General features: G+C 45.4%; 2 protein-coding genes across 4 annotated transcripts; one reads left to right on the top strand and one right to left on the bottom strand.

Annotated features, from left to right (window-relative positions):
• Positions 1–24,226: 24,226 nt before the first annotated feature.
• Positions 24,227–59,918, bottom strand: B3GALT5 (beta-1,3-galactosyltransferase 5). 3 transcript variants are annotated; one of them, XM_032392572.1, is made up of 6 exons: positions 59,781–59,918; positions 56,064–57,013; positions 30,434–30,528; positions 30,165–30,324; positions 29,794–29,959; positions 24,227–29,081 (listed from the first exon to the last, which is right to left on the bottom strand). In XM_032392572.1, the coding sequence occupies exon 6, from the start codon at positions 29,079–29,081 to the stop codon at positions 28,146–28,148; it is 936 nt and encodes a 311-aa protein (XP_032248463.1). In that variant the 5' UTR covers positions 29,794–29,959; positions 30,165–30,324; positions 30,434–30,528; positions 56,064–57,013; positions 59,781–59,918; the 3' UTR covers positions 24,227–28,145. The 3 variants fall into 3 exon arrangements, with proteins under 3 accessions (XP_032248463.1, XP_032248462.1, XP_032248464.1); XM_032392571.1 differs by lacking the exon at positions 56,064–57,013; XM_032392573.1 differs by lacking the exons at positions 30,434–30,528; positions 56,064–57,013.
• LOC116624529 (protein enabled homolog) lies at positions 47,319–68,401 on the top strand. The gene is made up of 5 exons (XM_032392535.1): positions 47,319–47,462; positions 59,686–59,960; positions 60,794–60,886; positions 63,854–63,934; positions 68,375–68,401. Exons 1-5 carry the CDS (start codon positions 47,319–47,321, stop codon positions 68,379–68,381), a joined length of 600 nt encoding a protein of 199 aa, XP_032248426.1. The 3' UTR covers positions 68,382–68,401.
• Positions 68,402–72,089: the final 3,688 nt, after the last annotated feature.

The raw sequence follows: 72,089 nt of genomic DNA, 5'->3' as shown, positions 1-72,089 counted from the left end.
AAATCATGTTTGTGGGATTCATCCACATAGTTGCATGTAGAGCTAGTTCATTGGTTTTCTTGGCCATATAGTATTCCACTATATGAGCACATCAAGAGTTATCCATTATACCACTTGGACTGTTTCCCATTTAAGCTAGAATGAATAGTGTGGCCATGAACTTGCTTGTGCATGTCTTTAGATGAACATATTCATTACTGAATCCTACTCATGTTTCTTATATTTAAGTTAAGAAGACAACATTTTATTTGCAGTCAGAGGGATTAAGGGGAGGTGCAAGTCTTAAGGGAGAGAAAACAACTGAATGAGATAAAAGAAAATGAAAACCTTGGTTTTCCACACTCACCTCCTCTCTGTGTAACCCCAAGATCTCTCCTGAGGGCCACATTGTGGTGAGATTGAGTGGGAGAAAGTGGGGGACGACAGGTGCACAACCCCGGGATCACCCTGTTACCTGAAACGGTTTGACACCATGAAGCTGGCAATCCCTTGATGTCAACATGGCACTAAATTTGGGATTTCTTAATACAAAGTGACATTATCTCTTGTTTCCTTGAAGTTCTGTTTAAAAATTCACGGTGCTGGTATTCTTCTCTTCCATTAGTAACACAGCTCATCTTGGATAATAAGAAAGTACATTTGGTATTTGAACCTGAGGATAATTCCCACTAAACACTATGGAAGAGACAAAGGGACAAAAGAACTGTACTCAAAGAAAATGGATAAAAGTGTGTTTACTGCCCTATTTTATTTCAAAGCTGGTGTGCATTGTCTTTCCTCTAACCATGCTCCCCCCCTTTAAATACAATTGAGAATAAAGAGTGTCAGTTGTGAGTAGTAGAAACCCAATTCAGGATAAATGATGACAAAAGGGCAATTTATTCAAAGGATACTCGGCTAGTTTAAAGAATTGAAGGAAACACTAAAGAACCACGACTGCTCCAGGGACCTCAGAGGCAGGAGAGTGGTGTCAGCACCACCACAGGACTCTCTTCCAACTCTTCCGCCTCTTGTCTCTGCTTGGAGTCCTCACTTCCACCAGAAGGCTTTCTCCAAATAGCAAAGAATATGGGGGAAAGCAGCCTGGAACCCACCCTTCCAGCTCCTGACACAAGCATCAGCGGGCCTTCCAGGGTTCTGGTACAAACTCTCCCAAAGAACTCTGGTTAGCTTAGTGTGCATAATATTCCCATCCATGAACAATTTGAGGGAAGAAGGGGGAGAAGGCTCTCTGAATTGTCATCACTGGATCACATGACCTCCCTGTCTGCCAGCAGGGGTAAAAGTTTGTAACCAGAGAAACAGGGAGATGGGTGCTGGCAGCCAAATGCAGCTGCTGTACTGGAAAGCATATAATCCTCTAGAATACTGGAGGAAATAATGATTCTGTGCTGTTCTTGTTATTTTTTTTAATCATTATAAGACCATGGTACCAAAATTACTTTAGCTGGGAAATATTTACTGTGCAGCTGTGGTTTATCAGGTCATAGCTAGGTACAGGTACAGTGTAAGAGAAGAACCCTGTCCTCTAGGTGTTTTCTTCTCACTGCAGGAAGCAACATGACCCTGCAAGACAAGTAGGAGGAGGGGACACTATCACGTGGAACATGTCCTCATCCTCCTCCACACACCAGCTGCTGCCTGCGCTGCATGAGCCCTGGCGGAGGCACAGGAGGAAAGTTGTTCCATATGTATTTTGCTTTGCTTTTTGTTTTATTTCTCTAGACAAATATTTTTCATCTATGGAATAATACAGAAATATGCTAACAACACACACATATATATTTCTCTAGACAAGACTAAGTATAGGGCTTATCTGTTGTTGAGGGTGGCCTCAGGATGACAACCAAACTTATTTATTGTATTATTAGTTACATCCTTAGGGTTAGGGGAAGCTGCTCCTTTTCTCTCATCCACAAAGGGCTATGATGTTGCCTTTGGGGTTTAGTGGATCACAAAATGAAAACATAAAAGAAGAAGAGGAAAGGAACAAAAAGGGAAAAACCTGTCACCAAGCAGGCAGGTGCTGGGCAGATGCGAAATCAAAACTTACCACCCTGGCACGGTTCAAGGAAGTGGAAGTGCTCTGAACTGTTGGGGCACCCATGTGTTAAACTAGAAGAAGGCATTTTCATCCCAGGCCTCAGGGAATCTCAGAAATAATTTGAAGGGCAATGAGCAGCACATAACCAAAGCAAGTCAGCCACATAAGAACACAGCAATGTAACACAACAAACATAAGAGATGGCTGAAACACCCACGTAGACTTCAGATGTTGGGATTATCAGACACAGATGATAAAGCATCGTGCTTCGTAAATTTAAATAACAAAAGACAACCATAGAAATATCACCAGCAAACAGAAAACTATAAACAGTGGCCCAGTAGAACTAATATGTTACATAAGAAGAACCACATTAAATTATGAAAAAAATGAAAATACAGTAATCAAATTGAAACTAAATGGATGATAGCACATTAAACTCTCAGAACAGAGAATTAGTGATCTAGAAGCTATATTAGGAGAAATTATTCAGAATTCTACACAGAGACAAAAAGATGAAAAAGGAGGGTAGCATGAGGTAGTAGAACAGCAGTTTAAGAAGGAGAGAAGGGTATGAAAACTTAGCTAATAGTGATCAAAAATTGATGAAAGACACATATCCACAAACCCCCCAAGAAGTCCAACAATTCCCAAAGAGGATGGATAAAAATAAATCCATACCTATAGTGAAACTGCAGAAGACCAGCCAAGGAAAACAATCTGAACGCAAAGAAATGACACTGAAAGCTGCCTTCTCAGCAGCAACAGTGGAAGCCAAAAGGTGCCTGGAATGAAGCTTTCACTGTACTAAGAGAAAACAGGTGTTAACATCATATCCTCTCTCTAGTGACATTTTAAAGACAGAAGGAAAGTGGTTTCAGATGGGTAAAGGTAAGTAAACATTGACTATGAAATAATACTAATGGGGTTAAAATGAGAGAATTAAGATACATGACAACATTAACATTCATCAGGAAGGGAAGAAATATAATTAACATATTTAGGCTCTGTCTCATTATCCAAGAGGAAAGTAAAGATATTTATTAACTCTAGATTTTGATCAGATAAGTCTCTGTGTTGTGGTTTCTAGGGTTAAGACTAAAACAACTGAATCAGAATTCATAATTTTCAAACTATTAGAAGAAAAAAAATCATTAATCAAACCCAAAAGAAATCGAGATAGAAGATGAAAGGAAACAGGATAGTGTGAATAAAAAGCTCAAAATAACATGGAAATCCAAATATATCAGTAATTATATTAAATGTAAACAAACTAAATGTTTCAGTTAAAATATAAAAAACTGTCCGATTAGGAAAAAAAATCGAGCTCTATGATATCCACAAAACATACACCTAACGTATAAGGATACACAGGGGCTGAGCATCAAAGGATGGGGAGCTACATCACGCGAAAACACAAGCAAGATAAAGCTGATGTAGCTATACTAAAGTCAACTAAAGACTCTGCAGCAAAAAAGCATTACTTGAGTTAAAATCATGCAAAGCTCCATAGACCAGGAGGAGATAACAATTTTTAATTTGTATGTATCTAATAACTTGGCCTCAAAATATAGATAGCAAAATCCACAATCATGGTGGGAGAATTTTAACATGCCTCTGGCAGTAATCAATAGAATAAGCAGACAAAAAAAAGAAAAGAAAAGAAAACCTGGTAGAAATGAATATCATGAATAACAAATATGACCTAATGAACATATCTAGAAAATCTTCATATGTTAGGTAACAACATTAGGGAAAGCTGTATTTAGGAAGAAATGGATGGCCTTAACTACCTCTACTAGAAAGGAAGAAAGGCTGAAAATTAATGAGCTAGGAATCAATCTCAAGCAGTAATAAAGGAACAGCAAATGATACCCAAAAAAAGTTGCAGATGAGCCAGGGAGGATATAACATGATGCAACAGAAGCCCTGGCTACACGTTCTTCGTCTCATTATAAACTGAGGAAATGCAAGTTAAAACTTCAAGGAAATACCATTACATATTCACCATACTGGCAAACAGTTCTATGGAGGATTTGGAGAAACAAGATCTCTCACAGACTGCTTGTAGGGCTAGATTAGTACAAGCAATCTGGAAATCAAGTTTAGATTTTCTACTAAAATTGAAAATATGTATACCAGATGAGCCAGCAATTCCACACTAAACATATATACTCCAGAAAAATTAGTATATATGGGCACCAAGAGACAAAACCAGAGTGCTCACAGCACATTGTTCTTAATAGCCAACAGATGCAAGCATCCCAAATTTCCATCAACAGGAGAGGGTCAGTGTGGTATATCCACTCAGTGGAATATACTAAAGCAATGTAAATAATCAAACTACAGCTATAAAGCTAAAATATGAACAAATAGATAAACCCAACTATATTGTTTAGGAAAGTGCATATAGGCAAGACAACGGGTGGTGGGGGAGGGGCAGAGGGAGAGAGAGACTCTTCGGCAGGCTCCATGCCCAGTGTGGAGCCAAATGCAGGCCTCAGTCTCACCACCCTGAGATCATGACCTGAGCCAAAATCAAGAGTCAGGAGCCTAACTGCCTGAGCCACGCAGGCGCCCCAAGAGTTATTTCTTAAGCCAAGGGCAAAAAAGAAGTTCCTGGCATGCCGGTTGACCCAGTATGGTTTCCTGAGTTCACCTTATAATTATTCATTAAACTCTATATATATTTCATGTTTTGTGTATATTTCACTTTTTTCTAACGTGAAGAAATAAATGAAAGATGAAGAACATATACCAAAATTGTAACAATAATTAAGCCTGGGGAACACTTAGCATGTATTTCTTTTGTAAGCAGAAATAAAATCCAATATACACATTATTTAATTTAAAAATATAGTGAAAAATCATATTGAATTAGTAATAAAATATCTGAAGACAAAAATAATAAAATAAAAAATGTCTAGAGGTGCCTGGTGATTCAGGCAGTTAAGCGTCTGACTTTGACTCAGGTCATGATCTCAAGGGTCCTGGGATTGAGTCCTGTGTGGGGCTCTGTGCTCAGTGGGGAGTGTGCTTGTCTCTCTCTCTCTCTCTCTCTCTCTCTCTGCCCCTCCCTCACTCACACTCAGTCTCTGTCTCTCTCAAATAAATAAATAAAATCTTAAGAAAAAATAAAAATAAAAATAAATGTCTGAAGAGGCAAATCAATTATCCATCAGAGATAAACAAGGACCTCTCACACTTTCTGTCTCTAGAGGTTGGCATCAGCCCTGGAGCTGTGGTTCTCAGGCCTGGCTGCATCTGAGAATCACCCGGGAGCTTTTAAAACTCCCAATGCCCAGGATGTGGCCAGACCAATTAATTCAGGATCTTTCAGGAGAGACCCAAGCACCAGTATTTCTAAAGTTCCCCAGGTAATTATGGTGTTCAGCTTAGGCTGAGGACTCCTCTCTAGAACAAGGTCATCATGGAGATTTACCTTCTCTAACATCCTTTAAATTATTTTGTGTGTGTGTAGAGGTTCCTCATTGGTCATTTTTCCACAACTCCTGGGGAGAGCAGGAAACATTAACGATTAATATCTGCATAATTAAAAGTGTTCTCATGCCAAAGGTCAAGGCTAAGAGGTTTTATAAGCAAAAATCTACCACAAAACATATAGATTTAACTATATCCCCCTCATATTCTCATTTAACTTTGAGGTTCCTCTAATATACGGTAGGTGCTGCGGTGAAGCCTCAAACCAGCATCATCTTTCTGGTTTTGCTTTGTGCATTGAGAGGCCTAGTTTTCTACATACTTGCTATTTTTAGTTGAACTGTGAAAATCCAAGAAAAGCCCTGTAAAAGTGCACTGATTAACATGGAGATGGTTTTCGGTGGTGTTGGGAATGGGAATGGTGAGAATTTCAGTATGTGGGAAGGCTTTAAAAACCAATTTACTGCAGCACCTCGGTGGCTCAGTCAGTTAAGCGTCCAACTCTTGATTTCCACTCACATAATGATCTCAGGGTCCTGGGATCTAGCCCCACATCAGGCTCCCCACTCAGTGGAGAGTCTGCTTAAGGATTCTCTCTCTCCCTCTCCTTCTGTCCCTCCCTCTGCTCACACGTGCACGCACTCTCTCTCTCTCTAAAATAAATAAATCTTAAAAAAAAACAATTTACTTCAACTTTTGATGGCCAAAATTTGGTTTAAATGTACACTTTTTCCCTAAAATTTCCAAATCTTCATTAAAAAAAAAAAAAAAGCTCTGTGATAATAAGATTATGAGATTCCATTATATCATGCAATTATGGTCATTATATTTGGGCTTATACAACAGCATAATCTATAGTAACCCCCCTTAATGCTAAAATTATTATATTTCACAGAACATATCACTCACGTGGCTCCAATGATGTTAAATATGTAATATGTGGTGAATGGGGAAGGTTTAAATTCTCCATATTTACCATGTTCTCTGTTTTCTAATGTCTTTTTCTTTAAGTTTTATAAAACAGTGTCTACGAATGGTTTTTAAAAATCAAGTAGTACAGAAGGTTATATAGTGAAAAAGGAAGCCCTCTCCACCCCTAATGCCCAGTGTTCTTGTGCAAAGGCAACCACTCTTAGTTTTCAGGGCCTGCTTCCAGGGACAGACTAGAAAGGAAATTGTTTTCAACTCCATTTCCAAATCCAATCAAACTATCAACATCCATGTGGGGAAACTGAGCAAGATATCAAAGCAATGATACCACAAAGCAAGATAGCAAAAATCATACCTCTCATGCATCCTTTCTCTGAAAGCTATAGAAGGGTGTGCTCCATCAACACAAGAGGGTAAACTAAACAGAAGGAAACCATTGACTCCAGGAAATAGGATCCAGGATGCTAGCTGTGTAGCAAGCCTAGGGAGCAATCAGCCCGACCAGGTCAGAGTTCCAGAAGAGAAGGCTTCAGTACAAATTACAGGAAAGTTATCCATTACCTTTGACCATTTGGAAAATAGAATTGACAGGCAGTTGAATGAGGAAGGAAGAATTATTGACAACTACATATTTAAACTAAGCAAATAAAAAATGGATGAATATTCATTCCAGTGGGTAGGAGGAACTTTCACAGGAAAAAAACAATGTAACCACAGCACACTATTTTTCCTAACAGTTAATGATATTTACATTGTCGTAGACAAACCAAAGAGACTCTTTTTTTTTTTAAAGATTTTATTTATTTGACAGAGAGAGACACAGCAAGAGAGGGCACACAAGCAGGGGGAGTGGGAGAGGGAGAAGCAGGCCTCCCACTGAGCAGGGAGCCCGATGGGATACGGGGCTCGATCCCAGGACCCTGGATCATGACCTGAGCTGAAGGCACATGCTTAACGACTGAGCCACCCAGGTGCCCCCCAAAGAGACAACTATAGAGAACAACTTGAGGGTTGCTGGAGGGGAGGTGGGTGGGGTGATGGGGTAATTTGGTGATGGGCATTAAGGAGGGCACTTGATGGAATGAGCACTAGGTGTTATATGCAACTGTTGAATCACTAAATTCTACCCCGAAATTAATAATACACGATGTGTTAACTAACATTGAATAAAAACAAAAACAAAAAACAGAATAATAATAATAATAAAGTAGTAGTAGTAGTAGTGAATAAAGATTTATCAGAAATTGTGATATAATGAGAGGATGAGGGAGGTGAAGCAATGGTAGGAGGTGTGAGGTGACTAAATCCTCACCTGTGACAATAGGAAGATGACAGAAAATGTCTAAGCAACATAGGACATGCAGTATAAGCATATCATCTATAAATGCCCAGAGAAATAGCAGACGGGATCAAGTCTGGGAAGGGGAGAGCTAGGGCAAAAGTCTGCTATTTTCACTACTTAAAGCCTTAAAGCACCAGTGACCTTTTACTCTATGTACATGTATCATTTTGATAAACATAATTGATGTTTTAAAGTCTGCCTATAGGAAAATTCATGTAAATTTTTTTTAAAGATTTTATTTATTTATTTGACAGAGAGAGACACAGCGAGAGAGGGAACACAAGCAGGGGGAGTGGGGGAGGGAGAAGCAGGCTTCCCGCGGAGCAGGGAGCCCGATGCGGGGCTCGAGCCCAGGAGCCCAGGATCACGACCCAAGCCGAAGGCAGACGCCCAACGACTGAGCCACCCAGGCGCCCTGGAAAATTCATGTAAATTTAAAGGTAGAAATGATACTGCTGGTCTTCCACTGTGACTCAACATTCGAATTTCAGAGCTACTGATTTCTATGGATTCAGCACACAGCTTTTATTTTTTTTTCCCAAGCACACAGCTCTTACTGATACACTTAGAAGAGCTTATTAATCAGGATGGGATAGGTTATGATGAATCAACAAAAGAAACTGAAATGTCACTGACTTCATATAGTAAAGCAAGTCATGATCCGGCTGAGTCTCAATTAACTTCTTCAAATGCAAAAGGGAAAAAATACACTTGTTCTGCCCAACTCAAAGGCTGTTGTGAAATTAAACGAAATTGTGTATGAAAGTATTTTGTATTGGTAAAGTGCTATTTTTAATTGACTTTTTTTTTTTACCAATTAGCTTCTTTTTACATAACTTACCACGTTAGAGTTTTGCTTTGAAAACAAGGCAATAGATGAGGCAAATCAAATTGTACCTGTGGCATCCCCTTGTAATGCTTCCTCTTTCTGTGTAATGCTTTAGATGCAATCCACACAGTAATGACATTGCAGTATCTACATTTTCCTTCTCGGTGAACTACATTAGGCAAAAAAGAATCCTCATATATAGGGACCATGTTCAACTGAAAGTTGTTTTTCTCCAAACCTAACTGGTTGTGTTGCTGACTTATAAACAGTCTAAAGATACAACAAAGGATAATTCTTCTCAGGTGGTTTTTGTTTCTTTACTTTTTAGTATGGAAAATGTCTAACATATACTGTGTAGGAGGTAGAATAATGGTCTCCCAAACATGTCTACATCTTACTCCCTGGTACACGTGACTATGGTAGGTTACATAGCAAAGGGGAATTAAGATTGCTGATGGAATTAAGGTTGTTAATCAGCTGACCTTGAGATGGGGAGACTATCCTGGATTAACCCAGTAGGTCTAAAGTTATCACAAGGCTCCTTAAGGGTAGAAAACGTTTCCTGGCTGGTGAGACCCAGAAAGATAGCAGCATGAGAAAGACTCCCCCTGTCCCCAGTGATCTGAGGGTGAAGGAAGAGGGTCACAAGCCTAGAACTATAGGCAGTTTCTAGAAGATGAAAAGGCAAGAAAACAGATTCTCCCCTAGAGCCTCCAGAGAAGAATGCAGCCTGCCTTGCCAGTACCATGATCTTAGCCCAGGGAGACCCATGTTGGACTCTGACCCACAGAACCATTACATAATAAATTTACATCGTTTTAAATCACATTGAATGTAACAAATGAATTTTAGGAGAAGTGACATCCTACAACATTGGGTTTTTCCAAACATGAATATGCTATGTCTCTCCATTCATTTCATTCTTATTTTGCTCTTCGATTAAGATGTATAATTTTCTTCGCAAAGTTCTTACATATTTTTGTTAAATTAGTCTTAAATAGCATGGATTTTGTTGCTGTTGCTAAAGGACTCTCTTAAATTATTATATTTTGAGAACTTTTATTTTGGAATTGTTATAGACTCACAAGAAGTTACAAAAATAACACAGAGTTATTATTACCTTTTAAGTGGTTGTTGTTGGTATGTTATTGACTTACATGTATTGATTCCATATCTAGCAACTTTGATGGGCTATTTATGGTTTTACTAGTGTTTCTGAATATTATCTTCAGATATTCAATCATATCACCTGCAAATAATAAACATTTTATTTTTCCCATTTCAGTCCTTAGCTCTTTTTCACTTGTTTTATTGTACTTTTTAGATCCTGCAGTATAATGCTGAAAAGAAACAGTGAAGCAAGCCTCCTTGTCCTATTTCTTACTTTAACGCAGGGTTTCTCAATCTCAGAATTACTGCTACTGTCTAGGAGGTTTAGCAGAATCCTTGGCGTCTGCTCACTAAATGCTAGGTACCATCGCACAGCACCTGCCCCTGAGGTTTGGGACAATGACAACTACTTCCAGGCATTGTGAAATGCCCCCAGGAAAGTGGTATTTCCTCTGGTTCAGAAACATGCCCTAACATTTCATCATTAAGTTTGATTTTTGATGTAAGCTTTCGGTAGGTGCCAATTAGGATCTATTGGTTTATTACAATAGAAATTGACTCAGGCTAAACTGATCACAAAAGCAACAACAACAAAGAGTTATCAGGTTCCTAACATAATCAATGAGAAGGCTGAAAAAGCAGGCATAGAGAATGTAAACTAAGGGAAGTTATGTGGAAACCCAGGGCACAGGAAATGTTCCAAGAACAGCCTAGTGAGGGTACTGGCCAGATGCTTCTGCGCCTGCCACCAGAGAGGACCCCAAACCAGACCTGCTTCTTTGTGAAACCCATTTCCAATCAGGGTCACTGGTAGAGCATCTGATTGACTAGGCTTAAGTCAGACTGGCAGGGGTGGGGTGGGGGTGGGATATATAGGCAGAATCTGGCCTTTGGAGCTTCTAGAGTAGGATATGGGATTAGACTCTCACTGAGACTCACAGAAAGGTGGATTTCCCAAATGTAGGAAGGAGACGCAGATGCTGGACAGCCTAAAAGTGTGCACAAATATTGAGTAAAAGATACCAGTATGCACTACAATTACCTTTATCAGGTTGAGGAAATACTTTTCAGATCCTAATTTACTTTTTTTGTTTGTTTGGCATGAGGGTTATAATGGTTAGTTTGATATGTCAGCCTAACTAGGCCAGAGTCCCCAATTATCCAATCAAATACTAATTGGGGGCGCCTGGGTGACTCAGTCAGTTAAGTATCTGCCTTCAACTCTGGTCATGATCTCAGGGTCCTGGGACTGGGCTGAGTTGGGCCCTCTGCTCAGCGGGGAGTCTGTTTCTCCCTCTACCTCTGCCCCCCGCCCTGCTCGTGTTCTCTTTCTCTCTCTCTCTCTAATAAATAAATAACATCTTAAAAAAAAATACAAACACTAACTGAGATGTGGCTGTGGAGGTATTTTTCAGATGTGGTTAACCCCTACAATCAGTTGACTTTAGGTAAAGTAGATTACTCTCAATAACGTGGGTTGGTCTCATCCAATCATCTGAAGGCCTTGAGAGCAACACCGAGGTTTCCCAGTGAAGAAGAAATTCTGCCTCGTGACTGCAACATCAGTTCCTGCCTGAGAGTTTCCACCCTGCCAGCCTGCCCTACAGATTTCAGACTTGCCAGGCTGCACAATCATGTAAATCAATTGCTTGAAATAAATCTGTGCATGTGTGTGCATGTGTGTTTTCTATCAATATATAGATTTGAGTAAAAATATATACTGGTTCTGTTCCTCTGGAGAATGCTGACTGATACAAAGGTATTGAGAGAATCTTTTTTTTTCCTTTGAGGCAGAGGCAGCTAGTTTCCCCCTATTATCTGTTCTTTTTCTTCCATAGCAATAAAATTACAGGAGACACATTGCCCCTCATGACTTTCCCAAAATTCCTTGCAGCAAGATGTGGCCATGTGACTACATTCTGGCTAATGAGCTGTGATTGGAAGAAGTGTGTGCAATTTTCCTCTCTTGCCCTTCAAGGTGCAGGGGAAGGAGAATAGGGGGGCATGCTCCTTGCTTGACCATTCTTCCCTTCTTGCTAGCTGGAATATATCATGAGGGGAGCAGCTGGACCAGCCATCTGGATGACAAGATGGAAGCCATGTGTTGAAGGGGCAAGGAAACAAGTGAGTCTGTGTCACTACTAATCATGAGTCACCATACTAGCTTTGGACCATCTACCTAGAGTTCCATATGAGACACAAAATTCTATCTTATTAAAGTTGCTATTATTTTAGATCTTTCTGTTCCAAGAGTCAAAGTTATATCCCGTCAACACAAATTACATCAATATATTTTCTAACATTAAACAACACGCTCATATTTTTAATGTACTTCAAATTCATTTCAGTAGTGGGTTTTTTATTATTTTTACATCTATTTTCATAGGTAATCGGTCTGTAATATTCCTTTCTTTTACTGCGCCTGTCAAGCTTTAGTATCAAGGTCATACTAGCCTCTTAATACTCATGGGAAAATGATGTCCCCCTTTTTCTATTTTCTGGAATAATTCATACAATAAAAGTTGTTGAATCTTGGAAGATAAACTACTTCTCATAAGTGCTTGGTGAGGTGGCCCTATGATTGACCACTGACCCAATTTTTATAATTGAGTCATATGTTTATATATGTACATAATTCTATTTCTTCCTGGGTCAATTTTGGTAATTGTTTTCCTACAAAATTGTCTCAGTTCTTAGATGTTTTCAACACTTTCTCTTTCCATATTACATTTTCTACTTAATGTAGTTGGATTTCCTCTTTAAAATTTCTAATATGTCTGCTGCTTCGCTCTCCTTTTCTTAATCATTTATACCAAAAATATATACCTTTTTATAAAAGTACTTTCAAAATGTTTGGGTATTTTATTCTATAAGTGTTTGTACTTATCTGTACAATTTTAATTTTGTTGCTTTCTGCTATCATTATTTTATTATTACTTTTTTTTTTGCAATTACTCTATTATTTTTGTACTGAGTGTTTAGATCATTTTCAGTCCCTCTTTTTAAATACATGCTTCTGGGGTTACAATTTTCCTTCTTAGTCCTGTTTTAGCCTCATCCAGGCCTCTACTAGCCATAGGGCCCCTTTGTGAGAACTTTCAAAAGTTGTTCTCTCTGGGTAGACCCAACTTTCTGGATGCAGAGCTTGGCTGGTGGTGGTGCTTTAGTCTGGAAGAGGAAAAGTTGCCTTTCATCTGGGCAGATGCCATTCAGCACCATGGGGCATACTGGATGATGAAACTTTAGTGTCCCAAGCCCCTGCCCAAGTCCCCTTGTGCACAGCTGCCCTAGTCACATCCAGAAGTGTTAATAGATTAAATAATTCTTTATTCAGTCCTATATATTTTTGATACCCATTTTGGCCTCTTTAACACACAAATTCTTTAGAGATATGTTTTTCAGTTTCCAAACATGTAATAGGAAAGAAGAGTGGTTTTTCGAGGGGATGAGGAGAAAGAGACTTTTTCCTCCCTTTGTCCGTGTAGGGCTTCACGAATGTCCATTAGCATGAGTTATTAATTGTATTTACTTTTCTGGGTTTAATTTTCTTTTTGCTGATGTCCATTGTGCAGTGATGTGTTCTTCCTTTAGATGTATCATAGTAAAATCCCAGGGGTTTTTTTTACAAAAATGCTTTTATTTCCCCCTTATATGCTTAAAAATGTCTTTCTTCTGTTTTTACACTTAGTGGATAGTTTGGCCAAGTAAAAAAGGCAAGCTTGGAAACTAATCCCTGAAAGAAGAAGTCCCTCCTAGCTACTGGTACTGATGCTGAGAGATCCAATGCAACTCTGAAACCCATTGTTTTTCCCTCCAAAACTTTTAGGATCCTCTCTTTGTCACAAGTGTTTTCAAATGTCCTGTGGTCAGTGTGATTCTGTCGTCATCCAGGATGATGAACATCTTGGTGGGCCCATAAAATTTGGAGATGTGTGTCCTTCAATTCTGGGAATTGTTCTTGAATAATCTCCTAACAGATATCTCCCCTCCTGTTTTCCCCTTTCTCTCAGGTCCTTCTCCTGGGACCTTCTATTTTAGGGTGTAACCCATCCTCTTATTTTATGGTCTGTTCCGTCCTCCTCCACCTTTGTCCTGTTGCCCCATTTACTAGATTTGTTCACATTTATCTTCCACCTCCTCCCAAGAGTTCCCCTTCTCTGTTGTCATATTGTTAATTTCTGAGAAATCCTTTTGGTTCCCTAGTTGTTTATTTTTTTAATAATCTCCTTCTTCTGGTTCTTCTATCTCTGAGGACAGTCTTTGAAGATTACCTTTCTCCTGCTCTCTGGGTCCTCCAGAAATTCCTGCTGGATGTATTTGGACTCTCAAAGGATATTATCTTCTTGTATCTCAGATAAAATCTAATTGTCTGTAACTTGGCTTGAACATTAGTTTTCTACTGCTATGTAAACCTAGCACAGACGACTTAGGACCTCATGGTTCTGGCCAGGGCTCTACTGAGCCCCTCATGCCATCCCAAGGTGCCAGCCGGGATGGGCACTTATCTGGCAGCTTTGGGGAAGCATCCACTTCCAAGTTCATACAGGTTATTGGCAGATGTGGTTCCATGTGTCTGGAGGACCGGAGTTGCGTCTCCATGCTGGCTATCAGCGAAAGACTCCCACATTCCCTGACATACAGCCCTTCCATCATTCAGCCAGCAACAGCATGTTGCACCCTTCCTGAACATGGCGTCTCTCCCACATCTTCATCTGCCACCATCCAGAAAAAACTCTGCTTTTAAAGGGCTGTGATTAGACTGGACTCACCCAGATAATCTCCCTTTTCATGAACTCCAAGCCAACAGGTTAGTGACCTTACTTACATCTGAAAAATCCTTTTTGCCATGTAATGTAACATATCACGGCCATGATGTCTCACCACGTTCATAGTCGTGGGGATTAGAGTGGGGAATCCTGCGGGACTGCTTCAGGATCCTGACTGTTTCAGAATCTTACGAAGTCATGCATCATCTGGCTCTAAATTATCTGGTCTGTCTTAGCTCACTCAGCTGTAACAAAATACCACAGACGGAGCGGCTTAAACAACAGACATTTATTTCTCACTGTTCTGGAGGCTAGGAGTCCAAAAAGAGCAAGGTGCCGCGGGCCAATTTGGGTCCTGGTGAGAGCCCTCTTCCTGGTTTTCAGGCAGATGCCTTCTGGGCCTTCTTGCCATGTCCTCACATGGTGGAGAGAGAGAGAGATCATCTTGTACATGGCCCTTCTTGTGGGGCACTAATCTCATTCGTGAGGGCTCCACCCTCACGACCCAGTCACCTCCCAAACCCCACCTCCAGATACCATCACACTGGAGGTGAGGATTTAACATATGAATTTGGGGTGGACACAGGCATTCAGTCCATGACAAGTCTTATTCTTGGTCCTACCCCTTTAGACTCTGCTTCAGGTGCCAGGTAAGTGCCCAACTCAACAACGCTGCTGCTCACGTTCAGTCTCTCCCGGGTTTTTCTCTGAGCCCTCCTGCTCCTCCCATGTAGCTACTCAGGTTAGATTTCACTTTTTCTGGAGAGCTTTCCTGGTCCCTCAAGAATACACTAAGTGCCCTCTCTGTGTGTACCCACTGCACTTAGCATGGAACTGATCAAAACCTTATCACACTGTACTATGAAAGTCTGTCTACCAACCATCTTCTTTAATAGAAAATAAGCACCATGAGGGCAGGAACTCTGGCACACAATAAACATTCAACAAAAATTTGGTAAGTGAATGTGTAGTAATTGTCACTCAGTAAAGTGTTAGAAAACTCCTTTAAAATGTGTAACTTTAGCTCTGATTAAATTCCAGGCTTTAGGCAGTGGAGTCAGGGTTAGAACTCCAGGGTCAGTTTCTAGCTGTATGACTTTGCTGTGGATGGAATGTCTGTGTCTGTCCCCACCCACCACCCTACCACCTTCTCACCCTGCTCCAAATCCTTACACTGAAGCCCTAATCCCCAGTGTGATGGTATCAGGAGGTAGGCCCTTTGGGGGTGGGGGAGTAATCAAGTATATATGAGGTCATGAAAGAGGAGCCCTCATGAGAGGATCAGTGTCCTTATATGAAGAGATACCAGAGAAATAAGCCCTCTCCCTACCATATAAAAACATAACCAGAAAGCATGCCTCGCCAGGAACCGAATCTGCTGGCATCTTGATCTTGGACTTCCAGCCTCCAGCACTGTGAGAAATGAGTTTCTCTTGTTTAAACCCCCCAGTCTGATATTTTTGTTCTGGCAGCCCTAGCGGACCAGTACACCCGGAAACAGGTGATTTGACTCAAGAGCAAGTGTCAATGGAGAGGTTGGGAAGAAGCCCGAGGTCTCAGCCCTGGAGCGCTCCAAATGATGGCTGGCTAGGCTGAGAAGAGGAGATTGACCCAGGGAAGGAGACAGGAAAGAGGGACCAGGATGTGAGCTGAGAGGGAATGCTGCAGACTATAGGGTCCTGGAAGCCAGGGGAGGGAGCCCGAGGGAAGGCAGTGGGCCCAGCGGTGTTAGCTGCAGGTGTTAGCCAGGAGAACGGTGGTGCCTCCCCCACAACTCTTTCAGTGCCGCACAGAGGAGAGGGGAAATGGGAGCTGGGAATGGGTGGTCAGCCAGAAGGTTGCTCTTTGGAGAGATTTTCCTCTTAAGGAAAAATAGAGAAAGGGAACAGTACTGGAAAAAGAAGGAGGTCTAGAAGGTTGTTCTTAAGTGGGAAGTAAGCACATGTTTGTGTGCTGTGGGAATATTCTAGAAGGGAGGGAGCAACTGGAGTTGCAGATGGGAGGTGGAGTGATGACTGGGGTCTGTGAGGGAAAGCAGAAATAACAGGTGAGGCAGGGCAGGCCTTTGAGGGGACCACAGACACCCCATGTTGTCACTGGCGGGAGGGCAGCCTGGCTGGAGGACTGGGAAGAGCAAGTCATGCATCCTTTGAAGACATTCCCTTCTATGCCCACTACCAGGCCTCCCAGGCTCCTGACCCACAGCCTTGCACCCCCTCCCTGGCCCCTCCAAATTCTGCTTTGTGTCTGAGATGGGCTGCCAGGAGCAGGGGTAGACAATGATTTCAGGTCTGCAGTACCACAAGAATTGTGGCAAATGCACGTGGAAGTCAAAGAAAAATGCATCTGTTGCATTTTATATCCATTAAATGACACTTTGAAAGACCAAGGACCCAATCTATACCTCAGAGATAAATTACCATGAAGATTCTAAAGGTCTTAATTCATCAGGCCTGATTTTTTAAACTTAAATGACAGCTTTCAAAAAATATAAATGTACAGGAGAGGAAGAAAATTTAAAAGGATGCCCGCCTCCTCCTGCCCTGGGCTTATGGTTCTCGCAGGATACCTCACCCCTCACCATGCACCCAGACGCTGTCCCCCTAAAGACCTTCCAAGAGTCAGAGCCCCATTTCTTTGCTTCCAGGGAAGCAAGAAATCCCCAACTCTTACAAAGATAAGCATGTCAAATTGTTCAGCACATTTTTCTAAAATCAAAGTCAAATTTTAAAAACACTTTCCCAAACACAAAATATAGGAAACATCAATACAAAAAAAAGTTTATCACATCTAAGTACAACTTAGAACTAACCAAGTTAAGTGAAAGATGCTATTTTAATAACTTAATTTTTATTAAAGATAAGTGTTAATAAATCATAAATAAATACCTATGCCCACTCCTAAAAAATGACATAAGAATCTAGTACATCCCCCTAAAATACAGAGAGACATTTTCAAATATCATTCAGTAACATATAAATTCACTTTTATTTCTTGTCTTTTAGGAAAAACAAAATTTAACCACAAAGTCTTCTCCTTGGTTAACAATAGTAATTTCCAGTCACAGTGGATTTTCCTTGATGTCGCATAGGGCCATGTGTAAAATAGGTAAATTCTCCCCCAACCTGATAGTTTCCATAGCAGAATTTAACAAAGGGCCTCACTACTTCTTTGGTTTATCTCTCTGGGGCCGAAAGGACTGGCCCCTTGAGACAACAGACCTAGCATTGACCTCCCAGGAGCACACGTGTGACAGGAGCTCTGGGCCAGGCCATGGAGATACCACACCAGCCATCTCCATTCTCCACGTATCAGGCACTCATCTCATAAACCAGAGAATGGACATAGTAGAACAGACGATGCGAAACAATGGGATCCCCAAAACCACATTTGGCTCTGTAAGTGAGTTGTCTACTTATATCTAAAGTTGATCGAGTCTGATAAGGAAGGAATTTTTTTTTATTAAAATCTGACGTTTCGTTTGTCGGTATTCGTATTGGCAGATGCTAGGACACATTCCTGCTTCCTCTCCTCATCTTCTCCTCCAGCCTTTTGTGGCTCTTGGCCCCACACTGGGGGTAGGTGGCTTCCCTGCTCAGTTTCAGGGCCAATCTGAGAGTGAGGGGTTCTTCCCTGGTATGACTACTTGAAAAGCAGGAAAATCATAAGGAGCTCGTGCTTCTAAGTTCCCAGTGGCCACAAGCTACAAATCTTTCCATCTATATTCAAAACAGAGAATATAACCATATTTCATATCCCAGAGACATAACTGAGAGTTTATTTGATATACATCTCAGCTCTTGATGAAGTTCCCTAGTGTTCACATAGAGATTTTTGAGTTCTGTAGAACCAAACAGAAATAAAAATAAGTGGCAATAACAATCTATAAAAGAGGCTTCAGGAATTGGTGTTGGAAGGGACCTTATGGTTCACTTAATTCCTGTACTCTAGCTCACCACTCTGCCTGAGCATGTCCTTCTGGAAATCACCTTAAAACCCACTAGATAGGGCGCCTGGGTGGTTCAGTCGGTCGAGTGTCTGCCTTCGGCTCAGATCATGATCTCAGGGTCCTGGGATGGAGTCCCACATCAGGCTCCCTGCACAGCCGGGAGTCTGCTTCTCCCTCTTCCTCTGCCCCTCTCCCCTGCTTGTGCTCTCTCTCTCTCTCTCTCAAATAAATTAAAAAAAAAAAACGTTAAAAAAAACCCACTAGATAATTATTGGTATATCCTCTCTACCACGCACCATGCCAGGGACCTCGACAGAGCAAAGAGTAAGCCTGGAGAAGTTTACAGTCTCCAGGAAATAGCTAAACCATCAGTCCTAATGTGACAAGTACCAAAAATTAATTCTTAAAAAAAAAAAAAAAAACATGAGAAAACAAGTATTTCCAAATGGAAGACACAGAGAAAAGATAAACATCTTCTCATCTATTTTTAAATGAGAAGGGACAGCAACTGTTATAGTAAAACGGGCTTGTTAATTATTTAATCTATCACAGAGCCATAGGACCTTAGCGTGACGAGCCCCGAGCATCACCAAGGCCAGGCTGTCCCTTTCAGCCTGTGCATCAGGCCAGAGGACTCTGGACAGCCCTGCACCTGGTTCTTGCTTGTAAGAAACACACCCATAGTCAGTAGGCTGCTTGATCTCTTTCATCGTATTTCACGCTTTCTAAACGTTCTGCCTAGAAGTTGGAGTCCAGGACAGTCTCTAAACACCGTGACTGCTGATCATCCCACAGCCCGTGTTTGCAGCACACCAGAACCCCACGTGGCACATGCTGGGTAACAGGCGCGTGACTGATTGTACGGTGTTGAGGACACGTGACCTCTCAAGCTCATGCTGTCGTCCCAGCACTGAGGAGGATTCCAGGGGCACCTGCAGCCGTACATCCCATGTAAGCAAACCGTGGGTCTTCTGACCTTCCCGCACTCGGGGGAGGGCACATGGCACATGGAAACCAGCTGCCGCGGAGCGTGGCGCCTCTACTTAAAGCCTTGGATCACACACACACACTCTCACACACACACACACACACACACACACACACACTGGGAGAAGCAGCATGTCTGGAATGTTGACAGATGACTTGTTTCACCAGGATTTTGGGTCGTGAGAGACTGGAACTAGAGGTTGGACTAGTCTGGAGGGTTCATGTTCTGGAGCCAGATGCTTGTCTGGGGAAATCTGAGGGACTGGGACAGGGCAGGTCAGAGGACTCAGCTAAACAGGAGCTTCTTGGGAATACCACAGATGACAAAGGGCCAAGTTCCAGAAGGTCAAATAGGACCAGGAAGGAGCAGATGGAGGCATGTGTCCACACTCAGAAAAGAAGTGGTGGCCCAGGCAAAGGGACAAGATGGAAGACCCTTTGGGTGGGGCCAGCCCTGGGTTCCTGTGGAAGACTCAGGATGCCCTGTCCACCCTCAGCCCCGTGGGAGGACTTGCCAACCATGCTCTGGTGAAGGGCGAGGCATTGAAGACCAAGGGGCCAGGTCTCTGCCACGTCTGAGCCCCACTGAATCACTGAGCCCCCACTCAGGTTCCTCAGCTCAAATCCAGGGTGTTAATTATGATAACAATGGAGACCCCAAAACGTTGTGAGGGTTCACTGGGACAGCTTCTGTGGAAATGGGTCACGACGTCTGTCCACAAAGAAGGTGCTGAACAAATGCTTTTTCTTTCAGTTGCCAAGAGAACGGCTGACCCAATCACTTTCTTGACATTGTGTATTTACCCTAAATAGCTAAAGCTGTTTGCAAAACCCACAGCCAAGAACCTCGGCTTGACCCTTCTTCCTGACATTCTGTAAAAAGCACTGAGCATATCTGCCCCAAGGGATGAATAAATAAAAGAGCGAATGACTGACATTAGCTTTCTGACGCTGGCTTCTGACCAGGCGATGCTGCTAACCGAAGGACTTAGAAAAGCCACCCCATTCTCCTCACTGGTTTTCTCATTAGTAAAAGGGAGGCTGTTATTTAAACCATGGATAATCTCTAAGGCACCTTCCAGCTCCATTTTTTATAACCTGTTCAGATTTTCATACACTCTGAATTAACCGAGTCTGGAACACTATGCTCTGCAATTTTGAAAAACTCCCCAGATACCAGAATTTTTCCAACAGTGCCAGGGAAGATTCAAGGAGGAAAAGAATTGTCTTAAAGACCTACCCCAAAGATCTCTTGATTTGCACACAGATCGCTATAAATATACCATCGTAGTCTGCACCAAAATTCACGGCCCAAATACTATCATCAAAAACACGCACGTTACTGAGTAGTTTACACACATTGTCTCAACCACCTGTCAAAACAGCCCCATGAGGTCTAGGAGTCCGGTGACCCCCTTCCTGAGTAACCTGTGGGCCATCCACATTCCTCATACCCGGGCTGACCATGGTATGACCCCAATGTCCTGAATTCACCCGCACAGCTCAAGAGAGTGGACACCGTTTCATAGTTATGGTTTTGAAAAATGACCTCAAATCCAGAGGATGGCTTTTAGTGTCCCAAAGATGCTATGTATGTAGTTATTTATATACAAAAAACAGTAGGACTGAAAAGTCACATTAGTGATCCCACATGTTTCCTGGCAATTTGGTTTATTGTTTTCATTCTTCTGGAACTAAAAGTTGGACACAGTTGGGGTGCCTGGGTGACTCAGTTGGTTAAGCATCCGACTCTTGGTTTTGGCTTAGGTCATGATCTCAAGGTCGTGAGATCAAGCCCCACGTCAGGCTATGCGCTCAGTGGGGAGTCTGCTGGAGATTCTCTCTCTCTCCCTCTGCCCCTCCCCCCGTGCACACTCTCTCTCTCTCAAATAAATAAATAAAATCTTTAAAAAAAATAAAAATAAATAAAAGTTGGACACAGTTGAGGAAAAGAGACAGATTTCTATAATTATCAAAAGAGATGGAAGGGAGGTGTCAAGGGGGTGTCAGGTGAGACAAGGTTGGCATGCGGAGGAGTGCATTATAGGGTTCCACCCACTTCCCAGTGTCTGAGGCTTTCTACTACCGAGAGGGGGCATGAGGTCAAGAAGCACTGCTGTAAAGCCCTTCTAGATTTTCAGGTCACGGTTTGCAGTAAAATCTCACTCATTTACTGATTCGCTGGGAGCCATGCTGTTGGCTGTGTTTTAGAATCCTCCCCCTTTCAGCCTAGGCTCTCTGACTCCCCCCTAAAACCATCTCCCATAAAGACCATTTCAGTTCCATGCAACAAATATTTGTTGAGCATCTACTATGTGCCAGGAGCTGTGCTAAAAATTTAAGGTGCATCTGGGGCGCCTGGGTGGCTCAGTCAGTTAAGCATCCGATTCTTGATCTCAGCTCAGGTCTTGATCTCAGGGTCATGAGTTCAAGCCCCTATGTTGGGCTCCATGCTAGGTAGGGAGCCTAATTAATTAAAAAAAAAAAAAAAGATTTAAGGTGCATCAATGAAGGAAACAAAGATCCATGCCTGCACAGAGCTCTCATTAAAGTGGGTTGAAATAAAACAATAAATGAAATATATTATAATAAATAGATGTTATATACTTTGTTAGAAACTGATAAGTCCAATGGGAAAAATAGCACAAGGTAAGGGGCTGTGGGATGGGGCAAGGTAAGCCTCACCAAGAAGGTGATATCTGACCAAAGCCTTGAAGGAGGCAAAGGAGTGAGCCACGAGATGCTCTGGGGAAAGAGTAATCCTGGCAAACGGAACAGCCAGTGCAAAGGCCCTGCGGTTGGTGAAGTGTGTCTGGGCTGTTCCAGGAAGGCAAGGAGGCCAGAGTGGCAGGAAGAGGACAGCATGAAGGGACAAGGTTAAGGCATAGAAACAGATAACAATATTAAAGATGTGGCTTTTCCTCAGAGATGGGGAGCCACTGGGGGGTTCTAAGTGGACAAGTGAGATGCTTTGGCCTATATTTTTGAAGAGCGCTCTGGAAGCTGTTTTGGGAATAGACCTAAGGGGTGCAGAGATGGGAATAGAGACAGTGGGCACAGGAACAGGAACGCAGGTGTGGGGACAGGGGCTTGGGCAGGCGGCAGCCGTGAGGTGTTGGGAAGAGGTTGGCCTCTGGATACAATCCGAAGGTAGAGCCCCAAGCAAAGGACACCGAAAAGGAGTGGCAGCAGGTGGGAGGAGGAGAACCAAGAGCATCAAGCATCCTGGAAACTGGGGACGGAGCTGGGCCTGAAGCCAGCAAGACCAGCCACGCAGTCAGGCAAGATAAGGGCCAAGGACCAGCCCAGACCAGCAACGGGAGTCCTCAGAGAGCTTGATAAGAACAGCTGGTGGAGGGGGCAGCAACGTCTGATGGGAGGGCACTCAGAAAGAACAGGAGGGGAGAAATTTAAGACGACAACACAGAACTCCCTTGTGGGGTTGAACTGCCCCGTGCAGGAGTCCTGCGCTCCACCAGGTGGGAAGAGCTGGAATCAAGTGCAAGAGCAGAGGGGCTGGTGCCACGGAGCCTAGTCCCAGCGCACAAGGCTGGGAACTGGGGTTCAGACCCTGGTGGGTGGGCGTGTGGAAGGGCATGGAGGGCATGCAAGAGGTGCAGCCTGAGCCCCCAACGCAATGAGCTCCTGCACCCCACTGAACACGGACAGGTGGCCGGCTGACAGCCTGGGAGGCCCACCCAGGGGGGTCGTCCCCTAAATGTGCAACTTCTCAGCTGTGCCGGCAACCTTGAGCGAGTTGCTCCCTCCCTCTTGCCACCTGGGCTTCCTCACCCGCAAAGCGGGCCCATGGCTGGCGCCCCCACCCCCGTAGAGCTGCTTTGAGCATTTAAGGACATAATGCATGTAGCGTGCTCATCTCAGCACACCCAGGAAACAGGGTTCACCATCAGTCATTCCCCCTGGACACCCAAGGGTGAAGCCACCAACCAGCCTGGCTCCTGCAGGTCCCAGTACAAAACTAACGTTGGCTGTCATGGGAAGAGCATCGCTTTGCCTCCCAGTTCCTGCTGTCACAGAGCTTCTTACCCTCGTGGTCAGGCAAGGTGGCGTCAGGAACACAGCTGGAGCCCAACAGGCAGGCTCTGAGGGCTCAGGAACTGATTTTACTCAGATGCCTCCAAAGGCTGGTTGTCAGTATCTTCTTGGGTCTGGAAATGTTTTTACTGGTTGGATAGAGGCTTTCTGTTCGAGGACAGAAAAGGCTACTGAGGTGTGCAAATGTCTTTTAAAAGAAATCATTCCAAGATCTGGGGCTGCCCAAGTCCCTTCAGAGCGACAGCAGGGCATCTCTCGCCGCCAGGGGAACCGAAGCAAGACGCAACAGGCCCCACAGCAATGTGGCAATAAAATCCCGCCAGACCCCACCCGGATCCCTCTGTCCTCCCAAAGGTTGGGCCCGGGGAATAAGTAGCACTTATGACACGGAAAGAGGGATCACCGAGGGACCGACTCCAACCCAAATGGAAAGGACCCTACCGGGGATTTCTGGCCGCTCCCACCGCCACAGGGCCAGAAGGAGTACCCTCCTGGGTCCATCTCATCAAGATTAAACCTGCCCTCCCCCCCCCCCCCCCCCCGCCCCGGACTTCTTCAGGACCCACCGGCCAACCACACCTATACTTGTGAACCAACTGAAGCTCTGAAATTCAAAAGACAGTCATTGGGCGCCTGGGTGGCGCAGTCGGTTGAGCATCTGACTCTTGGTTTTAGCTCAGGTCATGATCTCAGGGTCGTGAGATCGAGCCTGGCATAGGGTTCCCTGCTCTGTGCAAAGTCTACTTGGGATTCTCTCTCCCTCTCCCTCTGACACTCGTGCTCATCTGCCTGCTTGCTCTCTCTCTCTTTCTCTCAAATAAATAAATCTTAAAAAAAAAAGTCATCACTGCAAACAGGTGAGGAATGTGGTGGATCATCGTCCCCATCACCTTCTTTTCTTGCATCTGTGTCTCCCATTCACTTGCTGCTTCAAGCAGCACCACTCCCTGGAAAACACCTGGTTTGCCCCTGCTGGGTAAGGGGTCCGGGTTAGTCTAACATTTCCTGGGGTGGCTCTGGGTCTGTTCTCTTGTCCTTTCACACCTCTTTTGTCCTGGCTAGGTGAAGAAAAAAAATAAAACTAACCATACCCCTTCTTATCCTGGCGCTATGTCTTCCCTGATCATAATAGGGCGTAAGCAAAACGTGGGGAAAGGGGAAGAAAATTCTTTGCTCCAAATTACTAAAAACATTGTCTCAGACCGCACTAGAAACTTAATCAGACCGCTGGGTATGTCATGAACAAGTCCATGGAGAAGCACATAAAGATGTTCCGTGAGGCAAGCTTGCAGAGTCGTCCCAGGGCCAAGCCCACCCCATTTACAGAGCCAATAAACCTCACACAAACCCAGTCCTCAGCATCCACCCAACACCCGCTGACCTGATTACAACACGTTTTCATCGATCAGCCATCATTGGTATACCACATGACCCCTCTTGTGATCTTTGCGGGCCCTCCACCTGTAATCTGACTGCCAAATGAGCCCGCATACTTAGTATCATTTTATGCAGCTGCCCACCAAAAGGTGCGGCGAACCCCACCCCCCAGCCCTGCCCCCCTTTATATGCAGCAATACCCCCCACATCTCAAACATGGCATATGATCTAGGAGATATGGCCTTGGTGTCACAGTTACCCAGACTGTCACACAGGGCCACAAGTATATGGCACCGCTGATGATGGAGACCTGGATGATGACAAGCACTCCCTGTGGATGCCCCACAACCACTCACCACCTCAGTGCCCAGCCCCCCTCCCCAGGGCTCCTGGGTCTAGCTGAAGGAATGGTCTTCCTAAGAATGTCAGATGGGAAGGGGGACACCAGTTCAATGTCTTGATACCAATAAGACTAGCGGAGGCTGTGGGACATGCTGCACCGTCCTCTGAAAATATTCAGATATTCGTCAGTAACCCTTCTAACACTCAGCTATCACCACCACGGAGGTCCAGGGGAGCCGGAGGACGGCTGAACGCTCAGAGTCACCTGGGTCGTATCCGTGATGGGACCAGCTGGGGAACAATGCACAAGGCTTCCACACACAAGCCACTGTGTCCATGGTGGTGCTGAAACCGGACAGGAGTTTAAGCTTATCTAAGATCATTAGACTCTGGCTTCCGTGGTTTTAGATCACCAATTAGCCTTAGACTCTCCACTGGCTGACCCAGGGCGAGCATATGCTATTGCAAGTCCATCTTGTTGATTCCACATTCATGTTTCTGGAGAGGTAGGACAAAGGGATGACATCATCCCCCAACAGGCCTCCTGGCTCCATAATTTTAAGGCCCCCATGCTCAAACCATCTGGGACTCCGTTCTTGCCTTTCCTCGCGCCCTTCGTGGCCATTTTACTGCTGTTTCTATTTGGGCCATGCTTCTTTACTTTACTTGTCAAATTCACGTCCTCTAGACTCCAACAGTCCCATATCCAGCTGATGCTCACACGGGGATTCAGCCCACACCCGCTGGGGACCGTGTTCTCACGTCAGGATTAAATCAGATAGCGGGACATTGCCATGACCTCCAATGAGAGGCAGCGTCTACGCCCCTGATAAGCAGGATGTAGACACAGATGAGACCTCCATCCACATTCCCCTGTAAGCATCAGGTGGATGAAAGCTCTCCGGGGGCCATGAGACAGTCAGAGACCACAGGAACAAGCCCCAAATGAAAAATATTATGCACCTGGGGCACTTCTGGTTGGCTGTTCTTCCTGAACTGATTTTCTCACAGAGCAGAACCAGGGTCCGACCCCACACCGGCCGGACTTCAAACAACAGCCGGGGCCATGTCCTGTTGAGGCGGGGACAAAAGGAGGCTCCAACAACCTGGAAGACCGTGCCTCCAAAAACACCAATGAGCTGCTGGGTCGCCTGCCAACATCAGCCAATCAGGACGAGGCACTTTTCCATCCCTTAGTAGCATAAGGGACAGGAGTGGGAACACTGGAGAAAGTAGGAGCTTCCTCCAATACAGCGCTGCCTGTGCCTTTGACTCTTGGGTCCCACGTCACTTCTACCGTTGTCGGGCCCAAGACCCCGGCTCAGGTAACAGAGCCCTGCCTGGGCTCGTGATCCCTGCGACTGAGCTCCAGGCTGAGGAGAAGGCCAGACCCTGGGTCCGCCACACCGAGCCAGTGGCCATACGGACACACACCCCACCCAGGGTGGACACGTAGGCACAGACCCAGCCCTGCGGCCAGAGGAGCTCCTTCACCCTCAACGCCCCCCACCCACCGTCATCTTCCGAATCGGGGGCAGCCCTCCTGCAGGACCAAGGCTCCGACAAAATCTGGGCTTCAAAAGGAAGCTCAGTCCCTGACTGTCCCACCTGGGAGGAAGGTTTCCTGAGCATGGTCCAGCACGTGCAGAGCGGCCAGGATAAGGACTCACGTCTGCAGAGAAGCAGCAGATAGGGGAAACGCTGTTCAGGTTAATGTTGCCACGGCCATTTTGCAGCAAATACCTCCACCTGGGCTCAGGCAGGAGCTTGGTCCGGCTTCTGGGGGTTACCCAGCCATGTGAGGCCTTCACTTTGAGTGCTGGTAAAGTCACGTCAGGTAAAGTAAAAAATAAGTACGCATCGTTCGTACGACCAGGAGCAGGGCGGCTTAGCATGTATCCCACAGCTGCTGAGCGGGTGAAGAGCCCCGCCAAGCAGGGCCTCGCTTGCACAGGCTGCAGAACAGGCTCCTGGAAACCTCCAGGCGGAAGGAAGCGGAAGGTTAATCTCCACTCCACAAACTCCGTTGTTCCCTGGCCGTCTGAGAAATTCCAAGAAGATGAGCCTGGGCCAGGCGTGGGAAGCAGGCACGGGAAGACAGCCCCCCTTGCCCGAAGCTCATTTCAGGGAGCTCATGCCGTGCCCCTGGGGATGCTGGCAGCGTGGCCAGGAAGTCCGCTCGACAGGCCAGCTTTGCAGTTGTTTCGAAGCCGAATCTATAAACACGGTTTTCTGTCTAGAGGTGGCCGTTTCTCAGGGGCGACGGCCAGGGATGTGCTTGCTCTGCTGTGAGCTGAATGCCGAGCTGCTCACAGGGACTCGGTATCCCTGCTCGATCCACTGTGGTGAATGAGGGTGCTGGGGGCGTGCTGCTTCACCCCAGGGACAGCACTAAAAGCTAAAGGACTGGGACTTGAAGTGGAAGGGACTCCTGAAAGGGACTGAAGGATGCCACCACCAGGCTTGCCTCCGAGCCCTCCTGGCCGCCACTCCCCGCCAGGGGAGGCAGGACGGAGGGGTGGGCCAAGCCAGCGGCTGCGCCTGGGTTCTCACAGTGCTGGATTTCCATCCCTGCCCCAGTGTTTGTTGGCCGGGAGCCTTGGGACAAGGCCCTGGGTTCCCGTAAGCTGCGGCTGCCTGGTGTGGAAGATGGGGATGCTGACACCCACCGCGGCATGTAGACACTGATCCTGGAAATGGGAAAATGGAGGCGTGCGTCAGACACTTAGCGCAGTCGTGTAGGGACCCAAGAGATGGCCTCTGTCATCGCTTGGGCACCAAGCGGTTTCACTCAGGCTTACAAACTCAGTTAGACGGGCAGCGCTAGAGGAGAGCACCCTCACCTGCCTCTTCCTCCTCCCTCCTCACTCCCTCCCTGCCCCACGAGGACCCTCAGCAATGCCCCCTGAAGAGTTTCCAAAGCTATCACTGTGGGTTGTCTCAAGTGTGTCCGCATGGGCCCCTGGGCTCGCTCAGACAGCTGGACACTCCTCTTCCAGAGAATCTTCCAGAGCCTGCCAATAGCTCAGCATGTTGCGAGGCTTGACGAAATGGCAGGCCACGATCTTCTTAAAACGACACGTGGAAAAGGCCAACCCGTTTGGGAAAAAGGTCTGCTCGGAGTGGAGTTCCTCCAGCCTGATTTTCAGTTTTGCCAGGCAGAGCCCCACAAAGACGTCTTCGAGCTTAATGAACGGGACGCTGTCGGACACATCATACACATGACTTGCCACGTCGCTGGAAAACACGTAGCCCGTGCCCGAGCAAAAGGGCGGGTACTTCTCCCACGGATATTCGTATTTACTGACAAACCACTTGTTGTGCTTGTCCCTAATCGGAAATTCGTTCAGTTTTAAGAAGCCGGTGAAAAACCGAGTGGTTCTGTTTTTCTTGAGGAGCAGCTCGGTCAGGTAGTAGATGTTGACAAACATGTCCGAGTCCGTTTTCATCACGAAAGCCGCCTGAGGACAGAAGCGGTGGATCCACTCGATACCCATCATGGTCTTCAGGGTCAAGTTGAAGTAGGCGTCCATGAAGTCCTTCTGGATGATGTCGCGATGCCGCTGGCTTTCCTGCACCACCACTTTCGACAGGTCTTTACTGGATGTGGCTCCCAGAAGGAAGAAGGTTTTTATGAGTCTTCCGTTCACATTCTTTTCTTTCCCCCACGTGTTCCGGATGACCGTGCGAGCAAACATCTGTTCGTGGGAGGAGGTCACCAGCAGGACAAGGAAGGGGGGATCCTGCCTGCAGTTGATATCTGGAAGCTGAAGGAAGTTCCCCCTTTCTTTCTTGAAAACAAACGGCTCGTCTTTAAAAGGAGTCAGGCTGTAGATGCTAAAATACAAACACAGGGCTCCCAGGACCACCAGGGAAATGTACATCAAGCGCATCTTCACGTAAGCCATCTGAAAGGAACAAAGAGCAGTGGTCAGACCTCAAAAGAAGGAGAGCATGTTTAGCTTTGCCCTGGGACGCATAGATGGGGGAAGACACCCACGTCTCATGGCTCGTGTTCCAGAGACTCTGGGGTCTCACGGCACACAGAGCTGGAGAGCTGTTATCCAAAGGTGAGCATGGATGCCCAATAGCAACATTCACTCCACAGTGTGCAATCGGAGCACAGGGCTCCAGGCCAGCCTGCCCTTCACCCGTGGGAGTCTCAGATTCCCCCTCTAAAATACGGGACCAGATCTCCCACTAGGTCCTTCCAGCTCTGCCCATCCCTGACTCCATAATGAAGTCCAACTAGAGAACCTGCAAGACTGGAAACCACGTGTTCTAGATCTAAATGCATGAACCGTCTGCACTCTTCTCTGATCAAACCAAGCACCATTTTATCACACCCAGAAAGAAGAAAGACCAGTGTTCAGATCTGCACGACTACATTCATCCCCCTTTATTTGTGGGAATACCTTCCAAGATCCCCAGCAGCTGCCTGAAGCCTAGCATAGTACCAAACCCTATTTATGCTGTTTTCTCCCCTACATACGTTCCTATAACTTTTAGTTTTTAAATCAGGCACAGTAAGGGATTCACAACAATAACTAAAATAGAACAACTATAACAACAAACTGTAATGAAAGTTACATGAATGGGGTCTCACTGCGCTATACTCACCCTTCCTGTGATGACGGGAGATGATAAAACGCCCACGTGATGAGATGAGGTGAGGTGGGCGGCGCGGGCGTGTGAGGTCGCGTTGGGCTACCACTGACCTTCTGACAATAGGTCAGAATGGAGACCATCTGCTTCTGGACCGCGGTGGACCACGGGTGACTGAAACCTTAGAACACAAAACCTCAGATAAGGCAGGAATACCGTACGTATCTTGGAATTCCATCCCTGCTAGCGGCGCTTATTTTATTTGGGGGGGTTACTTCTTTAAATCTCCTGATTCTTTCTTCTTGTGCCCACACACCTCTGTCATTCTCAGCAAATCCAGGACCACCCATGTTAATGTTATAACATTTAGAAAGCAAGTAACTAACTTTTTCCTGGCTCTGATGACCCTCTGGTTTGAAAGCTAAACCCCAGGGTAGATTCCGAGAGGAAACTTGCCGAAGAGCTGTCAGTGAATGCCGTTGGGCACTGTCCAGTTCTGGACTCACTGCGTTTACCCAAAATGATGATTCCCTTCCTCAAGAGTCACTATAAGGAAAAAACAAAAAGAATAACACCATTCAAATCAGCCAGGCCTCACCAGCAGCTGCTCACCATTGGCCATCCCAGGGTGTTGCAGACCCGCATCACCACCTACCCAGGTGACCTTGAGGAGCATTTGGGCCCCACTGCAGCCCCGTTTTTCTCTTCTGCAAAGTGGGTGCGATCAAGAGATTCCACCACACGGTGCACCTGTTGACAACAATAACAGCATATGCAAATATCCAGGAAGCCTGTTGGGCCTGATGCGCTAGGACAGCACCCAGAGCTCTGGAAGGGGACCCGGTGGACCCATAAGTCAGCTTCAGTCCAATGTCTCATACTAATAATTGACCTTCCTACATAACAGTCTTACAGAATTTGACACAGGTAAGAGATCCATCAGTTCTCAACTCAGTGTCCCTATCTTCAAAATGCCATCCTGCAGGGGAGCTCAGAGGGGCCAGCAAGACAGAAAAAACAACCAAGTGCAAGGAAGAAAAGGGTCACTTATTTTGATGGTAAAATCAGACCTTGAAATTTCATTCAGTTAAAATTCTGTTCCAAATGCTTTACCATAAAAGCTATGGAACAATGATGGAAACTTCCAGAACTAGCTAACTCCCTGGAGGCCAACTTAGTCTGGCTGCTGTCCTTCACGGCCCCCACGGTGGTCTTGTCCAGCTGGAGCCCCCACCCGGTTCAGAGAAATCGCTATGGGAGGCACATGGGCGGCAAGAACGCATCTGAGCCGTGGCTGACAGGACGCTGAGAATTCTATTTCCTTTTTTTTTTTTTTCCTTTGTGAGAATAGTTTGGTTGTTGTTTTTTTTTTTTTAAGTATTTTATTTATTTATTCATTAATTTGACAGAGAGAGCGAGAGAGCACAAGCAGGGGGAGTAGCAGAGGGAGAGGGAGAAGCAGGCTCCCCGCTGAGCAGGTCTCCCCAAGACCCCAAGATCATGACCTGAGCCAGAGACAGACGCTTAGCCGACTGAGCCACCCAGGTGCCCCTCTTCTTTGCGAGAATAGTGATTTACAGGGGTAAGATGTGTAGTTGATTCTGCCTGAGGAAAGGGGTAAGGGGAACCAAATTGCATTTTCCCCCACAACACATTTTAAAACGAAACATAAAAACCAAATCAGGAGAAAGATGATGATATTTCTCTATTTTGCTTCCTTTCCCAGATAAGTTTGCTCTTCTTCAGTGGGTTGCCTCATTAGTAAACCTTAAAATATCATTCCCCTCTATTTCTCAGGATCCTTCACATGGATCTCAATCCCCAGGGAAGGATGCTCGGCTCACTTATGCATTGGTCTCTCGCTGGACCCCAAATGGCACCCATGAGAAAGAGCAAGAGGCATGGCCCGACTGGCCAACACTCCCTGAGGGCATTTATCTTCATGTGCAACTGGAACACACTCCCTACCTCCAGTGGTGTGACCACGAAGTTACACCTCATATCCCCATTTACACCTTCGATTGATTATATATGTTGTGCTACAAGGACCCACTGAAGGGGATTCGGGGAGGGCACCTAGCATCAATAAGGAACAGAGCCTGGAAGAGCATGTTTCTAGAAAAGGAAGTATATATCCCCCAGGTTCTGTCCCTCACAGTTTGGCCAGAGGCAGGAGCCCTTAGCATAAAGCATCTCCATGGACAGAGTCATAAACAGGCAACTACCTCTGCTACGGAAGCCCCACCTTCAGAACACACCTGGGCCAGCCAGCCTGTGTAGCCTGGCCATCCAGTCAGGATGGAATAACAGTTTATTTAGCAGATTCTGGACACCAGGCTTTGCTCTTTCAACCAATACAGACACAGAGCCTTGGAACTGGAGTAGATAAGTACTGTGCATGAATTATAGATCAAGGCAAGCCAGAAGGCTGCAGGCCCCTCCCTCCCTTCTCCTCTGCTTCCTGCCCTCCCCAGGCTCCTCTGCAGGTGTCACTTCAGCTCCAGGCTGGGGTCACTGTGCCCCCTCTGGGCCAGAGCACCCGGAGGGCCAGGGGTATGTCCACCTAATATCTGAGAGGACTCTGCACAGGTTAGACACTGGGCATGTCTGAATTACAGTGGAACGAGTAAGTAACAGCACAAAGCTAAGGGCTTTAGGGCAGGGAAAGGCTGTCTATGGGGAGCCCCAAAGCCAATGTCTTAACTCCATCAAACAGAGGGTCCCTGCCCAGGCCAGGTGGGTGGGACTCTTGACCTAAGGCTACAGGGCTTGATGACAAAGGGATTGGAAGTCCATATCCCCAAGGGCTGGAAAGCCAAAGAGTCAGTCTGCAAAGTGAAGTTTAACGGGGCTGAGGGGCGGGGGCAGGGGAGGACCTCCTGGATCTGAAGAAAAGGATGATGAATGGAACTTCAAAAAATGCCATCGATGGGGCACCTGGGTGGCTCAGTCGTTGAGTGTCTGCCTTCGGCTCAGGTCATGATCTGGGGTCCTGGGATCGAGCCCCACATCAGGATTCCTGCTCTGTGGGGAATCTGCTTCTCCCTCTCCCACTCCCCCGCTTGTGTTCCCTCTCTCACTGTGTCTCTCTCTGTCAAATAAATAAATAAAATCTTAAAAAAAAAATGCCATGGAAAGACTTCAAAAGCAAGCCACAGAAAGGGAGAACACATATCTGACAAAGGACTATTACCCAGAATATATCAAGAACTGCTATGTATCAACAAAGAAAGCACAAAAACAAAACAAAGCAAAAAACCCACAATCTTAAAAAATGAACTGTGAACAGATATTTCACAAAAGAAAATATCCAAATGGCCAAAACCCAAGAAAGGACATCATTAGTCATCAGGGAAATGCAAATAAAACCGCAGTGAAAGACCACTGCCACCCATGGAGATGACTAAAAGGAAGTGGGATGTTGGAAAGCCGTTTCTATTTGGCAGCATCTACCGCAGGGAAAGCTATGCGCTCTGACCCGGCAAACCACACCTGAGCTCATACCCAAAAGAAATGGGGTGTGACCAAGAACGTGCAGAGCACATTGCTGCCCATAATAACCAGAAACTGTGCTCTCCATCTGGGTCTGATCAGGAGAGAGAAGCCACACAGTAATTCAAAGGGAAAGTTTAACATAAAGAATTGTTCTTCTAACAAGGGATCTGAGTGATGAGCGATTAGCAGTAAGTAAAGAGATCTCTCAGAACACAGGAACAGCAGGAATAAGGAGCAGCCCTGCCTCTAGCTTAAGATGAAACTCAAGGAAAGTCCCCCAACCCAGGCCTGAGATGCAGACCTCCATGACAGCCTGGCCCACTGACAGCAGAGAAGTCACCTTGGGCCCAGAGCCATTTTCACAGAGTAGTCAAAAAAGAGTGAATTTGGAGCCAAGAGGAAATACAGTAATAAATGACAAAAATGTAAACAAGAAATTTCCGTCAATAGAATAGGTCAATAAAATGGGTCAATAAAACGTTGTACAGACATTAAAAAATACAAACTTCTGATAAACGCACTATGTACTAATCTGATAGACATTACGTTGAATGAAAGGAGCCAGACTTGAAAGAGTATGTTCTGAATGATTCCATTGATAAGAAGTTCAAAACCTGGCAAAATGTATCAAGGATAATAGAAGTCAGAATGGTAATTACCTCTGGTGGAGGGATTATTAACCAGGAAAGGGCACAAGGGCCCTTCTGGAGAGCTGGATATATTTTATTTTTGATCAGGGTGGTGGTTACATATGTAAAAACTCATTGAGCCATACAACCAAGATCTGTGTGCTTTGCTGTAGGTAAGTTATTCCACATTAATATTTTTTGAATCATTTTAGATAAAAATAAATCTCTGAAAAGGTAATACCTTCTGTAAAATAGCCTGCATTTATTTGACCCCAAGTCTGATTTTTTGCACAGTGCATTTCACGGGCCACAGTGCATCACAGAACAAACCCATTTTGTGTCCAGGTCTTAATTTACAATGATGACTGAATGACAGCCAGGACAAGTCAATGTCATTGAAAGAAAACATTAATGTAACTTTGGGTCTCTTAGAAACAGGAGACATGGCTTGCCATGCTGGGCCATGGGAGGAGGGTCACAAGTTTTGGTCCGGAGAAACAGACAGGTCCGGGTCATGGCCTTTATTGAGTATTTTTGTGGACACACGGCAGGACGAACAGATTAGGATTGGCTAGTTTGAGTAATTTTGGCAGCTGGCTGTAGGGGTGACACCTAGCTGCCTGGCACCTGGCTGGGACAATGAAGGCCCAGGAATCTTGTCTCCTGAGGCATAAGGGCCAGACAGAGGCAGTGTGGCTCTGGATGGGTTCATTTGCACATTAAAGACCTGGTGGGGGGGGGGGGGCCTTCCTTATCTCTAAGAAAAGGCTCACCGTGGGAGGGGCAGTCCCTCCCCAGCCAGAAATAAGATGCCAAAACATAATATATAGAAAATTAAAAACAGGATTAATATGACCCCGGAAAACAAAGTCCGGACTTGCTTTTTTTGAAAACTCCAAAGTGCTCACGTCTGCTTTAACATGTTCAGTTGGCCAGGTAAGGAAGGCAGGCCCCTTGATCAAAGTGTGAGATTTCTACAACGATTCTGCAATATCGCATCCATTGTCAAATCGGTACCTACTCCACTTGCCATTGTAAGTCAGCTTCAGATGCTACGGAGCAGATTTTAAAACTAATGGATCATTGAACATTATATCAAAAACCAATGATGCCCTATACCTTGGCTAATTGAATTTAAATAAAACAAAATAAAATAAAATAAAAATAAAAGTCCCTTGTTGTTAACTTCAGGCAGCCTGCAGGGATGGAAATATTGAGGAATTTGGAAACAGAAGATCTTGTTCACATTTGGCTGTCAACACAGTGGCGAAATTTGGCACAAGAGTACTTTCATGCTACAGACCTGTGTCTGTCTCCAGTTGAGATCATACTGTTGGCCTCACAGGGTGGCTGGAAAGAGCTCTATGCATGGCGCTAATTGTTTCTGTCCTGGTTCTAATCCAAGTGTGCCCTTTGGTAGTATCGATTCATAATCCAACGCCTTCTCTTCAAGCTCCACCTTGCTAGAGGTATTCGGCCAGCTCCAGGTCACAGACAAGCGGGGGTGCACTGTCCACCGGGTGACCCAAACCCAAAGGAGAGTGGGCAGAATGGTCTGGAAGGTGTTCCTAGAGTCTCCCTCCTGGCTGGCCACTCCCAAACATATAAGATTACAAAGGAAATCAATGATGTTGAAATAAATGTAACAAAATCGTTCTTAAAGTGTGCCAGGGTCATATATGCACTTCTTTATTACTGCATCTAACAACAATTTCTGACTCTAGGTCTGATAACTACCTTAATTTTAAAGTCAGCAGGAGCTTTGTCCTTTTGTGATGTGAAAATACCGGTGATTTCTTTCAGAGACAGTCACAGGCTCTACTGTGTGGGTCAGTGTCTGTTATGGGCCGATTTGTGTCCCCCTCAAATTGGCGTGCTGGAGTCCTAGCCCCCAGTGCCTCAGAATGTGACCTCATTTGGAGATAGGGTCTTTACCAAGTTACAATAAGGTCATTAGGGCAGGCCATAATCCAGCTAGGACTGGTGTATTTATAAAAAGGGGAGATTTGGACACACACACACACACACACACACACGGAGAATGTCATGTGAAGATGTAGGCAGAGATGGGGTGATGCTTTGACAAGCCAAGGAATGCCAACATGGCCAGCAAACACTAGAAGCCGGGAAGGGGCCTGGAGCAGATTCTCCCTCACAGCTCAGAAGGAACCAACACTGCCCACCCCTTGATCTCAGACTTCCAGCCTCCAGAAGTGTGACACAATACATTGCCATTGTTTTAAGCCTCCCATCTGGGGTACGTTGTTATGGCAGCTCCAGGAAACCAATATGGTGCCCACATCCATAATGGAAGAAAGTGCTAAATTTCAGTTAGGGGTTCGTGAAAATAAGAATGTAGGGCTTTTTCTCGTTGTAGGTGTTGGACCCCAGGTAATTAGTTCTGCTCTGGTACTCAGGGTCCCACCCAGCCCATGGTGGACAGGCTCACACACCTGAGCTGCGGATGGTCACACTCAGAACTAGCAGTGTGGCACCTGGAAGGGAAGCCTGGAAATGGGAGGCACTGGGTGAGACGGGCGGCCCCCACGTTGCCAGTCACTCCGAGAAGGTTTTCGTGCCCACGGTTGTTTCTCTCTGGTCTCGCCGTCTGGCTGGGCCCCAGCTGGGGCCTGGTGGTCGGGCTGGGGTCGAGCAGCATGGGATGTCTGTGAGCTGCAGACTTTTATTACTTTTTTGGACAAAATGGACTTTGTAATTGTATTTTCTAACCGGTGATAGTGGCTTATAATTTTAAAACTTTTTCCTATTTGATAAAATAAACTGTAACTGTAATTCAACCCCTGTCCCATTTACAAACTGGTTTACCACCTCCCTGGCTCCTGCGGCGGCTCAAGGGAGACCCGACAGGAGGTGGGGGGCTGCGGCCTTTCCCGCCAGCCCCCCGACCACTGTGGGCACATCAGAGCCAGTGGCCCAGGCCTGCACACACAGGTGTCTACAGGGGGCTCCTCTTTGGTGAGAAGGACATTCAAGTGTCCCACCCCAGTGAGGAATGGTGTCTCTCTGCCTTTCGCACCATCTCATGAGCCCAGCCAGGAGCTGTGAACCAAAACCCTGTTCGTCATCCGTCTCTCATGGTGCGGCCGCCATGGACCGGCATGGCCTCAGGGGCAACCTGTGCCTGTCCTTCCAGGCTGACCAGCAAAGACAGGAACACATCCTGCTGGAAACGTTCTCAGCATAGCCCATGGCCTTCACGAGAGAACGAGCACTGTGCGCTCACCCCAGGCCCTCAGAAAACCAGTCCTGAGGGGCTCCTCTGTGGCAGGCGGGGGTCCCGGCGCCAGGGGCTCCATGATGAAGCAGACTGACCTGCGAGGGGCTCACGGCCCACAGCACGAGCAGAACCACAGCTGCTGCTCAACGTGGCAAGGTGGAGTGTGAGCCCAACACTCTCCTGCCCAGGCTCCCATCGGGCTCCTCCAACTCCCTTTCCCAACCAGGCCTCGATCTTCAGACTTCTGCCCAATTTTAGCTAGAATCCTGCTAGGTTGGTTTGGCCAGCACCCCGACCCCTGATGTCTCGTCATAGGAATCTTTCATCGGCTGCCCCCACCCCCCCACCGCCCTGCTCCTTGGCTATCCATCCTGCTCGTCTGTGCTCTGTTCAGAGTTGAACTCAGCTCTAACCTGGGGTCTCTCCCCCACTGCAATAGTTCCAGAATACAATCTGGTTTACTGCTTTATCTGCTGTCCAGCTCTGGTTTTTCTTTGACAGGGCAGACCAGAGAATAGAGGTCTGCAGCGGAACGTTCTGGGAAAGATGATGAGCAGAGGCAGGGAATCCGTAAAGGCATGGTGGGTTCCAGAAACAGGGTGGTGTGCAGAGGGAAAGCCTGGGAGTGAGACTGGAGACCAGGCAGGGCGGGCTCCAGGTCTGGCCTTCTCTGAGGACACCAGGGCATCCGTAGTCCTTCCCTAGGCTTTACACACTGACGAGTCTGGGATCTGATGGGGCCACTCTCTCTTACTCCTAGTATGACAGACAAGCCTCCCACTAACTTTGAATATGGCTGCTCCAATCTGAGGAGATAGAGCACAGGGTTCATACCAATGATCACTGGTCTCAGAGTCGATGAATTTAGAGCTTTAGAAAGGCATTTTCAGTATTGACATTTTAGGCAACAAAATACCACAGACTGGGTGGCTTCAACAACAGACATTTCTTGCTCACAGCTCTGGAGGCGGAAGTCGGAGATCAGGCTGCCAGCATGGCTGGGTTCTGGGAGAGCCCCCCTCTTGGCTCGCAACGGCTGATTTCTCACTGTGTTCCCACATGGCAGAGGGAGGGAAAGAGAGGGAGAGAGTATGAGAAGGAGGGAGGAAAGGGGATAGGGAACGTGCATGAGGGCTCTCTTCTGTTCTTGGGTCTCCTTTTTACAAACACACTAATCCTCTATGCTCATGACCTCATCTAAATTTAATTACCTCCCAAAGGCCCCACCCCTAAATGCCACCACATATATATGAATAGGGGGACGGGGCACAGTTTAGTCCATAGCAGGGATAATCTCCAAACATTTACTGAGCACCTATTATGTGAAAGGTGGGATGCTGGTCACTGTGAGTAGTCCTGGGGTCTCCTTGGACTCCTTGGATTGTCCTCAGTTATGTGAACTTACCACCCAGAGGCAAGTCACTCTTCCAGGCTATCCGCCATGCTTCCCACTGGGAAGTGCCATTTCCAGACCCTCTAGACTCATTCTCTCCTGAACACAGAGATGATAACAGCACCTGGGTTGGTGACTTGGACTCTGACACTGAGAGGGAGAGACATGAATGTGTTTGGAGGGGATCTAGAGGCACTCCTGCTGTCCCCTCACTCTGCAATCTACCCCCTGCTGAAGCTTTCTCTATTAAAAAAAAAAATGCTTTACTTGCAGCTCCCAAACCTTCAGAAACCAAAAACACAACTCAAGGTTTTTAAAAACCAATTTCTTTAAACCTCCAGAGCATTCTTTTCTGATTAGCCCAAATAACACTGAACAATTGTATGGGACAGTTTTATCCACAGTGTCAAAAGGAATGACAATAAAATGGTGTCCATAGATTTAGGAAGGCCAAACTACAGCGTTGTTGTTTTTTTAAAATAAGCTTTGGATTAATTCAGTAAGCTAAGACCTGAGGCCTTTCTTCTAACCAAAAATTAAACAAAACAAATTAATAACATAGCAGAAAGGATACAGCAGAATGTCATTAATAGGGCTGCTGATTATTCTGTGCAATCAACTACATTAGAAAAATCTGGAAAATTTGGAAAAGCTCTTTGATTGCCTGGATCTGATGAAATATAGGAAGGATAGCATTCTTTAGCAGCATATAAAACACCTTGAAAATAAATACAAGAGATTTCTCTCAGGGAACATCTTCTCCCCGATTATTCCTCAAGCTTGTGCCCCAAATGGTAGAGCCCTAGACTCTAGGCTGCTTGAGTGCCCTTACTATAGAATTCCAGAGTGACAGGAATTCAGCATGCAAACCGCAGAATAGGGGAGAGAAGGAAGAAAAATAATTAAAACCTGCGAGTGCAACCATTCTGGAAATAAGGCTTGCCCAGATTTCAATTTACACGAAGTGCCCTAAATGAGAAGCAATGGAAACAGCAGGTGGTGTTCAGGCTGGGCTGGGCTGCATGCAATGTGTCTTCATGGCTTGAAATTTCATTTCTGGACCAACAAATTCAGCTGATCTTTAAGATGACGACTCACAGAGCTACTTATCAATTAGCCCGTGCTCTGTACTATTTGTTCCAATTGACCTCCTCCGCGCCTCTACCCTCAGGCCACACCTGTTCCCCTCAGCCCCATGAACAGAACTGTTCTTTCCCTTCTGTGCAGATGGCCCTCCCTACGTGCGTTCTGGCCTCCTCCACCGCCTCCCCCCCATGCCACTTCTGCTAAGCTAACTCTAGCTCACCCTCAACACCCGCCAATTCTTCAGCAAAGCCATTCCTTCACTTACCACTCATGGCACCCACTGAATGGTATTTTATCGCTTCCATTCATAGATCATACTTTACTATTTCTCTGTGCAAACCTTGAACTAGCATTCCCACTGCTTGATAACTCCAGCACAGAGCAAGGACCAGCGTCCATATTTTTCACCATTGTAGCACCTGCCAACACACAATATTTGCCACATAAAAGAACCCAAAGGAAAGTTCTGAATGAGTCAATGAGAAAATACCCATGTCTCCAAAAGCCAAATCATGCTTCCTTGCAACATGGAGACATTTTCCTACTTGAAAACAAACACTCACTTTATATGACATCTCCTTGGGATGAAATTTTTCACAAAATTTTTCAGTGCCTTAGGTATTTTTGCTTTGTGTACATCTCATAAGACTTCAATTATTTCCCAGAAGAAACAGAACCTGGCTTACTTCAACGGAAGAAAAAGCAATACTGAGAGTTTCACCCCCTACTGCTCACCCTGAGGACGCTGGGGGGTCACCGGCAGCAGCGTGTGGAGTGTTATTTAGGTGTTCAGACATAACTTCAAATGCTTTAGCAGGGAAGGGAACAAAAGCAGTGCAGAGAAGAAAGACAGGAACTAACAGCACATTCATCGCATTAATTTGCCTATTGGTCCCAGGAGGTAGGCATATGGGTAAGAGGATGGAAGATCATTTTTGTTGAGAAAATAGTGCGTATACACAATAATAAACCATGGCTGTCCAGACACAAAAGTCAAGAGCATACATGATTTGCCAATATGGCAGAAGGGACTCTTTCAAAAGCAGCTGACCCTCCGCAGAACACCCTCCTGACCCAAACACCTTCGTTCCCCGGGGCACATGAAGATCGCCTTCAACCTGCTACTTCCTCTGATTATGGGAAAACTTTCTCTCCATGGATTTTGTCACTCACAGCTACCTCTCAACCCTGACAGAAGAGGATCACAAAAATCTATAAACGAGCAAAAAGCTGAATCCAAGCATCAGCAGTTGGGTTGGGACAGGCAGGCCCATTCCTGAGGCTTCTACTATTGCTAATATCATTATGACTATTTGTCTGCTGCTAGAATGCCCTTTGGACCACCCACGGGCCCTTGATTTCACCACAGGAGGTGCAGTAGAAGATTCTGGTTTCACATGGATGCTCTTGTAACAGGTGGGCAATTTCTACCTTGAGGTGATGAACTACGTTCTTAGACCGGTCGTTTTTTTTTTCCTACATGATGATCACATAAGAAGTTATGCATATCTTACTTGCTGATTGTCTTCGGGAAGGAGTCCACGGATAACACGTGGTGAGGAAATGAACTTTTTCTAACAGAAATAAGGCAAAACTTCATGACTTCTGCTCGCTGGGCTCAAGATCACTTGGTCTGGCCTGAAGCAGATGCCTCTGCCCAGGCTCTAGACAAAATTTTGAGTTCATGACACTTGGAAAAGAAACTCACTGATTGGGGAGGGTGAAGACTCCCTTTTCATGATTCAAATACTGACACCTACACAGTCGCCAAGAGACTTCACTCAACCTTTCAGGACTGACGGGTCAACCAGTAGATATTTGAAGAGAATTAGCACATGGAAGGGAGATTGGGCAAATATCTTAATAGTCTTCTTAAGAAAGCAAATTTCTACATGACATGCTAGAAACAAATTTCACAACTGCCATTTGTACGTAAATATTGTCTCAAATACTCTTACTCAGCTCATAGTGCAAGCCTTGTCAAGACACCTCCATAGCAGAGTAAGTGAATGTCATTATACAAAATAACTACTTCACTAGTTAAAACTGACCTTTCCTCAAACTACTGAACTTGAGAAAATCTTACCACGGTGGTGACAAGTAATGCTGAGTCACACCTACTTTTTAGGATTCCCTTATTACCAAGGGGCCAAGGTGCAAGACAGCTAGTCAAGGCAAAGTATCATGGCCCTCATGCAATGCAAGGAGCCATCTGTCTACATCCGCTTCCCCCTTGAGGTGAATCATGGCAACCACTGCCCTACTCCCAGACTTAAATCACTCAGCCTTCTAATAGAAGAGCCCCATAGTCACTTCCCACTGGGAATCTTTGGAACAGAAATGATGGAATATGCACCTGCCCTGCTACATCCCCCAGAGCTTCAGGTACCTCAAGGCCTAACGCAGTGATTAAGAAATAGTAGGAGGTGGGGGTGCCTGGGGCTCAGTCATTAAGCATCTGCCTTCGGCTCAGGTCATGATCCCAGGGTCCTGGGATTGAGCCCCGCATCGGGCTCCCTGCTCAGCGGGAAGCCTGCTTCTCCCTCTCTCACTCCCCCTGCTTGTGTTCCCTCTCTCGCTGTGTCTCTCTCTCTGTCAAATAAATAAATAAAATCTTTAAAAAAAAAAAAAGAAAAGAAATAGCAGGAGGCGTACAAATATTTGTTGAATAAATGATCTGAGGTGAATATCTGCACAGAGTCTATGACCATAAAACAAAGAATTCTCTTTCACTACATCAATAATAATCTCCAATGCTCAGCTCGTTCCTTCCTCTCAAGGTGTATCCACACTCACATCTCCATCCTGTCTGTATTCTGGGATCCAGGTTTCAGGTCCAGTGGAACTGTGAATTTCGTCCTCATCAGTTTCAACGACAATAAATAATAATGAGCAATGCAAATGGTGTTGATTTTTCTCTTAAGATGACAATCACTGCCTATGTGGATTTCTGCTCAAAGTAAGACTGCAAAACAAAAATTCACTCCAAAAAAATGTTTAAAGGACCTTCTCTCAATCACCTGACATCTTCTGGTCAGCCTCTTGTTTTCTTTCGCTTCCAGATCAAGCTCCTGGACTAAACAGTTTATACTCACCTCTTGCACTAACTCATCCACCAATTAATTAATTAATCCTCAACCCACTGCAACCTGCTTCCACTCCCACTGCTTATCTGAAAGCACTCTGCCAAAGATGACCAACAGCCTGTTTTGGGTCGGGAAAGATTTAACACGGGGCTACTCACAGCCTCTTCCTCTTCCCTGATCTACCAAGAACACTGCATTTACCAGCTTGTTCCTTGCACAGTTTGGATAGTAGATGAGGGAAGAATTGAGAAATGCTGGAAAAGGGAGAGAGCGACTAGAGGAACAGAATAGAATCAACATGGAGGATAAGAGGTTCTAGGGTAAAAGAAGGGGTGCCGGGGGCTAGATCAGAGAAATATTTTGAAAATTTAGAGGAAGGGAACAAGGGAACTCAGAAAGTGACAGATACAGAGAGGGAGTAACAAGAATTGAACATTTTGCTGGGCATTATGAATGGAATCATCTTTGGTGTCCTTTGAAAGATCTCAGTAAAGGTTCAAATTGCCTTTTGGATATCAAACCAGTGATACATACATACATATCAGAAAAGACTTTGAAAGCATAATGTCAAGACTGAGCCACAGGGCGCATTGGCTTTACTGGCTTTATCTTCCATGACCTACTTGTGATGTCAGGTGCTTCTGTCCAAGCTTTTCTTCCTGTAACTACCACACTCCTTGGCTTCTATGGGGTGCCCACCTGGTTCTCCTCCAACCTCCCTCATTTTTCCTGGCTCTCCTTTGTTGACTCCTCTTCTTCATCCTGCCCCTAAAATTCAGATGTGCCCCTGACCCTCTCTTCTATTTGACATAGTCCCCCTTATCCACTTCCATGGCTATACACAAAATAATCCTCAAAGCCACACTGTCCTTCCACATTTTGCTTAACTCTAAATCCAACTGCCACTGGACATCCCACAGACATCTCAAGTTCCACTCTTCTCAAATTGAAGGGCCTTGTAATCCACTCAGTGACACAAGCACCAGACCCATGGCCATTTCCATTGTTTTATCTCACAAACAAACTCTAGACTTAACCACCTGCACTCCAGCCTCCGTGCTGTCAATCAGAAGAATGTTCCCCAAACCAAAAGTCCAGCAGCATTGCTTAAAGCTTTGCTTAAAGCTTTTCAACACGCCCTACACTCCTGCCACAAGATGGCTTGAAGTTCAGTGAATGCGCCATTTTGTCTCCTACTGTCTCTCTAGTAAAGTCCTTTGAATTCCTTCACATCCAGCTCAAACTTTGTCCCCACAGAGGCATCTCCCCCCATGAGGAGGCTTGACCATTTCCCTTCTTGGCACTACGGTTCCTTGTAGCTACCTTTACCATAACGCTGCCAATCACAGATATTCGTTTATATATCTCTTTCTTTATTGTAAGTGGTTTGAGACAGGAAAATATTTCATTCATATTTATTTAAATCTCAATATCTCATATCACACTTTTCACATAATGGATGCTCAGTAAATATTTACTGAGTGTGTAAATAAATATTAACTGTTATGGCTCGGATTGTGCTTCTCCCCCCAAATTCATATGCTGAAGTCCTAACCCCTAGGACCACAGAATGTGACCTTGTTTAGAAATGGGGTCTTTGCAAATGTAGTAAGATCAGCCATGCCAGGGTAGGATGGGCCCCTAATCCAGTATGACTGGTGCCCCTGTGAAAAGAAGAAATGTGGACACAGACACACACACAGAACACCATGTAAGATGAAGGCAGAGATCAGGGTGATGTTTCCCAAGCCAAGGAACATCAAGGACTGACATCAAACCACCAGAAGCTGGGGAAGAGGCCTGGAGCAGATTCTCCCTCGTGACCCTCGAACCCTCCACACCCTGACCTTGGACTTCTGAACTTCAGAGTGTGACACAATAAACTTCTCTTGTTTAAGCCCGTTGGTCTATAGGATCTTGTTAAGGCAGCCCTAGGACACTTATACTTTTACTAAGGAATAAATGAATAAGATGACTCAAAGCAGATATTACCTGAATATCTGCAATGTGCCTTTAGTGTGCTTTGCTCAGCAGCAAACACAAGAGCAGTGTTAGACAGAATTCCGCCCACGAGCAAGGAGTTCTGTCAGTGTGTTCTTCCTCCTCTCTCTGGGAAGACTTTGAAAAGGAAAATGGTTTTTTCCACATAATTTTTCCCCACTAGATCTTTGTTTCTGTTTGGAGAAAACACGGCAGGGAGGAATAGTTATCAAAGACAAATGGTTAAACACTTGAGAACAGCCCGGGGGCTCTTTCCATGCAGCCGTGTCCTGCCCTTCCTTGGGTAATTCTGCCTCGTCCTGCCTCCCAGGGACTGCTTTCCCTCCTCAGGCCACCTCTAGGCAATCACAGTGTCTCGGTGCATCTACAGAAACCATATTCCCAGAGACAGAAAAAGAAAATGCTAACATGCAAACATCATCTCTAGTCAAATGCCAGTCACTCCCTCGTGTCTTCCACTGCTTCTCCTTGAAAACCCAGCACGGATACCACAGATCAATGGGAGAAGTCAGAAATGTGTGAGAGAGAAATTTCACTGACCTAATCACCCATGCTCATGTCATACATGTGTCGGGGAGTATGGCTATGATTGTCACAGGGAATATTAACACAACCAAGACCCAGATACTCAGGAAATTCCCCCTTTGACACCTGGGTTTCTTGTGGGATCTGCTTCCAGCTCACCCATATTCCCTCTGCTCCAAATCGGGCTGAAAGTACACAGCTTTCACTAAAGATAACTCTGGCAGGAAAACCACAGACTTTAATGTGAAATGATTCACAGTGAAAATATGACACTTTTTTAAAGTTCATTAAAATTGTTAAACATTGGTGGGTTTGTTAGAGAGTCGTCCTGTTCCACTTAACAACACCTCCTCATTTTTTCACTGGTATCTGGCTCTGAGTGCTGGTTGTTAACACAACGGGCAGGGATCACTTTCCTATAAAAAACCAAAACTGGAAACAGTGCCCCAAGAGTTTTATTGAGAATATATATTCTATTTTAATAATAAAAAGAAACAAAACACAACAGTTGGAGAAACAGGAACTCAAATTTAAACTAAAATAAGTGACTTACAGGCACCATTTTCAAATCCTACTCGTTTTCATTTTAAACCAGTATTTCCATTATCACAACTACATGTACTTCTGAATAGCAATGCAACTGTATACAGACTTAAGAGGAAAACAATAGGCCATCATCCCGACCATAAACAATAAAGGAATTAATGCTAAGTTTAATCAAGATCATCCAAAATCCCAACCACTTAGAAATAAAGAAAATTGACTAAGAGGTCAAAGGAGAAATTAAATGTATAATAACAGATTACTTATAAAACAAAACAAATGAGACCACCACTTATCATTCCTTAGGATGCGTTCAAAGTTGCTTTCAGAGGTAAATGCATAGCCTTAAGTATTTTCATTATTAAAGAAAAGAAAGAAATTTTTTAAAAAATTAAGCTCTCAAAGAATTCAGAAAACAAACAAAAATTACAGAAAAGAGCAAGGATAATAAAACCAAAAGCAGGATTGAATTAATTCAAACATTAAAACAAAATATTACTGGGGTGCCTGGGGGGTTCAGTCAGTTAAGTGTCTGCCTTTGGCTCAAGTCATGATCCTGGAGTCCCAGGATCCAGCCCCACATTGGGCTCCCTGCTCAGCAAGGAGTCTGCTTCTCCCTCTGCCCTTCACCCCACTAATGCTCTCTCTCTTGCTCTCAAATAAATAAATAAAATCTTAAAAATATATATATTACTAAGAAATACACACACACCCTTTCTAGCATATCCAAAAAAACAGGGAAAGGTGGCAGAAAAAAATAAAATGAAAAATGAGAAGATAATCAAGATGTTAAGAGTCCTATGTTTGGAACCCAAGGGAACTGATCAAATCGTGTCAGTCACTTGCTAGTTATGAGCCTGAGAATATTTACCTTTCTAAGACTCCATTTTGTCTATAAATGAGAATGCAAAACTTGTAAAATGAGAGAATAATGCTAACTACCTCCTAAACTTTTTGTGAAAGTCAGGTAAGTACTTCCCAGTTCCCAGGAACTAGTAAGCACTCAGGCAACACTCTAGATCATTCCTAAGACTTACGTGATGCTAGTTTGTTTGATTCCCAAATCCCTACAATCCCATCTTAACTCTTCCCAGGATATAATCACTTGACGTGGTCCCATAGGTCCACTGTGCAGGAGGACATTTGCAATTTCATCTTCAAAATAATGCAATTCATAGAAATTGGTGAAAGTCCAAATTCTTCCAGATTTGAAGTAGAACCGACACGACTGTGGATGAGCTGGTGAGGGGGCAGCTGGTGTGCAGTGATATGACAAGAGTCAAATGTCCTCCAAAACATATGTCCCTACAGCACAGTTCTATGCTACAAGAAGCCTCCTACTAAAATGTAGAGAACTGACCTGGTTAGATCTGACTGCATAAAGGAGACATGGAAATGGCAAGAGTGAGACCATGGGACCTGAATAATGAAGAACAAAGAAGAGAATTTAGAAAACATGAGTCGGGAGGGAGGAAATGGGGGTGGAAAAGGATCAACTGGATACACAGGAGAAAAACCACATTAATGTCCCAAGAGTGGCTACCATGAACACCTCCTGCACGACAGCAACTGTTCTGAGTGCTTTCCATGTGATTACTCACAAGTCCTCCCAACACAGCTACAAGGTGGACCCAATGTTCTTTTTGAGGAGAAACCTGCAGAGTGAAGTCGCCAGCCTGGATCCTGGAGTGAGTTCATGGTCAAAGTCAGCATCTACAGCCAAGCTAAGGTACCCCAGGGCCCACAGTCCGGCACCCGCTGCTCACTCCCCCTCTCAGTGTCACAGAGAAGTGCCCCAGGGACCAAAGAAGCCTAAAGAAGGAAGGGCCATCATCAGGGTCAATCCTATAGAAGACCGTGGGACCAGAAGTGCTCAGACTTCCACAATGCACTTCAGTGGAATAAACATGGCTAAAATCAGACAGCGGATGACAATCCTTCAAGAAGAAAAAGAAGGTGATGGGGAAGCGGGCTTAAACAAAACTGCCCATCCTAGGAACCAACAGCTAAAGAGACAAGGGTCCAAAACATGGGTGGGAAGGAATGAAACTGGTTGGTCCAGCCAGACAACAGGACAAACAGGACAGTGATAAATGATGGCTGATGGAGAAGCATGAGGAGGAGAGCATGGCAGAAAAGAAATTAGTGTTGCCAACATCTTTCCCAGAAGTAAAGTTTATGACAGGAAAAGAGTCTTACCTGTTAACAAGCAGGGGTTCCTCAACAACAACAAAAAAAACTGGCAATGGACTTGAATAAGCATTCCCTCACAGAAGGTATTCAGATGGACAACAGACTCGGGAAAAGATGCTCACCATCACTCATCATCAGGGAAATGCAAACCAAAACCATTGTGAGCTCCCACTTCGTACCCACTAGGATGGCTATTATAAAAATAAATTTTAAAGAATTAACCAGTGTTAGCAAGCTTATGGAGAAATTGGAGCCCACCCTTGTGCAATGCTGGTGGGAATGTAAAAATGGTGCAGCACTCTAGGAAACAGTATGGCGATTCCTCAAAGAATGAAACATAGAATTACTATATGATCCAGTAACTCCACTTCTGAGTATCTACCCAAAAGAAGAAAGCAGGAACTTAAACAGATATTTGTACACCCATGTTCATAGCAGTGTCATTCACAATAGTCAAAAGGGGGAAGCAACCCAAGTGTCCATGAACAGATGAATGTATAAACAGAATGTGGTCTATCCATACAGTGCAATGGTATTCAGCCTTAAAAAGGAAGGACAGTCTGACACTTGCTACAACATGGATGCACCTTGAAGACATAATGCTAAGTGCAATAAGCCAGTCATAAAAGGACAGATACTGTCCAATTCCATTTATATGAGATCCCTAGAGTAGTCAGATGCATAGAGTCAGAAAGTAGAATGATGGTCGCCAGGGGCAGGGGGACTGTAGGGAGAGGTGACAGATAATGGGCACAGGATTTCCTTCGGGCGTGATAAAAGTGTTCTGAAACTAGACAGTAGGGATAGTAGCACAATGTCGTGTAAGTACTAAAGCTAATGTGGCCAACTTAATTTATGTATATCTTACCACAAAGGTAAAAAAAAATTGGGGGGTTCATTGAATTGTAAGCTTTGTGAGTAAAATTTATATTGATATTGCACTTTGGTAAAACTGTTAATAAAACATGAAAAGGGAAGAAAAAATCAAGGGTTGAAGGGAAGCTGAGATCAGAGCTAGAGGGGAGACCTTTCTATCACTGTAGGGCAGGTTTTCCCAAACCGTGTCCACCAGACACCAAGAGGACCTGTGTGTGTTTGGGGGGACCGCCTGGGGGGTGGGAGAGAGATAGACGGCAAGTGGGAGAACTGCTGGATTAAACAAAATTAGGTTTCTTCACTGCAGGACTTTTTGGAAACTTCACAAAGTTAACGTTCAGAGTAAATTTCAAAAAGAAGATTCATAGGCAGGGCTGCCCAAATTTCTTTGATCCTAGAACAGTTTGTGAGGAACACATCCCACAGACTAACAAAGAAAGCAAACAGATAAAGAAAAGGTTGACCAAGTGGGGTTATAGCTGGGTCAACAGCACAGGTGAGGTGGGTCAGCAGGTGAGAGCCACAGGCTCTATGAATCTGAGGAACTAGGAACCAACCACATGAAAAATGCCTTTCCAACCTCATAACTCAGCTTCTCTAACCATTTAAAACTCCTCCATGGTTCTTGGCACTATCAGTTTTCATTAGCCTGAAAAAGCCCCTCCACGTTTTACCTGATGGAATAACATGTGCAAACCACCTTGCTTGAGCATGCCACAGGGTACTGCAGATGGCCCAAGAAAGAGCTTCAGTGAGACAAGTGTTAATACCATGTATTAGAAGTCAGGAAAAAGTGCCCGTCAGTCAATATTGGACATAAGCGCTACAATGTAAGTCTAAAATGGGAAGCAAAAATCTGTCAAAGAATAATGGAGGCGATTACTTATTTTGCATGTAGATTATTTTTCATATAAATTATTTTCTCCCATGGGAAAGTCAGCTGGTAAACTGACTCTTAGAGCCAAAACCAAGATTTACAAGAGTTAGGATGGGAAGAATAAACTACAGTCCTAGATAATAAATCTTATTTGCACACTGGGGAGGGGTCACCTAATTGTTAATAAGCAGAAAAGAAGGAATTTGGGCATTATGTCCTTGAGAAAGCCAAATAAGAGTATCAAAAACAAATCCAAATTCAGTTATTTATGGGTCCTCTAGGAACCTCAGAGTGAGCTAAGGAACATTGGTGACAGGCTGTATCTATGGTATGTTGACCACCATCATTCCATCCACCTTAGTAAGGCCAGCCCTCTACCATTTATTTGCCTCATTCAAATTTCTCAATTCCTTCATCCATGTCTAATTATAATAGGCACGTGTTTCCCTCCAAAGCTGTCAAACAACTGGGCATTGCGCCAGGCTTCATACAAAAGTGGGGTACTGAACACCCACTCTGACCTACTGCTCGTGGGTTGAATAATATTATCAATTATTAATGCTTAAATGTGTAATAGGGCATTGAGACATTTGTTTTTCTACTTTGTCCACACTAACATAAAACAGTAAGTTCAAACTGGCCAAAAATAGACAAGCAACACCCAAATGAAAGACACAGCTCTTAGCATAGTCCTTAAACATGGTGGCCAGGGTAAAACACTGAAAATGCCAGAATTTTACATGAACCCTTAATTGGGGTGGTAAAATTAGTGGAAAGGTGAGGAATTAAAATTCATAAAAGTCTTATTTTTATTCGTCTTCCTTCCCAAGCCAGAGAAAAGTGAACAGAGGTGGTAAGTAGGAAACCGGAGGGAAATGGGCCTCTAGAGTAAAATCAGGTCAAACGTTTACACCTGCCTTTCCATTTTCCACAGAGTGAAGGAAGGCCCAACAGAAAGGAGAATTATTACCACCCCCAAAGATAACTGCCTCCAACAGAACCAGGACTTACCAGAAAGTCAAATGTAGCAGACAGGTTAAGAGGGTCAACTTAATATTATAAGAGTTCCTGAAGAAAAGAATAAAAGGAATAGCTGAGAAGAAATATGAGAAGAAATATCAGTTGAGAATCTTCCAGAATGGAAGATGGGAGTCCTCAAATCAAAACTGCAGCTTGAGTACCCATCATGATAAATAAAGATAAATCTACACCTCAGCACACCCTAGTGAAACTGCAGAACATCAAGGGCAAGGAGAAAGTCTCAAAGGCTACCAGAGAAAGGCAAACGACCCACAAACGCCCGACAATTAGATGGACAGAAATTTCCCGTGTAAGTCAGAAGATAATGTAAGTCAGAAGATAATGCAGTGTTACCTTCAAAACACCAGAGGGAAATAATTGCCCATCTAGAATTTTATACCCAGTTAAAATAACAGGCAAGAGTAAAGCCATAATTAAAACATTTTTGAACACACAAATAGGAACTTTACCACCATGTAGCCTTACTGAAACAATTATTAATGGATGCACTTCAGCAAGATATACAAAACCAGGCCTACATCAAGGAATACAGGACACAACAATCAGCACAGAAATTGACCAAATACGTGGTTAAATTTAATTTATGTCCATAAGAATAACTAATTTTTCATGTTTAAAAAGTTAAAACCAAACACCAGGCAGCAGTTACAAAATAAAGGAGAGAGGTCATTTGACAATCAAAGTGTGTTAAGATCCTTATCATGATAGGGAAATTGATATAAATACTGAAAAACTTTAAACTATAGATGGTTAAAGCACATGACTCAAAATTAAGGATAATCACTAAAAGAATGGAAATACAGTCTGCAGCTTGAAAACCAACAAAGGGAGAAAATAAGAACACAGCAAAGTTTATTTATTCAACAGGAAACAAATAATAAAGAGAACTGAAGGGCGCCTGGGTGGCTCAGTCGTTAAGCGTCTGCCTTCGGCTCAGGTCATGATCCCGGGGTCCTGGGATCGAGTTCCACATCGGGCTCCCTGCTCGGCGGGAAGCCTGCCTCTCCCTCTCCCACTCCCCCTGCTTGTGTTCCTGCTCTAGCTATCTCTCTCTCTGTCAAATAAATAAATAAAATCTTTAAAAAAAAAAGAGAACTGAAGAAAAAAATGGGTAAGGAGAAAACACAGGAGATAATAAAATTAAGTCCAAGTACTTCAGAAATCATAAATAAACTCACTTATTTAAAAACAGAATATCAGATTGGTGCAAAAAAGAAAAAAATTCCATCCATATGCAGATTCAAATGACACACCCAAAGTAAAGATACAAAGCCAGGTGGGAAAGATACCTGCAAGAATTGGGGTCACGGGGATTCCTAGTGCAGCCGTGTGAGACAGAAGGGAATTCAAGCCAAAAGCATCAGTACAACACAGTAGCTCACCGTGTGATTTTATGATATAGATCCTTGATAAACTTATAAACTTGTTGCAGCATAGCTCAAAACATATCACAAAAACTGACAGTATTAGAGGGATAAATTGTATTTTTACACATCCTCTCAGAAAATAGCACAAGCAGACCAAAAACTAATAATAATAATGATCTGATGAAGAACACTAATAAATTTCATTCAATAAATAGGGAAACAGAGAATAAATAAATCTAATAGATCTAGTCTCGTTAATGTTTTATGTAGATAACTGTATTTGTTATTTTGGTTATTTGTGTCTTCCTAGCATGTGGAAGGTTTCACATCCTAAACTTCTGAAATTAGACACAGCCATCTGACTTTTTCTGGCCAGTGAAATGGGAGCTGAAGTGCTGAACGCTGAGAGACTTCATGGCAGGCGCCTGATTTTCTAGCTCTCTTTGCTCTACCTGTGTAAGTACACATTGATAGAAACATGCCATAAGATCCAAATAACATTAAATGATAAATCAGTATATGAAGGACAGCTGCTCCCAAAGTAGCTTGGATTGGCAATAGACTTTGCTTATGTGAAAAACAGCCTTACAGCCTTAAGATCTCAGATTTGGGGGTTGTTTGTTACTGTGGCATAATCTAGACTATTTTATCTGATACAATATTGTCTGCAAATAAGAACAACTTAGTTTCTTTTCTGGTCTTATTGCACTGGCTAAACCTCAGGTACAATGTTTAGTAAAAGCAGTGATAATGATATCCTTGTCTTGCTCTGGACTTTAATAGGAATTCTTTTAAGTTTCACATTAATATGATGTTTATGTTAGCAAATTAAGAAAGTTCCCTTCTTTGTCATGAAATTAGTGCTGAATTTTATTGATTCTCTTATTTTGGGTTGCATTGTTCGAAGTAATCATGTATTTTTCCCCTTCTTTAATTTACTGATGTCATATATTAATAAAAACCTGATGTATTATTTAGGAACTTTCCATTTGTATTTAGAAGAGATACTGTTAATAATTTTCTTTTCTTTTACTATCCCTAACTGAAGTTGAGAATTTTTCGGTTTTCTGTAATAGTTTGCACAACAGAAGGGTTGTTTTTTGTTGTTGTTCCCTTAATATTTAGTGAAGTTCACCTCTAAATCTCTTGGGGGTTATTGTCTTTTAGGATGGGAGCAGGTAGAATTCTGATTACAAAATCCTGTGTCTTTCAAAGAAAAAATTCAGTGTCCTTCATTGTTATTTTTTATTCAGGTTTTAGTTCTTCTTCAATGAACTTTGTTACTTGTGATTTTTTTACAAAATGATTTCATCTAAGTTTTGAAATGCATTGGCATAAAGTTGTTTTTAATATCCTATTATGATTTAAAATTGTTGTTTCTCAGGGAGCCTGCCTGGCTCAGTCAGCTTAGCGTTGACTCTTGATTTTGGCTCTGGTCATGATCTCAGGGTCCTGGGATCGAGCCCTGCCTTGGGCTCTGCACTCAGCAGGGAGTCTACTTGAGATTCTCTCTCCCTCTCCCTTTGCCCCTCCCTCCCTCACTCACGCGCGTTTTCTCTCTCTCTAAAAAATAAAAAATAAAAATAAAGAAATAAAATTGTTTCTCCGTGACTGTGGACCTTATTTATTTTTAATATGGTTTATTTATGCTCTTTTCTCTTTTTGGTTAAATCTTGCTGGGCTTTATGTCGTTGAGTCTGCCAACACTGCTGTCCGTTTTATTCTCTATTTCATTCATTGCTACTTGTATCCTCATTTTTCCTTTCTCTTGCTTTTTAAATGTTAACTTCGTCTTTTGTCTAGCTTTTAGAATGAAATGCTTAATATATTTTAAATCCTAACTCATCTGTATGTTTGAAATACTTCATAATTTGGAAAAAAAAAATGTAATGCTTCCAAGCTACATTATGAATTCGGAGGCGATCTGAAACCCAAGTGTACCCTGTAAGCAACTTTTTATACAATTACAGGATGCACAAAGAGAGACTAAACCCCCCAATCATAATTAGCCATGATTTCGGCTCCTCCTCCTCCTTCGTATCCTCAGGCAACAGAAAAGCAGATAAAACATAAAACACGATATCCAGAACACAAATTAAAGCTCCAAGCAGAAAACAAATAATTCTCACATAAGGAGAGAAGCAGTCAAGGATAATTCATTCAAATTACATGAAAGTATAGCTGAACCTGCCCTCCTTAAATATACTTGACAGAGGGAGAAACAGCAAAGAAGTATAACACCACAGAAAAGAAGGGACAGCAAAGGGAAGGAAATGTGCAAAAGACAAATGAAGAAGCCAATCTGGAAGAAAATATACTCCCAGCAGTGGATTACAAATTCTCAAATAGGTCCCGGTGATACTCAGTGAACACAAGGGAAATATCCCTGGATGGGTTGATATTTCTCCATCCCTGACTCCATCTCTAGATGGAACATGTTTAGCCTTGAGGTTGATTTGGAATATTTCATTAGAAACTGGAATGATTAGTACTACAAACAATGATTTTAAAAGCTGTCGGCGTAATACCATGCACTTTAAGCTTTAAAAATGTTGATCACAGTCTAAGCTACCAAAAAGGGAAGAAAAAAAAAAAGCCTTTACAATAAATGATCTGCTGCTGTAAGACATTAAGAACATGAAATCAGGAAACAAACTGAGGGTTGCTGGAGTGGTGGGGGGTGGGAGGGATGGTGTGGCTGGGTGATAGACAGTGGGGAGGGTATGTGCTATGGTGAGCGCTGTGAATTGTGTAAGACTGTTGAATCACAGACCTGTACCTCTGAAACAAATAATACATTATATGTTAAAAAAAAGAAGAAGAAGAAGAAGATAGCAGGAAGGGAGGAAAGAAGGGGGGAAAATCGGAGGGGGAGACAAACCATGAGAGACTATGGACTCTGAGAAACAAACTGAGGGTTCTAGAGGGGAGGGGGGTGGGGGGATGGGTTAGCCTGGTGATGGGTATTAAAGAGGGCACGTTCTGCATGGAGCACTGGGTGTTATATGTAAACAATGAATCATGGAACACTACATCAAAAACTAATGATGTAATGTATGGTGATTAACATAACATAAAAAAAAACATGAAATCAGCAAAACAAGAACAAAAGCATGAGATGACAACATGAAAGAAAGAGATTAAAAGGGGAACCTGCAAAACTCAGGAAACATATGGAGGGCCAAAGCACTGCGGCAAAACAAACAAATAAGGGACAAATAAGAAGAAACAGAGCTGACAGTTGTAAACCTAAATAGGAAAGCCCAGGAATGGCTTCAGATGATTACAGAGTCAGAGGTTCAATAAAAGAGTCGGAGACCAAGATTTAGACAACAAATTAAATACTGTGCCCCTGACATTGGTCATTTTATCCCAGTGATTCTGTTGCACAAAACAGCTTGGGCACATTTTTTCTGGCAATTACCTTTAAAACCAAGGCTTATTTTTTTAATTCAATAAAAGAAAACTAATCTTGTTGCTTTATCTTCATACCTCATTCTTAACCCGAAATAATCTTATTCAGCATGGTAAAGTGCTTGGCACAAAATGAGCAAATAATTAGTAATAATAATAATAATGGCTACTTGTGTGGCTCTTATTTACACACTAGCACTGTTCTAAAGCTTTATTTATAGATTCATTTAATCCTCCTACCCCCCCCCCCCCGGGTATGAAATAAGCACTATTATCTCGGATGTCAATGGAGGAAACTGAGGCACAGAGAAATTAAGGAACATGCCCAAGGTCACACAAGGGCCTGGCAGAGCTGGGACTGTGAACCCAGGCATCAGGGTCCAGAGCCCAAGCCCTTCATCTCAACAGGAGTATTTACTGAATGAGTAAATGGATGATCAGCTACTTTATTTACTCAACTTGGTCCCCAACGACTTCTGGTAAAAATTCTGGTTAATTTGTCTTTGAATGAGTCTCATTACCTGACACCCAAATCTCCTAATTCTGGGTTTCAACTGCAGGCCATGTTGGTTGACAAGATCTCTCTAAGTCCTCTTGGCCACGCATTCACCTCTTCAAACACAGGCTCAAACACCTCTCGCTGCCTTGCAGGCAAAGAAAAGTCATCAAAACCCATAGGAGACCAGCCACAAAGCTTGAAGGAACTCCATCCTCAGGCCAGGGGCAAAGGAGAAGAGCCTGGAATTAGGAGGCCTGACAGGAGCCCTCACCCATTCGAGGGGCTTTCCTGGGGACAGAGAGGAAGCAGAAGCATGCCATCGGGAGCAGAGGGAGGAAGATCGGGAGAATACCACAGGAGGTCACAAGCCTGGGGTCTTCCAAGGACACCAATGGGGGAGAGGAGCAGAAACAAGCCTGGGGTCTTCCAAGGACACCAATGGGGGAGAGGAGGCTCCTGGGAGCTCCTGACTGTTGACAGTTATGTTCAGGTGGATAGGGATGTGGTAGTTCAAGGTCTGCCAGGTTCATTTGAGTCAGCATCCCGGTCATCTGGGGGGAGAAGCTGACAAGGACCAAGCAGCGTTTCATAGCCACTGGAACCAAGATTCAGGATCAGGATCTAGTCCTGGCAGAAAACCAGGTAGAAATTTGATCCAAAGCCCGGTCAAATGGACAAGCATCCTGGGGAAGCAAAGGGTTTCCCTGGGACACCAGAGCCTGGCTCAGAGCCAAGGCCAACGCCGTGCTCAGGAAGGCAGCGGCCGAGCCCCTGAAACCTCCAGGACTGGTCGGAACTGGCCTGAGTCTGCAGCTGCTACAGCAGCTGAGGAAGGACGGCTGCCCACGGTGTCCGCTGATGAAACAACGAAGGTCAGCACCGGTTTGAGGAATCTTGGTCAGGTCTGCAGACTCTCATAAAATCAGACATCAATGGTGGTCCTTGTCTCTTCAAAGTACCCACTTAGAAATCCTACAAGAGAAATGGTGCCCATGTTCTGGAACCACCTTTGAGAAGATAACACCGTCCCTGTCATTGTTTTGAGATGAGTGACGTATCTTTATGCTCTGAATTGCATGTGCAGGAGCTTAATGCCAATGGACCACAAAAGTTTACTTATTTTTTAATTTACCTAACAAAGGAACTATAAAAGATGAATGGACTTGAAAAAGGAAAAAGGAAAGAAAACAGGTCTTGATATATATGCAGCCATTCCGTAGAAGAAAAGATAGATACCTATTTTTTTTATCCATGCAGCACATTACCTCCCTAGAACTTATTTATTTTATAACTGGAAGTTTGTACTTTTTGATGCCCTGTACCCATTTTCCCAACCTGCCCTCACCCTGACTCTGGCAACCACCAATACATTCTCTCCCTCTATGAGTTCAGTTTGAGGGTGGTTTTTTTTTTTTTAAGATTCCACATGTAAGTGAGAGCATGTGTCTTTCTCCGTCTGATTTATTCCACTAAAAGGAAGATATTAACTGTAATTTGCATATTACATGCACGTGTTAAAGAAGAAACACCATAAAAGATGTGCACATACAAGACTACATAACTTAACTAAAATACTTTATTACATGTGAGGATGGGCAGAATCAGTACACATTTACCCACAAATGTGACTCTAGGAATTTCCATCTATCAAATACTCTACAGCCATCCCCACCCCCAGCACTCCAGGGAACATGACACCTCCCCAGATGCCTATCTTCTTTAATTCGCCTCCCGCATCTCATGAAGTAAGGGCAGAAACAGCAAATGAGGGAGATGCAGATGCGGAGGTGGCAGGTGATGTTAATATTTACAACAGGCAAATACATAACAGGGACTTTTGTAAGTTTGTCACGCTAACATAAAGGAAAGGTGAAAAATAACTTCACAGCATCCAGTTACTGCAGACTCAGAAAGGGGTTTCTATTGGAAGATGTATTAATCCCCAGTCAGACACCTAAACAGAAAAAAAAAAAAAAAAAGGCGAAACAAATAGGATAAAAAAAGTCAGGTGCAATATTTACCCTGCATGATACACACACACGCACATGTATGCACATGACTGACACAGATATTATGAGAAACACCGATTATAAAATCTGAAGGCACCTCACTGTACTTAGGAATGACCTAAAGAGACATCCTTCTAGTCCTCCCCGCAAAGCCAAAACCCCTACCGTGGCTCCATCATGAAGAGACACCCTTTGCAACCTGTCCCCTGCCAGCCCTCTGCAGCCCCCACCGCAGGGAGCCGCCTGTGCAGACTGCTGGAGTTGGGGTTTGTTTCTCAGATGGGGTTACTCATTTTAACTGTCAGGTGCTTCTATCCCAAGTTAATTCTCCCATCCTACGTTTGCACCGTGCCCGCCTCATGACACCACTTCCTCAGGTGCGTGGTTTGAGTAGAGATGATACTCTGTAAATGAATATACTGTTATCAATAGCAAAGATAATAATAATGACCCAATTAAAAACTGGACAAAGGACCTGAATAGACATTTTTCCAAAAACATCCACATGGCCAAGAGGTACCTGAAAAGAGGCTCAACATGACTGATCATCAGAGAAATGCAAGTCAAAACCACAAGAACCTCACGCCTGTTAGGCTCTTATCAAAAAGACAAGAGATAATAAGTGTTGCCTGGACCTGGTGCACTGTAGGTGGGAATGCACACAGCTAGGATGGAAAAGTAGGGAGAAAAATAAGGCTAGAACGTCAGATCCAGCAAGCTCACTTCTTAGTATATAACCCAAAGGAAACAAAAACATGATCTCAGAGACATCTCTACTCCTATGGTCACTGCAGCAATTTCACAATATCCAAGATATAGAAACAACCTGTCTGTGGACAGAAAAATCCATAGGGAAAACAACTGAATGGTATTCAATCTTAAGAAAAAGGGAAATCCTGCCAATTGCAACAACGTGAATGAACTTGGAGGGCATCATGCTAAGTGGGGGGGAAAAAGAGCCAGGCAAAGACAATACTGCACGGTATCACTTACATGCAAAACTAAAAAAACAAACAAACAAAACTGGAACTCATGAGAATAGAAAAGTGGTTGCCAGGAGCTAGGGCGTGGGGGAAACAGGGAGAGGTCCTGAGCATGTATGCATAACACCACGAATATAATTGGTAGCTCTATGTTACGTAGTTTAAATGTGCTGAGAGTCGAACTTAAATGTTCTCACAAAAGAAAAAAAAAAGGTAAATTTTTTAGAAAATAAATGCACTTTTAGACCAACTCTGATGAAATCTGGTCTGTAACCATCTTCCCCTTAATTTCAAAAGAAAAAAGAAACAGGACAAGCCCACAGTACCCGCGGCCCTCCTAAGCTCAGGGCAGTCAAAAGCGCCCCCGCGCCGGGAACCACGCGCCCCGGCCCCGCGCCCCCACCAACCCCGAGCCCTCAACTCCCAGCCCCCGCTGCCCCGCAGGGCCCGCGCCCCTGGCGCCTCCTGCGCCCGCTCCTCCCGCAGCTCCCCCGGGCCCTCACCCGGACCCCCGCGTCCCCCGCGCCCGGACCTCCCTGACCCCCGCGTGCCCCTGTGCCCGCACCTCTAGGACCCCCGTGTCCCCCCCGTTCCCCCACCTCCCCGACCCCCGCGTGCTCCCGGAACCCCCCCGCAACCCCCGCGCCCCCAGCGCCCCGCTCCTCTGCACCCCCGCACTTCTCGTGGCCCCCGCGCCGGGTCCTCCGCACCCCCGTGCCCCCCCGCGCCCGCACCTCCCCGCCTCACCGTGCGCCCCGCACTCCCCTGTGGCCCGGCCGGGCTGCAGCCGCAGTGCGGCCGACAGAGCCAGGGGCGCGCGGCCAGTCTTCGCAGGCGCCGGGTCCAGGCCGAGGGCGGCTGTCCCCTCCGCACGGCATTTAGGAGGTGGGAGGAGCCGCGCGGCGATGCGCTCGGGAAATCTGATAGGTGAGGCGGCGGGCGGGCGGGGACGCGGGGCGCTGCGGCGGGGGTGGAGCCGGGGTGGGGGGCGCCCCGGATCCCGCCTCCGCCAGCAGCCCGGCGCGGGTCGCGGGGGAGTGGGGGGACCACCCTGGAGAGCGCCTGGCGTGGCGACAGGAGCTGTCTGCGGTGTTCCGCCTCCGTAGCCCCGAGGGGAAGAGCATCCTTCAAGGAGCACCAGACATTCCCCATGGTGGAATTTGCTCCTACCCCCTTGGGCCGATTCTTTGAGTTTACCGTCCTCCGGGCTTCCCAGGGGACGGTCCCAAAGTTAACTTCGAGAACACTCTGTACGGGGAAGGCAGTGCGGCCCTGTGCTTCTCAAACCCCAGATGCCTCCAGAAAGAATACCCTCCCCCCTTTCAGGAAAGAGAGGCTATTTTCCTTGCCGATGGTTTGATTAGCAGCCAGGAGTCAAGGTCAGCTAAAGGAATGGGGAGTTTGGGGGGCTGTTTAATCCTTAGGACCTCCAACTGAAGTAGGTTCTATTCCCATTCCCATTTCACGGATGAGGCAGCTGAGGGCCCAGAGAAGGTAAGGACTTGAGAAAGGTGAGCAGATGAGTAGAGAGATCGATGTGGTGGTGCCATTGGGAGCCCTGCTTTCCGTGGCAGGAAAAATATACATGTATTTATGCACAAAAATATACATGTATTTTTTTTTAAGAGTTGGAATCATATCATTGATCATCTAATTCAGTGGTTGTCAGCCCCAGCCGCACAGTGACCTCACGTGAAATTCCCAGGGCCCTGGGGCCCTGCCCAGACCAAAGTAATCCGATTTCTTTTCCTTAATCTCAGATCTGCAGTGGTTTCAGGGCGATGCCAGGCCTCATCACCACCACCACCACCCTGCCCTGTTGGCCTGATCCTTCGTGCACACACAAAGATGAAGTAAGCTGATGTTGGGGAGAGGGGGGAAGGAGACCCCAAAATATTTAGTGAGATGGAGTGCCAAAGCCTAAAAGGTGCAGCATCCTTTCAGAGTTTCTGAGAAAAGAAGAGGCCCCCCAAGAGGGAGCCAGGAGCCAACTGAGCTGTGGGTTGGAGGGAGGGCCCCCTGTGAAGAGGCTGATGAGTAAGAACATAGTAGCACAACCAGGAGCCTGGCTGATTAAACTCCCCCGCGTTCTGTGCCGCTCCCGGCTTTTATGCAGCAGTTTCCTGGGGTAACCAAATGGGCCTGGTGCACGCAAAGCTGAGCACTATTAGCCAGCCCAACCTGGCAAGATGCGGCCTGGGGAGCCCTTGGGGCCTCAGGTACCAGCCCAGAGGGTGAATGAGGCAAAGCCTGTGCTCACTCACGCCCCTGCCCTTTCCCTGAGTCCCCACCCCATCGCTTCCACCTTCCCTGCCACCTCCAGTGTGACAGCTGTCAGTAAGAGCCACACCTCTGCGAGCCACAGACCCCAGCAGACTCATCAGGCTGGCTGCTGGCATCCTGAGGGATGGTGACACGGGGCAGGTGTTTTTCAATCAAGATGAAGGGAGCAAGGAAGATGCAGGATCCAGAAAAAGGGGCCAGGGGAGAATGGCGACACCACTCCAGCTGAGACCAGAATGATGAAAAGAGCAGAACACCTTCCAGGCAGAGGGAGGGCCCTGAGACAGGAATTCACCTGCCCGTGGCTCAGTATTACCATGTGGAAATGGGCTAATAGAACAGGGCAGACCAGGTAGGTCAGTGCACACGAATCGCATAGCCTTGGACACACCTGTCCGGAAAATAAAGCACCATCTCATGGGCCAGGGCTCATAGTTAAGGCTCCAACACTAGCCTTTGCTAAACTACGAGACCTTAGCAAAGACCTTGCTCTGTCCCTTTCACCACGGGGTGGGCCATGCAGACTGCTCCACGGGCGGAATGATTTTGCTGTTCCCCACCCCTACCCCACATGTTCTCCAGAGTGGGACACCTGTGACTGCCAGTCCAACGTCCAGACTCCCAGTTTGCTGTGACCCAAAACAGGGACTCACACCCTCAGCATAGACATTTGGGGTCAGCTGATTCTTTGTTGTGAGGACTGTTCTGTGTGTTGTGGGATGTTTAGCAGGATCCCTGGCCTCTACCCAGTAGATGCTAGGAGCACACACACGCGTGTGCAGGGACGCATACACACAGAGTTGTCTTCAGATGTCCTGAAGGGAGCAAAATTGCCACCAGTTGAGAACGGCTGCTCTCATGGGAGGAATGGGACCCAGTGTTCCACAAAGAGCTCCAGAACACGTATTTCTTATGGATGCCGCATGCAGAAAGGCCAATTGGCAGACCAGAACATTACGCTACATGACGGGGCCCCTGGCCAAAGTCCACTTCCTCCGGTCACTCCGGCCTTCCCATGGTCCTTGAACAAGCTGAGCTCATCCCCGGTGCAGGATCTGTGCGTCTCCTCTTCCCTCTGTCTGGAATGCTCCTCCCCAGATATTCATGGGACTCTCCCTGGCTTCCTTCAGCTCTCTGCTCCGATGCCAGGTCCCAGGCAGGCCTTCCCTGAGCATCCAGGCACACACCCTCCCGCCCTCATCACTCCACATCCCATTACCCTACCTGGTCCTGCTTCGCTGCCTGACATTGCAGTCTGTCTCCCCTCCCAGAATGGGACTTCAAGGCAGACCACTGCCTCCCCAGCAGAGGGCCGAGCACAGAGAGGATGCTTGAACAGTACTTGTTGAATAAGTAAGTGGGGGACGGACAGAAAAGCTTGCAGTGGCTCGAGAGAATGGGGAAGGCAGAGAGGTCTTACGCCCTTGGGTTGGGTCTCAGGAGTTGTGAGAGGCAGAGAATGAGAAAGACCCTTCCCCTCCTCGTGTAGGCCAGTGATGACAGGTGTGTGTGAGGGGGTGGAGGGGTGTTGGCCCACTTCTCACCCATCTCAGAGAGGTTAGAGCCGTTGTCAGCGGGAAATCCTGCATTTCTGACCTGGGTGGAACCAGCATCTCAGCTGAGACAGTCCCAAGGGCCCTCATACAAATTAACAGACCGATCAGAAGTTCTCTGAGGTCTGGCAAATGGTGTTCCCAGGGAAGCCACCGTACTAATTAGAAGTACGTTTTTCAGGTCCAAAGCAGCTTAATGAAACGTTAAACAAAGCTCTCACAGAGCAAGGGGAAGGGCTGTCAGAACTGAGATCCAGGGCTCGGGAGGAAGTGACTGCTGCTTGGGGTCTGGGGTCCTCGCCGGCTGTGTGGCTGCCCGGCAGGGGACACCCAACCCGCATAGCCCACAAAAGCCGGCCCCACCTGGGCCAGCCGCACCCACCACAAAGATGGGGCTGCAGAATGTCATCGTAATCCCCACCCCTCGGAGGGGGCCGCGGGGATACTGGCCCACATGGTTATAACGCGACAAGGCTGTGCCCGTCACACCTCCAGGTTGGGGCGCAGGTGGCCCCGCATTCACATCTTCCCAGCCAGTGAAGGGATCCACGTTCAGAGTGGGGCTAGAAAGGGCAGTCTACACTGGTAAAAAGTACCAGATTAAGGAGGAAGGCTGAGTTCTGATGACTTTGGCCACGTCTGAAAAAGCAGAGCCCTCCAGCCATCAGGCAATAGCCGAAGTGTAGTGGACAGGATACAAACTTGCTACAGGAAGCTTTCTGTTTCTTATTTTGTTATAGATATTTTATCTTATTTTGGGATTATTCCAGAATAATGCAATTTTTTGACACATGAAAAACCCAAGGATTCTTAGAGAACATCCACCGATTCTCAGCTGTCGGTGGCTATTGATACTCATTTCTCGGCACAATGCGCCATTATTCCCTCGGGTCTGTGCTCCCCGATGTCTCCAGTGAGCGCTGGATCCTGTACACAGAACCAGATTCTGGAGTCTAACGACAGATATTCACCTTGTATCTTAAGGACAGAAGTTCCAAGCCAGGGAGGTGATGGAGACGTAGGGACACCAAGAGCCTGGCCACCGGTTGTACCAACCTTGCCTCGGTAAGTTGGCACCACCATTGGTGGCCGTGACGACAGAGCTGTGGTGAGGGTCACATAAGATGGAGCAGTCACAGGCTGGGCACACCCCTGCGGCACCCCGTGCTCCCGTTTTTAGAATACTTAATTCTGAGGCATTTTTTGTTTGTTCATTTGTTGGTTTTAATTCCACGTTTTGTCGCCAGAGCGCGAAGCCACACCCTTACCTCAGCCTTGCCTTCCGAGCCCGGTCTTTAGAGCTACACATCACCCTTGGCAGAGAAGCTGTGTGTATGGTGCTAACTGATTTTTGACAGACTGAAAATCAGCTTCACGCTCAAAGTTTTTTCTACAATTGAGGAGATTTTCATGGACCCTGAGCTCGCTCAGGAAACAGCTCCTGGACAAAGCCCTTCGAAGAGAGGGTTGAGTCCTCGGGACCATTTTTGCAAAATAGAACATTCATTTCAAACGTATACATTCTGGAGCATTGGCTTAAGACACTGATCATCTCTTGAGGAGGGCACACACACACACACACACAAAGTTGTTCTCTTTCTCCTTCAAGGACAGCCAGGGTCCGAAGAAGACCAACTTTTCAGTAAGTGACCATGTTAGGAGTTGGATCTGGACAGGAATGTTAACAGAAGTTTAACGCAATGTGATGGGAGTACAGAGGAAGGGCCAGGTGATTCTAACCAGGGGTTGGACTTGGTCTGTTGTGTTCCATCTTTTTTTTAGTATTAGAAGCTCCTTTTTCAAATACAATGTGTGTAGGCCTCCAATGTCCAGAAGCGAGCTAGGTCAGACCTGTTCTGTTGGGGGACAGAGGCAGCCTGCAGCCCCCTCAACGCTCCCCCTTCCTTCCATTGCCCCAGGGATACCTTGCTATGCCCAGGACTGTGCCCCACGATGCTTCCACGTGTCCACACGGGAGGATGGGGGGATTCCTTCCAGTTCTCAGCACCATGGTTAATGGAACCACAGTAGCAAACAGAGGAAGCCAAGGGAGGCCAAGTACTGGGAGCTTCTGTTGATTTACTCCTGGGCCCTTCTGCTTCTCCTCAGGCTCCTACCTTTTAGGCAACTCCTTCCCTTTTGCCCACCTGTGGCTGTGCCGGGGTGGGGCAAGGAAACGGAACATGAATCTCAGTGTGCTTCTTGCCGGCCTTCTTCCATAGGGTGGAATCACACTTTCCCCAGACACTCCAGCTTCCAAAGCACTTTTTATGCAAGCAGTCTTGTTCAAGCTTCTAATAACCCCACCAGGCAAGACCAACGGGGACTGGCAGCATGGACTTGCAAGCCACCTACCAGCCCTGTCCCCTCCGTGTCCCACATCCACGATGGGGATGTCAGGAAGGTGCTCGGAACTGTGTCTTGCACGCAGTGAGCCCTCCCAACATGCCAGCCGTGAGGGTTGGGTAAATGACCCAGGAGCACATCTCTAAAAAGTGGTGGTGGGGGGAGGGGGGGACAAAGTTCCAGGACCCAGGCCTTGGATTCCCCCCTTAGACACCCTCCCCAGTCCTGCTATTCCAGGGTCCTTTGTGTGGTTGTTTGAGTGCCCACAGAAGCACATTTGATCTCCAAACTAAAGTAAGAAGTGCTAGCCATGCTTGGTGAATGAACGAATAATGCTGTGGTGGGGAGACTCTGTTTTCCAGAATTTCTCATTAATGGTTTTACTGCATAAAGCCTGGGAGAAAGAACTGATCATAGCCCACATAGGGAAACTCACTTAGCCCCATCTTTTGTGGAAGGAGAATTACTGTTGGTTATTGTTAAAGCTCTATGCCAATCATTATTCTAAATGTTTTACACGCATTAACTCATTTATTTCTCACTACAGCATTGTGAGGCAGGTGCTACTAGATCCCCACTTTACAGATGAGAATACTGAACCACACAGAGGTCAAATAATTGGCCCACGTAATACAATCTCTTACCAACTAGAAATAACCTAAAGTTATAATGTATGTCCATAAGTTCATTAGCTCACCCAGTTCCTCTCCCCTGATTTTTATCACAAATGTTATAGATTTAAAGTTGGGGGGAAGAATCAAAGAGGCAGTGCTTCTCACTCTAGTCTGAATGAATGGGGAGCTGGCAAAGGTTAGCACAGATTTGTTTCAAAGGAGGAAACCCATTAATCCATCATTAGCCCCTGGGCAGGAAGTTGGTTGAGATACCTTTTAAAAAGAGATAAGGAACCTATTATCCTATTTTTGCCTGAGGCAAAACATCCAGGAATAGGGTAGAGAGCAATAAAAAAATAAAAATAAGTGGAGACAAAGTAAAAAAGGAAAAGAGAACTCAATACAAAAGAGAGTAAGATCCTCTCTCAAGGCCCTGGACCAGCCCGGTCATCCATCACCCATGGTAGTTGGTTCTTTTTTTTTTTTTTTAACATTATGTTAATCACCATACATAACATCATTAGTTTTTGATGAAGTGTTCCATGATTCATTGTTTGCGTATAACACCCAGTGCTCCATGCAGAACGTGCCCTCCTTAATACCCATCACCAGGCTAACCCATCCCCTCACCCCTCTACCCTCTAGAACCCTCAGGAACATGACTTTTAAGGTTCTTATGGTTTATGCCAGAGCAACATACAAAAATCTGTCCCTGGACATTTAAAAAACAAAAAATAGGGTCCAGGGTCTCAGGTACTAACAACTAACTTTGGGAGACCCTGTCTATACAGTTCTTCTCCCCAGTGTTATTGAGATGTAACCGTCACATAACACTGACTAGGTGTAAGGTGTACAACATAATGACCTGATATACCTATATATTATGAAATGCTTACCACAATACATTTAGTTAACATTCATCACCTCACATAATTACAGTTTTATTTGCTTATGATGAGAACTTTTAAGATCTACTCTTTTAGCAACTTTCAATATACAAAACACTCTTGGTAATTATGGTCATCATGTGTACATTAATATACAGTTTTTTTAGCCAGGACTTCTCAGAGCCTTTATTATGGATTGTGAATTTTCAAGAGGGACATAAGGAATGCAGCCTTTTCCAAACTTACCAAATACTCCAACCCATTTTCCAAAGAGCCTGTTGTACGGTTAATGTTCCAACTTTGGTCCCCACTTTGGGTAATAACATTCTAAAGCAAAATAAATCTTCTGCTTATTTCTTGACTGGATTATTTGCTTTTTGGGTGTTGACTTTGATAAGTTCATTATAGATCTTGGATACCAGCCCTTTATCTGATATGTCATTTGCAAGTATCTTCTTCATTCCGTAAGTTGCCTTTTAGTTTTGTTTACTGTTTCCTTTGCTGTGCAGAAGCTTTTTATCTTGAAGTCCCAATAGTTCATTTTTGCCCTTGCTTCCCTTGCCTTTGGAGATGTGTCTAGTAAGAAGTCGCTGTGGCTGAGGTCACAGAGGTTATTGCCTCTGTTCTCCTCTAGGATTTTGACGGATTCCTGTCTCACATTTAGATCTTTCATCCATTTGGAGTCTATTTTTGTGTGTGGTATAAGGAAATGATCCACTTTCATTCTTCTGCATGTGGCTGTCCAATTTTCCCAACACCATTTGTTGAAGAGACTGTCTTTTGTCCATTGGACATTCTTTCCTGCTTTGTCGAAGTTGACCATAGAGATGAGGGTCCATTTCTGGGCTCTCTATTCTGTTCCATTGATCTATGTGTCTGTTTTTGTACCAGTACCATACTGTCTTGATGATGACAGCTTTGTAATAGAGCTTGAAGTCTGGAATTGTGATGCCTCCAGCTTTGGTTTTCTTTTTCAACATTCCTCTGGCTATTTGGGGTCTTTTCTGGTTCCATACAAATTTTAGGATTATTTGTTCCAGCTTTGTGAAAAATGTCAATGGTAGTTTGATAGGGATTGCATTGAATGTGTAGATTGCTCTGGGGAGCATAGACATTTTAACAATATTTATTTTTCCAGTGCATGAGTATGGAATGTTTTTCCATTTCTTTGTGTCTTCCTCAATTTCTTTCATAATGTTCTGTAGTTTTTAAAATACAGATCCTTTAGGGTTGCTGAAAGGCAGGGGTGGGGGGATGGGGTAACTGGGTGATGGGCATTAAGGAGGGCACATGATGTGATGAGCACTGGGTGTTATACACAACTGATGAATTATTGAACACTACATCTGAAACTAATGATGTACTATATGTTGGCTAATTGAATTTAAATTATAAATAAAAAAATAAAGCAAAATAAATCAATAGAAAATAAATAATGATGTGATACATCTGTTATTTCTGCTCTGATCTGATAACATGACATTGAAGTTCATGAACACGGAGGAGAGGAAGCTTGTTGGTGAGGTGGGAACTTGAGTCTCTGACATTTGTGGGGCTGGGCCACACTCTCCTCAAAGCCCACAAGGCAGAGAATAACTACTACATTTGGGAAAAAAACAGTGCTTTAAAAGCCAACTGTTTATGTGATTTGTTTTCAGGGACTAGATCTCTCTGTTCCCAGAACCAGGAGCACATGCTTCTCTCAGCACTCCCTGACCTTTCATGCCCCGGGTGTAGCCAGGAAGGATGGAGTTCTCAGATGCCTTGTCCAAGAAAAAGTGAGTGACAAAGCAGGAAGCTCCTAATCTACCCATTTGGATGAGACTTAGCCCCTCATCAATGAACTGGCTCCCATTTATAGAATGCCCAGGCATGAAAATGCCAACACAAGCCAAAATTCCTACCATGAACAGAGATGTGTGGGCAGGGTGCCCCTCCGTCCGGGTGCATCTCCTGGGAGCCCGGGCGTGCTGGGGTGGCTTGGACTGTGGCTCTGCCTCTCCCTAAAGTTCCCCTGTCTCTTTGTTCTCCAACAACTGCCAAGGCCCAAGAGGCTGGGAAGCAGAGGGGGCAAGGGGTGGGAAGCAAAGAAAGCAGACAGATGCATTTGAGATCCTTTCATCCATGAAGGACCCATCCGGCAGGCCATCATCACTGAGCTCATAAGCTTCCCCACCAGCCATCAGAACTCCCATGACTGTCTCTCTGGGTCTACACTGTTAACCCTCCAGCCTGACACCCAGGTCAGAAGTCTGAGCTCCCTTGTCTCTCCGTCACAAAATCCAGTCCATTCTCCCTGAGCACATCTTCTGAGTCCAGCCCCTCCTCCCACCCCAATCTAGGTCCCACTATCTAGTGGTTTTATGGCCACTCCATGACCACTCTCTCTCTGAGCTACACTGTTAGAAGAATCAGACCTCCCTAAATCAGGCCCTTGCTTGAAAACTGTGGCTGCTCCTGGACAGATGCATGCCCACACTGAAAGGCCATTTCTAACTTGGCCCCACTCCTCACCCAGCCTCAATACCAGCCACAAGGTGCATGGCACCTCTCACCAACCATACCGACAGTCTGTCCTTTGTGACATAGCACTCCAACATGATTGATCACCCTCCTGCCCACTCTTCCCTTCCCCGGGTCCCTAGAAAACTCCTATTTAGCTATCAAAGCCCACATCTAATGCCACCTTCTCTCCCCAGCTCCAAGTCCGTGACTTCATCCTCCTGCCCTGTCTGTCCTGCCTCTGCAGCAGCCTCACCACACTGCACCCCTGAGGGTCCCATCTGTCAGCTCACATACCCGTCACCTCACTTGGGGACAGAGAGACCTCACGTCATTGGTTTTATGTCCCTGAACCTCGAGGGAGGTTAGCACGGAAGTGATAAATCATGCACAGGGGGACACGGAGGAACTCCCCGCCTGCCTTGCTGGGACCCCTTAGCAGCCCGCCCCTCTGTGTGACAGATGGAGGAGGAGAAAGAAGTGGCAGCTCTTTTTATCCTTGGACACAGCCAGTTGTCAGCCATTCGGGCTAAAATATGGAAGAGCTGCGTTGGAAACGAGAGCATTATTTGCAGAATAAGGCTGTGTGCTGGGACGCAAGACAGGTGCACTTCGGTAAGGATGCCATACCCAGCACCGCAGAGGACAGCAGCGTCGGCCGCAGCGATGTCCCTGGAGAGCCAGGGGCCGCTGGGCTGGGGACATGGGGAGCAGAGAGGATGCCAGTGATGGGGGGCCAGGAAGGACAACAAAACTTGTGTCTCCCTTTGTCATTTGACTTTGGTCATGCTCCCTATTGGGGGGACGGTGTTTTTGTTCATTCTGCCACTTACTTCAAGCCCTGGTCACAGGGAAAGGACTTTGGCAAATTATCTTACTTATCTGCTCAAAAGCAATAGCATCATACACTTAATATTTCGGCAATGCATCCTGGCGGGAGCTACATACAAACAAATGAGGACCCCTTACGTAATCTGAGCTCCACTTCCAGAACTATAAACAGGACGTTTTCATGGACTCGTCTTGATAGACTTATTGTCAACCATAAAAGGACTCCCTCCTATGAGAAAGTGCAGTGTCATGCTGCTAGTGAATAAATTCTGGAAGAAATTGAACTACTGGTGTTAAATCAATAAATTTAGAAACTGAAGAAACAGTTTTATGTATTTAAATGAAGGGAGGGCAAACCTCTGCAGTAGGCACAGGTGTCTGTCATGGGCAGAGGTTCAAGTCATTCACCCCGGTCTCAGGTGGATGGTAGCTGGTATTTTCCACATCAACAGTTTTAATCTCAGCAAAGAGCTCATAAAAAAGACACATCATTCATCTTATTTTATAGCGTTAGAAAATTGTTTAAGTGTTCAATGCCTAAATGAAGCCCTATAAATTTCACTACATCTGTACTTTTCATGATAATGGTAACTTTTTTAAATTGGTGAGATTTCCCCATCAGTAAAAGAAATTGTGGGCGCCTGGGTGGCTCAGTTGGTTAAGCGACTGCCTTCGGCTCAGGTCATGATCCTGGAGTCCCGGGATCGAGTCCCGCATCGGGCTACCTGCTCAGCAGGGAGTCTGCTTCTCCCTCTGACCCTAACCCCTCTCATGTGCTCTCTCTCATTCTCTCTCTCTCAAATAAATAAAATCTTAAAAAAAAAAAAAAAAATTGTTGCTTAATACTTTACACAGCCCAATTCTTCGTTATAGATTCTACAGAACCATGAAGGGCAGGACCATCGTTTCCAGTCCTTACATCTGACCCGCCTCAGGGGCTCCTGAAAACACTGGAGCCAAGAACGTTTGTATTGGGCGTCCTCTGCCATCACCCTGAGCTCCCACCTCGAGCTACCTGGCCCTGTAGAATCCACATCGAGTGTTAAAATCCCTGCTACGACTTCCTCCTGGCTTTGCCATCTCAGCCAGGCCTTGCCCCAGACCTACTGTGCATTATGAATAAAATTTGTACAACAGAAAGTGGTGGTTGCAAACTCCATTTTTTTATTGATTCCTTGGTTCAACACGGATCTACGGGGAGTTATTGTACGTCAGGCACAGTGCTAGGCACTAAGATAGAAACAAATGGTGCATCCTGGTGCGTCCTTCAGGAAGAAGTGGTCCCACCCCATGGGGGGCTCACAATGTGACAAGGGAGTGAAGTGGGCAGGTCGCGATTCCCAAGAGCATGATGAGTGTCAGGAAGGAAGTAGCCCGAGGGACCCCCCACCAAACCCAGTTTCCAAACCAGGTTGTCTCACCTCCTGGCCAGCAAAGCAAACTGCATGCAGAGGCAGTCCTTTGGGCCATCAGTCAGGAGACCTCAGCTCCCCTCCCCCATTGGGAAGTTCCAGAATCTTCCATCCCATTTTGTGTGCTGTCCACATGCCCAGGCTTCCATCCTCCCTCTGAACCCTCTGGACAGCAATCCCTTCCAGCCTTCTCTCTGGCACTGGGGTCCCGACTCTTCTGTGCAGCTCCCGGCTTGGCCTGTCGCGTGTACCCCCGTGTCTCGGGTTACCAGCCACTCTTGGCCTCCGGGCTCCCCACCCAGGCTCAGGGCCCAGCTGAGCCAGCCTTGTACCCACTGCCTTCCGGCCTCCAGGGTTTCAGATGAGAACGCCATAGTCATCTGAATCCTTGTTCCCCTGTATGCAAAGTTTCCTTTCTCTGTGGACGCTTTCAAGGTTTCTTCTTTTTCTTGTGTTTTTAGCAATTTTGTTTTTCCGTGTCTGGATATGCTTTTCTTTATTTTCATCCAGTTTGGGTTTTGCTGAGTGTCTTGACTCTATCCAGTTATGTCTTACCAAATCTGAGAAGTCTGGGGTCCCTATTTGTGTCTCTCCTCAAGTTTTCAAGTTCCCTCATTCTTCCCTGCGG

The sequence above is a fragment of the Phoca vitulina genome, unplaced genomic scaffold (assembly GCF_004348235.1).
Source record: "Phoca vitulina isolate PV1807 unplaced genomic scaffold, GSC_HSeal_1.0 scaffold68, whole genome shotgun sequence".
Lineage (NCBI taxonomy): Eukaryota > Metazoa > Chordata > Mammalia > Carnivora > Phocidae > Phoca > Phoca vitulina.
Note: the sequence above shows the minus strand (reverse complement) of the source record. Positions and strands in the feature narration are given on the sequence as shown.

Coding starts and splice junctions, on each gene's coding strand:
- B3GALT5 (XM_032392572.1), bottom strand. CDS start 29,081: ATGGCTTACGTGAAGATGCGCTTGATGTACATTTCCCTGGTGGTCCTG.
- LOC116624529 (XM_032392535.1), top strand. CDS start 47,319: ATGAACACCTCCTGCACGACAGCAACTGTTCTGAGTGCTTTCCATGTG. Junction 59,961..60,793: donor GCGCTCGGGAAATCTGATAG/GTGAGGCGGCGG, acceptor CCTTAATCTCAG/ATCTGCAGTGGTTTCAGGGC. Junction 60,887..63,853: donor CGTGCACACACAAAGATGAA/GTAAGCTGATGT, acceptor TTGTATCTTAAG/GACAGAAGTTCCAAGCCAGG.